The sequence below is a fragment of the Bubalus kerabau genome, chromosome 22 (genome assembly GCF_029407905.1).
Source record: "Bubalus kerabau isolate K-KA32 ecotype Philippines breed swamp buffalo chromosome 22, PCC_UOA_SB_1v2, whole genome shotgun sequence".
NCBI lineage: Eukaryota > Metazoa > Chordata > Mammalia > Artiodactyla > Bovidae > Bubalus > Bubalus kerabau.
The window spans coordinates 40,721,803-40,793,891 of NC_073645.1; the positions used below are offsets into that span (position 1 = coordinate 40,721,803).

Genomic DNA, 72,089 nt, shown 5'->3' on the forward strand with positions numbered 1-72,089 from the left:
ATTCTTACAACTCCCAAGAGCCAAAAAAAAAAAAAAAGATTTTCCTTGTTTTTCATGAAGTTTCCTACAGGTCAGCCTGCACTTGGCAATGGATTAAATATTGGAACATGTTGAAAACATTGTTTCAAACACTGTCATGGTGTAAATGAAAAAAAACAAGTTTTTTTGATTTGGGGAGTGGGTTTTTTTTTTTTTTTTTAATCTTAAACAAATGAAAGCGTGGGGCCTAGTCAAATATTTGACCTCATCCTAAGTCAGTTTAGAATGTCTCCAGAAAACCTGTTTCACCAGGGCCATCTTTGCCATGTACACGGAAGGACAGAGATTATGACACGTATGATACAGAGAGCATCCTACCAGTCATAACTGAGATGGCAAGGAAAGGTCACCACAGCTTTAGCCGTCCCTAAAGACTAAAGCTTTAGACTTCTCTTTAGTCTTCATCACACTTCTTCTCTCTGTGTGGTGCATTGTGGGTAGATCAGCTCATCGGGTTATAGCAAAGTACTAATGAGGTTGGAGGGGCTTCCCTGGTGGCTTGGTGGTAAAGAATGCACCTGCCAATGCAGGTGGGGGTTCAATCCCTGGGTCGCAAAGATCCCCTGGAGAAGGAAATGGCAACCCACTCCAATGTTCTTGCCTGGGAAATCCCATGAGCAGAGGAGCCTGGAAGGCTACAGCCCACATGGGGTCAAAAAAAAGTCAGACATGACTTAGCGACTAAACAACAACAAGGTTGGAACTGTGAGGCTTTCGTGGAGTAACCTTTTGTCTGCTTCATCAGTCACTGCTGTTGAATTTTCGATTGGTGGATCAGATGAGGGGCTATGATGGGGGCGGGGGGAACCATGAAGGAGAATGGACGATATCATAAGCTTTTGACTAGGTAAATACTTGAGATTCACACGCTGCACTCGCTATGGAGAAGGGAGGTGACCCTGGTGGATAAAATGGTAAACCGTAAAAAGAAAAAAAACTGATGGGACATCTATGCTGTGTGTTCACACTGGTGGCTCATCAAGTTCACACCCAGAACCTGATTACTGGGAGTCAGTCACTGCAGGAAGCACCTAGTCCAGCTCAGTCCAGCCCATGTTACTGAGGAGCAAACTATGCTGAAGGTTCCCCAGGCTTTACAATAAATACTCTGACTGGAAGGCGAGCTGTCTTCCCCGCAACCTTCCTCTCCCTTCCCACCCCCACCACTCCAAGAAACATTGGCTCAGTGACCAGGCTGCTGATATAGCAATAAGCTTTCTCACATGGAAAGGAGGCGAAACTTCAGCATGTGAACTGTATTCTCCGCAACATATGGTGGGGAAAACAGACAGTGGGAAGGGAAGTGATTTGTGACTGTTCATCCCAATGTGCGTTCTATTGTGTTGCCAAAAATGATAGACTTAAATGAATTGCTCTTTTTGGAATTTATACTCGTGCCTTCTTCTCATTTTAAAAAAATGAAAACGAAAATCCTCATGTCTGTGTAGAAATTCCCATTTATTTATGTGGTTCCCCGGCCTGCCCCCCACTCCCCACTGACTTCCTCACCCCAGCAGAGCCGAAGGTATTTTGGATATGGAAACTACTTGTCCCTTTGCGGTCAAGATGAACAAGAAAAGGAGATGAGGTAAAAGGGGAGGGGAAGCAATTAGTGTGGAATCCCAAACTCCAGATTCTTCTCAGAAATTTTTATGGGTTTTCTCAGGCAGCTGAGGAGAGACTGGCTTTGCTTAGAGAAATGATGAAGCCTGCTGCAAATTAATTTTTGTGGGTCTACATCTTCTGTTTTAATTTTGTTAATGGCAGCATCTATTGTTGAGAAAAAATTGGTACCTTAGTTCTGTCTAAACATAAATCTCATCTTCAATCTGTTAACATTCAGCTGTGGTAAGAATAATTAGATGAAGTGCTTTTTAAATATTATTTACAAATATGCTTGCAAAAGAATGATTTAAGCAGGCATTTTCTTTAACGGATTTAAAGACAGGCGAATGAAATTAATCAAGAGAGTCTCGCCGATCTTAATTTTACGGTTTGCGGCTGGGAGGAGAGCAGCTTGCCACAGTCCTGATACAGTGCAGTACTATGCGTGCACATCTCAGTGCCCCACAGAGAGGGAAGCAGCAAATTAGGCCAGGAGAAGATTTAGAACACCTACAGATCAAGGAGACAGGCTGGAAATGATCCAGGGGTCACAGTGGACCAGACACAGAGTCACATATATAACCCTGTTTATAGATAAAGAAGTGAGGGGGTGGAGAGACAGAAGACACCGGGTTGTAAAACTGGGAATTTGGAATAAAACATCTGAAGTAGGATAAAACCCTAACAGTGGGCAGTTCTGGTTCTACCAAAGAGGGGAGATGAGGGACAGTTTGTGGTACATCAAAGCAGAGCTACAAAATTTACAACTGGGTTGAAAACCAAGAGCAATGAGGAGGTTTTAAGAGTGGGAATACAGAGATACATGGCATGGGATGATATAGGCTCCTGCAGAGACCAAGGAATGCCCTTCCTCCTGGTTCTCTATGGGTATCAGGACTGCCAGTTGGGTCAGGGTCTTCATCCTGGTGTCCAGCTTGGGCCCAGCCAACTTGTTCAATCAGCTCTACACACCTCCTCGCTCATTCTCTGTTCCAGACCAGACTTGCCCCAAGCCCCCAAGACCCAACACTTTCCTGACAGCTGGATAGGACTTGTGCCCACCCCCCTCCAAATGTCTGAGTCCTTGTAATGGCCATCCCTTCCATGGAGGCTTTCCTAAACTTCTCAGCCAGACTTTATCACTCCTTGGCCATCCCCTCCCACATCAGAACTTTGTGACTTGCTTTACATTTCACCTTCTAGACTTTGGAAAGCCAGCATCTTCATGGCTGACTTTCATTCGTGCCACATACCTTACATGCTTCATTTCATTATTCCCCCAATAGTCATTAATCCCAGCTTATAGATGAAGAAATTGAGGCTTAAGGACTTTAACTAACTTGCCTCCAATCATATTGATGAAATCAATCAGGATTTAAACCCAGATGGTCAGACCCTAGAACTCAAGTTCTTGATTATAGTAACTCCGTGTAAGGAATTGCAACCACAAGCCTGCAGCCCGTCTTCTAAAAAAAGTATGGAATAGCCTACAGCAGCCTCTGGATGTCAACCCTCCTCTTCATTTTATTTGGCAAGTCCTTTCCCCTGCCAGGCTTCCCTGGAGGCTCACTAGTAAAGAATCCACCAGGAGACATAGGTTCAGTCCCTGGGTTGGGAAGATCCCCTGGAAAAGAAGTGGCAACCCACTCTAGTATTCTTGCCTGGAAATCCCATGGACAGAGGAGCCTGGCGGGCTATAGTCCATGGGGTCACAAAAGAGTCAGACACAACTTAGTGACTGAACAACAACTTTCCTATCTCACTGCTGACGGTCCCTCTTATTTACTATAGGAGGCAGAAGTTCTCCCCACCAATTCATATCCACCTGGGGGGAAACTGAGAATGTGAACCTATTTAGATATAAGGCCATTGAAGGTATAATTAGTTAGATTAAAATGAGGTCATACTAGAACAGGGTGGGCCCTGAATCCAATGACTGGTGTCTTTATAAGAAAAGAAGACACTGAGAGAGACACAAGAAAAATGCCATGTGACAATGGAGGCAAGATTACAGGGATGAAGTTGTAATCCCAAAAAAATTGCCAAGGATTGCCAGGAGCCAGCACAAGCTAAGAAGAGGCAAGGAAGGAGCCTTCAGATGACGGTAGCTCTGCCAACATCTTGATGTCTGACTTCCAGCCTCCAGAGCTCTGAGAGAATAAATTTCTGTGGTATGAGGTGCTTTGTCATGGCAACCTTGGCAAGCTAACATTCATAACTTCGTTATCTCATAGGGTCATGGTTAAGTGCCTTAATTTTTTTTCAAAGAAATTGGATTAAAATGTGTAAGAAATAAAATTAAATTTCTACAAAAGCACTAAGAGAAAATGGATAAAGAAATCTTATGCTCCACTTGGAAAGGTCTAAAATGGGAACCATGTGAGTTTCTGTGGAAATCACTCTAAGATGAGCGTGGGGTGGGACATGGCAAATGGATAGATGGTGATTCTTTGGATGAGTCAAAGCTAGGTGCCACACGCGGCCAGAGCAACTGCTGATAGGGAGGGAGGCAGTGATTTCAAATAGCCCCAGCCTGAAAGTTAGAGGCATCAACACGCTCAAAATCAAGCTGATTTGTCAGTCAGTTGCTTCTCAGAAGGGCAAACGCTCTAGTGTATGTATCAACCGAGGTTGGCAGTTAATTCATGTCTGGTTCTCAACTCGGGATACTAAGAGCTCTTTTCCCATTTCCAGGTCATGAGTTTTCTCTGGGCAGCTGGACTCTTTTCACTTATCTCTTCAGCACTTAGCATGATTCTTCCTATAGCATGTTGTTTCAGTAAACTTTGTTGAATCGAATTCTGGGAGCCAGAAAGGAAGACATTCCTCTCTGTCCTGGGAAAAAAAAACCTTATGGACGTGAGACAAAAGATATTTAGAATAATTATATTCTTCACACACCCTACAGGCTATATAAGTCTGACCAGAGCTTTTGGTGTGAATAACAGCACTAAATTAAGGGCTTTAAAAACTATTCCCTGATGACTTATATCAAACCAATCCACAGTTGACTGGAGGATAAATCAGCTAATATAGAAATAATCGCATCATGAGTTACTATTTTCTAAGAAAGTTCACATGCACAATCTCCCTGATCCTAATCAGAGCTTTGTAACATGCACGGAGCAGGTATTAGTCTATTTTAAAGAAGAAGCAACTGAGAACGAGAAAAGTCAAAGAAACTTGTGATAGAATTTGGAAACAGAGTCATCGTGGGACTTCACTCTGAGAGAGACTGTCCACTCAGATCCCAGACCAAGGAAGCGATGCTCATACCTATTGTCTAATAGGCCCAGCAAGGGCCAGGGCAGCCAGGGATATGAGCAGACATCCCAGTGAACATCAGAAGATGGAGTTATGGGGTGAAACCAGCATGGTCCCATCTGACCACCAACTGGACAGGCGGCAGGCCCCAAACCCCTCTGGTCTTGACATCCTCACCTCTAAAGTGAAAGGTTTTTAGTGTCTGGTCTTGAAGGGCATTACTGCATCTCAATGCTGAGACAAGCCCAACCCACCTCTTTCTAGTCTTATGTATACTTGGAAGTGGACTTCTTTTTAGCCATTTGGATTACTTAATTTTTCCCCTTGAAGGATAAGCAGCTGATGTACCATACACAAGGGAATATTACTCCAACAGAAAAAAGAATGAAATAATGTGATTTGCAGCAACATGGATGGACCTAGAGATTATCATACTAAGTGAAATAAGTCAGAGGAAGAAATACAAAAATCACATCACTTAAGCACAACAAAAAATAAATAAAACAGATAACTTAAAAGGACAAGCTAGAATCAAGATTGCTGGGAGACATATCAATAACCTCAGATATGCAGATGACACCACCCTTATGGCAGAAAGTGAAGAGGAACTAAAAAGCATCTTGATGAAAGTGAAAGAGGAGAGTGAAAAAGTTGGCTTAAAGCCCAACATTCAGAAAACTAAGATCGTGGCATCCGGTCCCATCACTTCATGGCAAATAGATGGAGAAACAATGGAAACAGTGTTAGACTTTATTTTGGGGGGCTCCAAAATCACTGCAGATGGTGATTGCAGCCATGAAATTAAAAGACGCTTACTCCTTGGTAGGAAAGTTATGACCAACCTAGATAGCATATTAAAAAGCAGAGATATTACTTTGCCAACAAAGGTCAATCTAGTCAAGGCTATGGTTTTTCCAGTGGTCATGTATGGATGTGAGAGCTGGACTGTGAAGAAAGCTGAGCGCTGAAGAGTTGATGCTTTTGAACTGTGGTGCTGGAGAAGACTCTTGAGAGTCCCCTGGACTACAAGGAGGTCTAACCAGTCCATCCTAAAGGAGATCAGTCCTGGATGTTCATTGGAAGGACTGATGCTAAAGATGAAGCGCCAATACTTTGGCCACCTCATGCGAAGAGTTGACTCATTGGAAAAGACCCTGATGCTGGGAGGGATTGGGGGCAGGAGGAGAAGGGGATGACAGAGGGTGAGATGGCTGGATGGCATCACTGACTCGATGGACATGAGTTTGAGTGAACTCCAGGAGTTGGTGATGACAGGGAGGCCTGGTGTGCTGTGGTTCATGGGGTTGCAAAGAGTTGGACACGACTGAGTGACTGAACTGAACTGAACTGTATAGCACAAGAAGCTACAGTCAATATTTTGTAATAACCTATAAAGGAAAATAATCTGACAAAGAACAGATACATATGTGTGCATAACTGCATCACCTTGCTGTATGTCCGAAACTAACACAGTGTTGTAAATCAGCTATACTTCAATAAAAAACGTGAAGCAGATTTTATAATTTTGAGAAGAAGTAGTAGTCGAAATTGTGAGATATTTCTTCTGTGAGTAAAAATATGATAGTTTCAGTTCTGCATCCCAAATTAGATGTAGGAGTGTTAATTCAGTTCAGGGACTCAGAAGATGTTCAGAGACAGTTGAATAATAGCTTCATGATTATATTAGGGAATCCCCAGGGTTGACAAAGCTTGAACTTGGCTGAATTTGAATTTTTGGACATTTATTTGACCATATTAATTGTAAACACATCAAGAGGATGCAAATTAATTATTCCCTTGTGGAGGTTTGTTGTTTAACCAAAAAGGGAACATTTCTTTCTATACAAATGACCTGTCACCACTTCATGCAGGTCTCTTCTCTGCAACCCATCTGGAACTCCACTGCTGGATTCATCTTCCTGATGCATTTCCTTCTATGTGTCTCTCATTTCCCCATTGACCCCTAAGAGCGTTCCTTCCTTGCCAAGGAAAGTCCCAGTCTCACCTGTCCTGTCTCTGGGGCCCCCCTTTCCACTATGTTCCTCTATAAACTATCTCCTTGGCAGAGATCCTAGAGGCATGTTCATCCATTGCCCTGAAGTAACGGCAGAGACCCATTTGAGTGCTTCTCCTCCCTTCTCTTCTCTGGCTGAAACCTCTTCCCCCTGCTACCTCCCAGGCCTACTTCCTAGGGCCAGCCCAGTCCAAAAATAACAGAACCAAGGACACATCTGTGCCATTCCCTTGCAACTCCTCATCTTCCTGTCTCTATGTCTGGCTTCTTCAGCTGAGCTGGAAGCTCCCTGAGGACAGAGGCTGAATCTTCCTGCTGCCAGCAATTGCCTCGGATAGGAGGAACCGGCGATGGATAAGTGTTGACAATAAACGAAAGAGCCAGACCCTGGCCTAATTGGGAAAATGGTTTTTCCATGTCACAGTGCCTTGTGTTGGTGAGCCATTATTGAATACCTAAATAAACTCAGGCTTCCCTGTTGGCTCAGATGGTAAAGAATCCACCTGCCAATGCAGGGGACCGGAGTTCAATCCCTGGGTCAGGAAGATCCCCTGGAGAAGGAAATGGCAACCCTCTCCAGTATTCTTGCCTGAAGAATCCCATGGACAGAAGAGCCTGGCAGGCTACAGTCCATGGGGTTGCAAAGAGTTGGACACAACTGAGCGACTAACACAACAAATAAATTCAGCATCTCACTCTGCCAGGTCTCAATTCCTGACTCTCAAACGCTTCCTCTCTTATCATGATTTTTAAAAGATTCCTCATGTTCTAAGGTATTGCTTTATTTCCCCTCTCTTCTTCAATAGAGTCTGCATTTGAATCTTTTTAATCTGCACTTAGCAACCAAACTAAACAGAGAAATTCTTCAGGCTGTATTTCCAAAAGGAAGCCCTACGACCACTTCCTCGGCGCTCCCTGCCTCTTGCAGAACTATGGAGGCAGACAGTGGAAAATCACACTTTAGGAGTTTTTGTGGCATGTGAAAATCTTTGGTGTCCAAGAAAAACTCGGCTACAGTGTGCTTTGCCTGTAATTCAGGATCAGAACAGACACCATCTCATTTCAGCATCACACATTCTTCAGAATGGTTCCCATGTTTCAGCCTGCTGCCCACACAGCAGCAGAGGAAACACGGTAGAGTTTAGTCTCCATTGCACAGAAGGAATCTGAAATTCAAAGAGGATGCCATTTCTCCAGCTTGGGTCCAGATGAGGATTCAGCATTTAACTCAAGACTTTCAAAAGATGATTCATGAGTGGGAGACGATACGGTGGGGAATTTCTGAGGGGGGTGCCAAGGTAGTAAATTCCCATCCTATCATTGATTCCAAACAAATCTTCTCATTGTTGGAACCTGGAAGCGTTAGAGTAGGTAAAATACTCTCTTTTTTGATGAAAGGGTAGAAAGCCTTCAGGAAAGATTAGTTTTATGATGTTCTATAAAAGGATTATTTATTTTAAAGTAGGGAAACAAATATGCCAATGGTTCAATATAAATTTTTAATAGGTCCTATGTTTCGCTCTGATTTTTATGGTCCCATTTCCCCTTCTGTAAAACTGGAATGATAATATTTGCCTTACTTCCTTCACAGAGTTCCCAGTAGGATCCAACAAGATCAAAGATAAGAAAGTATAAAGAACTCAAAGTATAAGGGCGTGTTCTTTTTATTCTAGGAAGGTTTTGAATAGTCTTAATGACTATAGGTTTCTTTAAAAGACCATGCTGAGCATTTATTTCCAAGTTTTACACCTAAGTTTGTTTCATATTGGCTGTATTTGTTTTCCTACTGTGCAAACTAAAATTATTATTTTTAAACAAAATCCTTTGTATTCTTTAAAAATAAGATAACAGAAATTCACCTTCTGGGAAGATAATGTCAATGTACTTTTCTCTATCCTTTCCTCAAAATACAACTAAAAATCTTGGACATAATATATAAGACAAGCATGAGAAGACTCTGAAAGGCAGAGGAAAGAAGGTAGATGGGCTAGGGATCCCAGGACTTGAAAAACAGCACAGTGAAGAATTTTCTAGACATTCCAGACTGGGTGCTGGTAAAGCAGGTAATCTGTGAATACCTACAGATGCAAACAAAAAAGCCTCAACAAAAAGCCTCCTGTCTTGCACCACAGGATAAGGAAAGGACAGCCTTGCAAGAAAGTAAACTTTTAGAAAACAACTTCTTGGCTGCAACAGCACATCACAGAAAACTGTGGCCCCGGCCCCACCCCATGACAGTAAAGACCAAGTGGGATTTTAGACCTCAACTCTCACCAGGCTGTAAGTGAAAGTCACTCAGTCGTGCCCGACTCTTTGCAACCCCATGGACTATACAGTCCATGGAATTCTCCAGGCCAGAATACTGGAGTGGGTAGCCTTTCCCTTCTCCAGGGGATCTTCCCAACCCAGGGATTGAACCCAGGTCTCCTGCATTGCAGGCAAATTCTTTACCAACTGAGCTATCAGGGAAGTCCCCACCAGGCTGTAAGGAGATGTCCGAATCCCACTCCCATCCTCAATGGAATGATGTCAGAGATGGTCCTGTAGCTGAGACTTCCATTCTTTACAGGAAGTAAAGAGCTCAAACCCCCATGCCCCTGCAGTTTCAGTAAGTTTAAATTTAACTCCCACATGACAGTAACGAGGTGCCCCCACTACCCTGATTCACTGGTGGTATCAGAAATGGTGGACTTGAAGAGTCAGAATTTCATAACTTTCAACATCCAGAGGCCACTCCACTCCAGGCTGTCACTGGAGGCCTCATGGGGAGCCAGAACCCCCACACCCTCCCAGCACTAACAAGAAGCACCCCTCCCTTTTGAATAGGCCTCAACAGAGGTCAAGAAGAGACCTAGCCATGATGAGGTGGTGCCTCTCTCCCCTCCCCCTTTTCCTGCTGGAGTGGTCTCAAGAGAAGCCAACTGAAACAAAAGACTAAATTAAGATCTAGTGTCTTATAACATTGTACTAAAAATATTCAGATTTCAATCAAAATTATTCATCATACCACAAACCAGGATAATATCAACCTGAATGAAAAATACAATTAAGAGATGCTAACATTGAGATAACCCACTCCAGTAGTCTTGCCTGGAGAATCCTATGGACAGAGGAGTTTAGCAGGCTATGGTCCATAGGGTCACAGAGAGTTGGACACGACTGAAGCAAGCAACACTGACATAACAGAGATATTAGAATTACCAAAGATTTTTAAACAACCATCATAAAAATGCTTTGATCAGCAATTATGAACTTGAAACAAATTAAAAAAGACAGAATTGCAGCAAAACCATAGAAGATATAATGAAAAACTAAATGGAAGTTTCATAACTGAAAAGTATAGTAACTTTAAAAATTCAGTAAATAGGCTCAACAACAGAATGAAGGGAACAGAGGGAAGAATCATTGAATTTGAAGATAGAACAATAAGTTATCTAATCTGAACAATAGAGAAAATTAGACTGGAAATAATGATCAGAGCCTCAGGTGCCTATGAGACTTTAATAAAAGATTGAGTATTTGTGCCCTTGGAATCCCAGAAGGACAGGAAAATAAGAGAATGAGGTTGAATAAGTACTGGAAGAGATAATGACTGAAAACATCCCAGATTTGGTATAATACATACATTTTTAGATTTAAGAAACTGAGTGTACTCCAAACAGAATAAGCCCAGAGAAAGCCACACCAAGATACATCATAGTCAAACTTCTGAAAACCAAAGACAAAGGAAAAAATCTTGAAATCACTGAAAAACTACACCTTATCTATAGAAGGAAGGCAATTCTAATGACAGTGAATTTTTTATCAGAAATCATGGAGGCCAGAGGCAGTTATATAACATTGTTCAAATACTGAAAGAAAAGAACTGACAACCTATAATCCTATACTTAAGAAAGATATCCTTCAGGAATTAAGAAGAAATCAACACATTTTCAGAGAAAATGAAGAAAACCTAAGAGAATTCTTGCCAGCAGATCTTCCCTAAGAGAATGGCTAATGAAAGTTCTCTAAATAAAAATGAGATGATATAAGAAACAATATCAGAACACCAGGAAGAAGGAAAGAAAGTAGTAAGCAAAATTACAGGTCAATATAATAGACTTTCTTTCTCCTCTTGAGTCTTTTAAATAACGGTTGATGCTTGAAGCAAAAATTATAACAGTCTGACATATTTCTGTATTAAAGGAAATATTTAACACAATCTTATTATATGGTGAAGGATATTTTATACATATCAATAACCTCAGATATGCAGATGACGCCACCCTTATGGCAGAAAGTACAGAACTAAAGAGCCTGTTGATGAAAGTGAAAGAGGAGAGTGAAAAAGTTGGCTTAAAGCTCAACATTCAGAAAACTAAGATCATGGCATCTGGTCCCATCACTTCATGGCAAATAGATGGGGAAACAGTGGAAACAGTGTCAGACTTTATTTTTTGGAGCTCCAAAATCACTGCAGATGGTGACTGCAGCCATGAAATTAAAAGATGCTTACTCCTTGGAAGGAAAGTTATGACCAACCTAGACAGCATATTCAAAAGCAGAGATATTACTTTGCCAACAAAGGTCCGTTTAGTCAAGGCTATGGTTTTTCCAGTAGTCATGTATGGATGTGAGAGTTGGACTATAAAGAAAGCTGAGTGCCAAAGAATTGATGCTTTTGAACTGTGGTGTGGAGAAAACTCTTGAGAGTCCCTTGAACTGCGAGGAGATCCAACCAGTCCATCCTAAATGAGATCAGCCCTGGGTGTTTATTGGAAGGACTGATGTTGAAGCTGAAACTCCAGTCCTTTGGCCACCTGATGCATAGAGCTGACTCATTTGAAAAGACCCTGATGCTGGGCAAGATTGAGGATAGGAGAAAGGGATGACAGAGGATAAGATGGTTGGATGGCATCACTGACACAATGGACATGGGTTTGGGTGGACTCCAGGACTTGGTGATGGACCGGGAGGCCTGGCATGCTGCGGTTCATAGGGTCGCAAAGAGTCGGACACAACTGAGCAACTGAACTGAACTGAACTGAACTATTATATGAAGAAGGATAAATTGACATGAAGGAAGATAAGCTTTTTACATTTTTCTCAAACCAGTAAAATGATGATACTGGTAAACTGATAAATTATGTATATACAATATAATATCTGAAGCAACCATTCAAAAAGCTCTAGAAAGAGATACATTCAAACTGCCATAGATAAATCAAATTTGAATTTTAAGAAATGTTTAAGTGAAACACAGGAATTTGAGGAAAAAAACAGAAAAATTAAAAACAGAGAACAAGCAGGAAAAAGATGGCAGACTTAAGACCCAACATATCAACAATAATTTTAAATGTAAATGGTCTAAATATACCAATTCAGAGGTTAGAAGAGTGTATTTAAAAAAAAACTAACATGGCCTAAGTATGTGCTGTCTACAAGAAATTCATTTCATATATAATAAGAAAAACAAATTGGTGATAAAAGGATGGAAACCATAAATACAATCAATAGTCTAAGCATCTACCTCAAGGACCTAGAAGAAGAACAAAATAAACAAAGAAAACAAACAAAGGAAGCAAAATTTAAAGATAAGAGAAGCAATAAATGAAATAAAAACCAATATAAAAAGAAAAAGTCAATGAAACAAAGAACTGGTTCTTCGAAAAGAAATAAAATTGTCAAACTTCTGTCAAGACTGAAAAAGAGAAACACAAATGACCAGTATCAGAAATGATACATGAAATATTGCCACAGATCCTGAAAATATCAGAGGGATGATAAGGAAATACTTCAAATTCTACATGCATACATTTAACAATTTAGATGAAATAAACCAACTGTAAATACTTTTAAAAAATCAAACTACCACAACTCACCAATACGAAATAGATCATTTGAACAGCCCTATAACTATTAAGAAAATTGCATTTATAATTTTAACCACCCACCCAAAGAAATCTCCAGACCTAGATGTTTTACTGAAGAATTTTAATGAGAGTTTCAGAACTAACATTGATTCTACACAATCTCTTTCAAGTAAAAGAAGAGGAGGGAGTATTTTCCAATGAATTTTATAAAGTTAGCATGCCCTCAGTGCTAAAACTAGGCAAAGACAGTAGGAAAAAGAAAACTATAGACCATTACTCCTCATGAGTAGAGATACAAAACTTCTTAACAAAATATTGGCAAGCAGAATTCAGCAATATAAGAATTACACATCATGACCAAATGTAGCTCATCTTAGAAATGCAAGGCCGGTTCAGTATGAGAAAATCAATCCCTGTAATCCACCATAATGACCAGCTAAAAAACAAAAAGTCGTATGATCATGTCAACATATGCAGAAAAAGCATTTAACAAACTTCAACCCATTCATGATATTAATAAAAGCAAACAAACAAAAAACCTCTCAGAAAAAGAACAGAGCATCTACCAAAAACCTACGACTGACATTACAATTAATCGCAAAAGACTAAATACTTTCCCCTTAACATCAGGAATGAAGCACTCACCATTCTTATTCATCATAGTGCTTTCTAACCAGTGTAATGAGACAAGGAAAGAAAACAAAAGGAATGCAGATTGGGAAGAAATAAAACTGCCCCTACTTACAGATGGCACAATTGTTTACATAGAAAACTCCAAGAAATCTACACTCAAAACTCATAGAATAAGCAAGTTTAGCAAGGTCACAGGATACAAGATAAATACGCAAAAAATCAAGTATATTTGTATATAATAGCCATGAACATAACATGAAATTTTAAAATATAATACCACTTATTTATTTACTACTATTTCAAACAATAACATTCTTAAATATAAATCTAACAAAATAGGACTTGTTTGCTAAAGTTATACAATATTGATGAAGGAAATCAAAGATCTAAATAGACGAATACTTCATTCATGAATTGAAAGACTCAGTAGCAAAGATACCAATTCTATCCAAACATATAGATAAGTTTAATATAATTTGTATTCAAATCTCAGCAAGATTTGAAATCAGCAAGATTATTCCAAATAATAATCTTGGAACAAGACTTCAATAACTAAGGCAAGTTTTTAAAAATAAAAATTAAGGGACTTCCTTGGCAGTTCAGGGGTTAAGATTCTGTGCTTCCACTGAAGGGAACACAGGTTCAATCCCTGGTTGGGGAACTAAGATCCTGGATGCCATATGTCATGGCCAAAAAGTGTTTAAAAAAAAAAGTGAGAAGAATCAGTTTACCTGATTTCAATATTTATGGCATAGCTACAGTAACCAAGGCTGTGCAGCACTGACAGAGGAATACACTCATAGATCAACGAAACAGAATACAGTCCAGGAATAGACCCACACAGATATGCCCAACTGATCTTCCAAAGGTTCAAAAAACAGTTTGATTGGTGAAAGATAGTCTTTAAAACAAATGGTATTGGAGCAAATGGATGTACGAAAGGAATTAATCTTGACCTGAGTCTCATACTTTATCCAAAGATTAACTCAAAACAGATCACTAAGTTAAATGTAAAAGATAATACTGAAAGTTTTAGGGAAAATCTTTAGAATCTAGGAACGGGAAAAGAATTCGATTTGACACCAAAATTTCACACCACCAAAAGAAAATTTGATAAATTCACTTCATAAATTTTTTAAACTTTTGTTCTGAAAAAGATGGTTAAGAGGATGAAGAGACAAGCTTCAGAGTAGGAGAAAATAATTGCAAACCACATGCTAGACAAAGTACTGGTATCTAGAATGTACAGGGTACTCTCAAAACTCAATGGTGAGAAAGCAAACAATCCAATTAGAAAAGGGGCAAAAGACATGAACTGACATTTCACTGAAGAGACTACACAGATGGCAAATAAGTACATGAAAAGATATTCGACATCATTAACCATCACAGAAATGCAAACTAAAAGCATGCCCTATCACTATGCACCTATCAGGATGGCTAAAATTAAAATAACAACAACTCAAATGCTGGAGATGATGTAGAGAAACTGGATCACCCGCATACTGCTGATGAGAATGGACAATGGTATAGCCCCCTGAAAAAACTGCTTGGCAGTTTCTTAAAAAACCAAATGTGCAATTGTCATACCACCCAGCGACTGGACTCCTGGAAATTTATCCTACAGAAATGAAAACTTAAGTTCACACAAAGCCTGTAAGTGTATGTGGATAGCACCTTTTTTTTGCAAAAGCCAATATCTGGAAATAGCCCAGATGTTCCTCAATAGGTGAATGATTCAAGTACAGTCCACCCGTACCATGGAATATCACTCAGAAATGAAAATGAATGCATTCTCGATACACACCACTAGTTGAATGAATCTCTAGAGAATTACAGGGATTGAAAAAAGCCAGTCCCTGAAGGTTACACACATATATCTTTCCCTTTAGGTTTGTCTTGAATGAATGTCTTTTATGTCATTCTTGAATGACAAAATTATAGAAATGGAGAACAGATTAGTGCTTGCCATGGGTTAAAGAGGGTTTGGGTTGGGAAGGAAGTGGGTATGGCTATAAAGGGCACCTTTGAGGGATCCTTATGGAGATAGAAGTGTTCTGCATCTTGATCTTATCAGTGTCGGTTTCCTGTTCATGATATCATACTACAGTTTTACAAGGTGTTGTCATCAGGAGAAACTAGGTCAATGGTACAGAGATGTGTGTTATATCTTGCAATTCTATTTGAATCTACAATCATTTCAAAATAAAAGTTTTAATTTTTTTTTAAAATTCAGAGAAGGGCATATGAAGCTGTAAGACAAAACAATGACATTTACAGGGATAAAATGCTAAAAGACAAAAGTGAAAGCCGCTCAGTTGTGTTCGACTCTTTGTGACCCCATGGACAGTAGCCCACTAGGCTCCTTTGTCCATGGGATTCTCCAGACACGAATACTGGAGTAGATAGCCATTGCCTTCTCCAGGAGATCTTCCTGACCCAGGTATCGAACACTAGTCTCTTGCATTGCAGGCAGAATCTTTACCATCTGAGCTACCAGGGAACCAGTAAAAACCCAACACCTTAAAAAAGTAAAGATAACCATGAGAAAGGAAATCATAAAGACAGTGGAAATTGAAGCATTAATGATAACATACCATTTCTGTGCTTCTTCAACTGTCCACTACTCTCCTGGGAGTCACTATGTTTTAACCATCAGGGTTCATAAATAACAGAATATTGCTACCCTTTCTGTTCTATTTACCCTCCATCTTAATGTCCCGCCATGATCACCATCAACATTTCTGAGTTATTTAATGTATACTTACCATTTTAATGGACTGGACTAGAAAAAGTCAGTTTTCATTCCAATCTCAAAGAAAGGCAATGCCAAAGAATGTTCAAACTACTGCACAATTGCACTCATCTTACACACTAGCAAAGCAATGCTCAAAATTCTCCAAGCCAGGCTTCAACAGTACATGAACTGTGAACTTCCAGATGTTCAAGCTGGATTTAGAAAAGGTAGAGGAACCAGAGATCAAATTGACAACCTCCATTGGATTATCAAAAAAGTACGAGAGTTCCAGAAAAACATCTACTTCTGCTTTATTGACTATGTCAAAGCCTTTGACTGTGTGGATCAAAACAAACTATGGAAAACTCTTAAAGAGATGGGAATACCAGACCACCTGACCTGCCTCCTGAGAAATCTGTATGTAGGTCAAGAAGCAACAGTTAGAACTGGACATGGAACAACAGACTGGTTCCAAATCAGGAAAGGAGTACATCAAGGCTGTATATTGTCACCCTGCTTATTTAACTTATAAGCAGAGTAAGTACATCATGCAAAATGCCAGGCTGGATGAAGCACAAGCTGGAGTCAAGATTGCTGGGAGAAATATCAGATATGCAGATGACCCCACCCTTATGGCAGAAAACAAAGGAACTGAAGTGCCTCTTGATAAAAGTGAAAGAGGAGAGTGAAAAAGTTGGCTTAAAGCTCAACATTCAGAAAACTACGATCATGGCATCCGGTCCCATCACTTCATGGCAAATAGATGGGGAAACAGTGGCTGACTATTTTGGGGGGCTCCAAAATCACTGCAGATGATGACTGCAGCCATGAAATTAAAAGATGCTTGCTCTTTGGAAGAAAAGCCATGACCAACCTAGACAGAATATTAAAAAGCAGAGATATTGCTTGGCCAAAAAATGTCCGTCTAGTTAAAGCTATGGTTTTTCCAGTAGTCATGTATGGATGTGAGAGTTGGACCATAAAGAAAGCTGAGGGCTAAAGAATTGATGCTTTTGAACTGTGGTGTTGGAGAAGACTCTTGAGAGTCCCCTGGACTGCAAGGAGATCCAACCAATCCATCCTAAAGGAAATCAGTTAGTTCAGTCACTCAGTCGTGTCCGACTCTTTGCAACCCCATGAATTGCAGCACGCCAGGCCTCCCTGTCCATCACCAACTCCCGGAGTTCACTCAAACTCATGTCCATCGAGTCTGTGATGCCATCCAGCCATCTCATCCTGTCGTCCCCTTCTCCTCCTGCCCCCAATCCCTCCCAGCATTAGAGTCTTTTCCAATGAGTCAACTCTTCGCATGAGGTGGCCAAAGTACTGGAGTCTCAGCTTTAGCATCATTCCTTCCAAAGAACATCCAGGACTGATCTCCTTTACAATGGACTGGTTGGATCTCCTTGCTGAATATTCATTGGAAGAACTGATGCTGAAGCTGAAACTCCAACACTTTGGCCACCTGATGTGAAGAACTGATTCATTGGAAAGGACCCTGATGCTGGGAAAGATTGAAGATGGGAGGAGAAGGGGATGACAGAGGATGGGATGGTTGGATGGTAACACTGACTCGATGGACATGAGTTTGAGCAAGCTCCGGGAGTTGGTGATGTACAGGGAAGCCTGGCGTGCTGCAGTCCATGGGGTCCCAAAGAGACAAACACGACTGAGAGACAGAACTGAACTGAAACTATTCCAAAGAATTGAAAGAGAGTAATTCTGATTTTATGATTATGTATCTGATTATGATGAATTTAAGCAGTGACATTTTATGACACCCCCTCACCACCACCATCTGGGGTCTGTTTCCCCTTCCCTTGAGTCTAGTTGCATTTGACCAATACAAGAAGTGACATTGTTTCAGTCTCCAGCCCATCTCTTGCAATGGTCATTCTGAGGAAAGACAGCTGCCATCTAAGACCCATCCTTTGGAGACTACCATGCTGTGAGGAAGCCCAAGTTAACTGCATAGAAACACTCCTGGGAAAAAGAGAAAGGGAGAAAGAAAGAAAGCTCCAGTTCATCCAACTACTCCAGGTCAGTGTCAGACATGTGACTGAAAAAGCCATGGGTTGGGATAATTTGAGAGAGTAGCACTGAAACATATACAAATAGATAGCCAAGGGGAGTTTGATACATGACGCAGGGAATCTTGAGCTGGCGCTCTGTGACAACACAGAGGGGTAGGAAAGGGAAGGAGGGGGCAGGGGGATTCAAGAGGGAGGAAAATATGTATACTAATGCTGGCTCAAGTTGATGTATGGCAAAAACCATCACAATATTGTAATTATCCTCTAATTAAAAAATAAATATTAAAAAAAGAAGAGTCAGGGAACTCAACCAAGAGCCAGAACCAGGGTCCCCAACATGTAAAGCCCTGTGAGCTGCACCAGTCATCCTCTGTCATTTGAGTCAGTTTAAGTAGAGACAAGCCATTTTTGCTGTGCCTTACTTGAATTCCTGACCCACAGACCTATAAGCATAATAAAATAGTTGTTTAAATAACCAATTTTGGAAAGGTTTGTTACACAGCAATAGATAACTGTACCACTGATATATCCACGTAGTGAACATTAAGTAGAATTTTCTCATGGTGATTAACATGCTGAACTTTGGAGTCAAGCTGACAGGGATTTGAGACTCTCTGCCTTATAATCTTGAGCAAGTTTAAGTCCCCAAGACTTAGTGCTTTCATCCATAAAACAGAAATGACAATTATACCAACCTCATAGAATTTTGTGAAGATGCAATCAGTCAGTGCATATAATCACTCAAAACATAACTATTATTATAATACACATTATATAAAAATATATGTAAGTAATGTAACATATATGTTAGGTGCTCAATAAGTACTCATTGAAAATAAGTACTTCACTCTTATTGTTTATTAATCGCGGGCAGTTCATCTCAGCCAGTAAGTTCAGATTCAGTTTCCCATCTCATCAGTAGTAAGTTTGGGGGCCTTTATTTTTTCTCCCTTGAAAAAGGAAAGTTCCTGAATATGGTGTGGTATCCTGGATTCGATCCTGGGACAGAAAAAGGGTCAGTTCAGTTCAGTTCAATCGCTCAGTTGTGTCCGACTCTTTGCGACTCCATGAACCGCAGCATGCTAGGCCTCCCTGTCCATCACCAACTCCTGGAGTCCACCCAAACCCATGTCCATCGAGTTGGTGATGCCATCCAGCCATCTCATCCTCTGTCGTCCCTTTCTCCTCCTTCCATGAGTCAACACTTCATATGAGGTGCCCAAAGTATTGGAGGTTCAGCTTCAGCATCAGTCCTTTCAATGAACACCCAGGACTGATCTTTAGGATGGACTGGTTGGATCTCCTTGCAGTCCAAGGGACTCTCAAGAGTCTTCTCCAACACCACAGTTCAAAAGCATCAATTCTTCGGCGCTCAGCTTTCTTTATAGTCCAACTCTTACATCCATACATGACTACTGGAAAAACCATAGCCTTGACTAGGTGGACCTTAGAAAAAGTGTATGAGTGGGAAAATTCATGAAATCCAAGACAAATTCTGGAGTGTAGTTAGTAGTAAGCAATATGCAAAGGTTGGTTATATTTACAAATGCACCATGATTATAAATGAGATGCTTACCAATGGGGGAAGCTGTGTTTAGGGTATATGGGACCTCTCTCTATGTTACATTTCAACTTTTTTATACATTTAAATTTATGTCAAAATAAAAAGTGTATTTGTTAAAGGACATTCTTTTCCAAACACTTCTAGGTAGTTGTCCCTTCTGGATTCAGGCAGTAAATTACTAAGTTTTGTCTCTTATCAAAGGTGTTGCTTCCACTGCTATAACAAATCTAACTTTTCAGCTTTCAATAGTAAATGAAACATATCTCTGTCTTTTTCCTGTTTGAAAATATATTTATAATTTAAAAGATGCTTAAGAAAAATTTCTTTCAGTTTTAAGTCAGAAAGATGTTAACTTTTATCATGGATTTTCCTTTTCAGGTTGTAGTGGTCTAATCTGTGGTCTTTCAGCTTGAAACAGTATCTCTTTATATTCAGGCAACATTTTCCATCCAAACATGTGGAAAGTTGCCATGGTGTAAAGGTACTGAGAGAGTAGCATCCTGAGGTCATCAGTCCTCTGTTTAAACTCATCCATTTACTCAACAAATGCTCATTTATTGTGTGGAAAAGCCAGTTCTGGACCTGAGAATTCGAGGGCATAGCAAGGCAGATATGGTCCCTGAGCTGGAACATGAAACCTATGCAGAGACCAACGTGAGTCATTCAGCTATAGAATAAATGTAAAACTGTATACTCACTAAGTTCTGCCCAACTCTTTTGCAACGCTATGGACTGTAGCCCACCAGGCTCCTTTGTCCATGGGATTTTCCAGGCAAGAATACTGAGTGGGTTGCCATTTCCTTCTCCAGGGGATCTTTCCAACCCCGGGATGGAACCCATGGCTCCTGCTACCACTCTTGCATTGGCAGGCAGATTCTTTACCGCTGAGCCACCTGGGGAAGCCTAAATGTAAGACTGTGACTGGGGAAATGCCTCCAGAGAGAGGCAGGTTCACAGTGCTATGTGAAGGGGCCATTATCGAGTCCGGGGCAATGAGAGACAGAATCAGAGAAGGCTTCCCTCAGAAATGATCACTGCATTGAGCTAAGAAGAATGAATAGACATTTCAGATAATGAGACCAGCAAGTACAAGGGCCCTGAGACAGGAGGGAACAGGAGGTGAACAGGAACAGAGAATAAGGAAGAGAAGGGTGTTGGCTAACGTTGGCAACTTGAAGGTCTTGGGAAGGATTTCAGTTTTTTCTAAGAGTAAACAGAAATCATTGACATGCTTTAAGCTGAGAGGTGACATGCTCAGATTTTCTTCTTTAGATGATTGCTCTAACCGCAGTCTGGAGAAGGCCCTGGGAGAGGGAAAGGTAGAAAAAAGCAGCTCAGTTAAGAGGCCGTTGCAGTAGATAAAGAATATGGCAGGAAGGCAACAGCAGAGATGTTTGCAAGAGACATCTGTAATGTAAAGGGGACACGTTTGGAAATAACTGGGTCTAGAGACAGAGGGAAGCATAAAAAAAAAAAAAAAAACCTGGGTTTTTGGTTTGTACCACAAGATGGAAGATTGTACATTTGACTAAAACAGGGGACCCTGGAAGATGACCAGATATGGAGGAAGAACATGAATTTTTTCTTATCCTTGTTGAGTTTGAAGTACCTGTGAGACACTCGAGGGCAGAGGTCAAGGAGCAGGAGTACATATGGGCTTGGGATGCAGGAGGCACTCCTGAGCTAAACTGCAAGTGTGCTAATACTCACCTGCAGCAGCGATTGCTGTGGATAAGATGACTTCGGCAGCAACGAATAAAGAGAGGGCTTAAGGCTGAGCTTTCTGTGCTGTCAGCATATAAAATTCTGGGGACTCTGCCATGAAAAGAAGACTTGGAAAGCGAGGAAGGAAACTCGGGGAGTGTGGCCCCCCAGGTGACAAAGGGACCAGGGGCAGGAGCCTATGTTCCTCAGCCTCTGCTTAAAAACGGAAAGGAATATGACAAGTCTTAAGTGCAGCTGAGTAATCCTATAAAATGAGGGCTGAACGAAGGGTGTCCATCAAACAAAACACAAATCGGTGACTTTTTAAAATTATTTCTTTCTTTTTGTCTTCGTTGCTGCACTTGGGCTTTCTTTAGTTGCAGCGAGTGGGGTGGGGTGGGGGTTACTCTCCGTTGTGTGCAGGCTTCTCATTGCAGGGGCTTCTCTTGTTGTGGAGCACAGGCTCTAGGCCCATGGGCTTCAGCAGTTGTGGCATATGGGCTTTAGTTGCTCTGCAGAAGGTGGGATCTTCCCAGACCAGGGATCGAACGCATGTCCTCTGCCTTGGCAGGGGATTCCCATCCACTGTTCCATCAGAAAAGTCCAAATTGCTGACTTTAACAAAGCAGATTGGTGGGACCAGAAACCAAATTGAAGTAAATAAGAAATGAGTAGAAAGGGAGGAAACAGAGATGACACATTAAAGAACTCGTCAAGAAGTGTGGTCACTGGTGGGGGGACTGGGATCAATTTTAATAGCCAGTAAGAAGTTTCCATTTGAGATAATGCTGAATATCTATGAGTGGAAATGAATAAATAATGGATAGCCTAAGTGTCCGGACAGTCACCCAAGTGACTCTCATCTTTGGGAAATGTGTATCATATGGGTCAAGGTACAGTCAGGACACAGAAATCACTCTATCTATCTGAACAGAGATCATTTAATGTGAAGAACTGTTAATAAGGTTAAAAAAAAAAACTATTAAATAACCAAAAGACTTAAAAAGACCACTTTCAGGCATTACAGAGGTAGCTACTGCAGAAGGCAAGAACAACCATTCCTAGGGCTGGAGAAACAAAGGGAAAGTTTGGATTATTAAAATTTAGAAGCTTAGAAGAGGGCCTGGTGGAGTGGGATCCAGACCTCTGAGGAGGAAGGACTGGCCAGAATACATGCTGCTAAGGGGTTCCATGAGGTTTGTTCTGTAAGCACTGGGGAAACTGTGAACTGGATCCAGCCACTGCTTCAGGAAGGAATGCAACTGCCAGGGTGGAGCAGCCCAGTCTGGAGAGGTACTCAGAAAGGGGAAACCAAGAGGAAGGGGCAAGTCTCTTCTTCCTCCTCCATCTCCCTCTAGCTCCCCCTACTGGTAGAGCCTCACAAGGAGCCACTTCCAGTTCAGTTCAGTTCAGTCACTCAGTCGAGTCTCTTTTCCGATCCCGTGGACTGCAGCGGGCCAGGCTTCCCTGTACATCACCAACTCCTGGAGCCTACTCAAACTCATGTCCATCGAGTTGGTGATGCCATCCAACCATCTCATCCTCTGTCATCCCCTTCTCCTCCTGCGTTTAATCTTTCCCAGTAATATGCCGGCAAATCTGGAAAACTCAGCAGTGACCACAGGACTCGAAAAGGTCGGTTTTCATTCCAGTCCCAAAGAAAGGCAATGCAAAATGCCAAATGTCCAAACTACCATACAATTACACTCATTTTACATGCTAACAAAGTTGCTCAAATCTTTTAAGTTAAGCTTGAACAGTATGTGAACCAAGAAATTCCAGATGTACAAACTGGATTTAGAAAAGGCAGAGGATCCAGAGATCAAATTGCCAACACGCGTTGGATCATAGAAAAATCAAGGGATTTCCAGAAAAACCTCTATTTCTGCTTCATTGGTTATGCTAAAGCCTTTGACTGTGTGGATCACAACAAACTGTGGAAAATTCTTAAAGAGATGGGAATACCAGACCACCTTACCTGTCTTCTGAGAAACTTGTGTGTGGGTCAAGAAGCAACAGTTAGAATCAGAAATGGAGCAACAGATGAGTTCAAAACTGGGAAAGGAGTACATCAAGGCTGTATACTGTCACCCTGCTTATTTAACTTATATGCAGAGTACATCATGCAAAAGGCTGGGCTGGATGAATCACAAGCTGGAATCAAGATTGCCAGGAGAAATATCAACAACCTCGGATACGTAGATGATACCACTTAATGGCAGAAAGTGAAGGGGAACTAAAGAGCCTCTTGATGAGGGTGAAAAAGAAGAGTGAAAAAGTTGGCTTAAAATTCAGCATTCAAAAAACTAATATCATGACATCTTGTCCCACTACTTCATGACAAACAGAAGTGGGGAAAGTGGAAACAATGACAGATTTTATTTTCTTGGGCTCCAAAATCACTGCAGACATTGACTGCAGTTGGAAAATTAAAAGACATTTGCTCCTTGGAAGAAAAGCTATGACAAACCTAGACAGCATATTAAAATGCAGAGACATCACTTTGCTGACAATCCATATTGTCAAAGCTTTGGTTTTTCCAGTAGTCATATACAGATGTGAAAGCTGGACCATAAAGAAGGCTGAGCACAGAGAATTGATGCTTTTGAACTGTGATGCTAGAGAAGACTCTTGAGAGTCCCTTAGACTGCAAGGAGCTCAACCAGTCAATCCTAAAGAAAATCAACCTCGAGTATTCATTGGAAGGACTGATGCTGAAGCTGAAACCGCAATACAGTTTGGCCACCAGATACAAAGAGCTGACTCATTGGAAAAGATCCTGATTCTGGGAAAGATTGAAGGCAAAAGGAGAAGGGGGCGGCTTAGAATGAAATGGTTAGATAGCATTAATGGACATGAATTTGAGCAAACTCAGGGAGATAGTGAAGGACAGGGAAGACTGGCATGCTGCAGTCCATGGGGGTTGCAAAGAGTTGGACACAATTTAATGACTGAACAACAACAATAATGCTCTTAGGAAGGAACGTTGGCTGCCAGAGTATCCTGTGTGGGAGGCTGAACTTGTGTGCCCTTCATCAACTGAAGCAGGCTTCATTTTCACCGGTATGGAAATGGGGATGGGGATTTTTTTAATGCTTATTTTTTTCATTATTTAAGAGCTACTCTCATTTGATTAAATTTGATATATTTAGAAAAATAAAAAGAAATGTATTTGTTAAATCACTCAGTACTCTACTACCTAAAGACAAATATTGGTCATGCTTACTTATGTATCTATCCTGACCTTTTATACATAATTTTGCTTTTCTTTTATATGATTACGATCAGTTGAATATAAAATTCTGTACTCTGATTGTCTTTTTCACTTAATCTTATTTGACAAACATTTTCCTTGCTACTACAAAGCCTCTGTAAACAATTTTTAATGGCTATGCACCATCCCTTTGAAGGGGATGTTTCATAATTTACCCACCTGTTTTTTAATGGTCAAACATTTCATTGATTTCTAATTTCTTATTCTTCTAAATGACATTTCAATAAACATCATTGTGCATATGAGCGTGTGCTAGTGGTAAAGAACCTGCTTGTCAATGCAGGAGACATAAAAGATGTAGGTTCAATCCCTGAGTCAGGAAGGTCCCCTGAAGAAGGGGATAGCAACCCACTCTAGTATTCTTGCCTGGAAAATCCCACAGATAGAGGAGTCTGGCAGGCCATAGTCCATGGGATCACAAGAGTAGGACACGACTTAGCAACCAAACCACTGCCACAGGTATTAATACCTTGGCCAAGCTAAGTGACTGGTGTCTAAGTCTTTCTTACAGAGACATAGAGACAGGTGGGGTGGGTAGAGACTAAGGGAGAGAGGTCTTTCCAGATTTCAGCAGGATTTGAACCTGCTGGTGTGTCTTCAGCATGCAGAGGACTCTGAGAAATACTGCATTGCTGGGCCCCTGGCTTTGTCATATTGGAACCACCTGGAACCAGCAAGCTTGTCAGGAAATCCATTTGTCACTGTGGGTCCTGGCAGCAGGGGTGATAAAAAAAATTGTCACTTCCGTGTGGCTTCTTGTGAAGGGGAGCTAGAGTGGACTGCCTCTCTGTGACTGTTGGTGTTCATTCAACAACCTTCTGGGGCTTTGAGAGGCCCTATGCATTATGTGTCATGGAAGTGGGAGAGTCAGGGAGGTGTGGTTTGTTCATCAAGGTGGGGGTCCTTTATCCCTCGTGCTCCTGAAGCCTGAGAAAATCAGGGTTGATGCTTTCATTAAATCATTGTTATGAAATATTTATTGTGTAAGTACATAAAAGCTTGAAACCCATTTCCTAAAATTCTTTTTAAGACGGTCTCCCAGAAACTGAAAGATGAGAGAGAATTGGAGAGCTAAAATCAACTAGGAGTCTCTTTTGACATTTTTTTTTTTTTTTTTTTGGACAAGGAGACATGCCGATGTCAAGCTCCTGAGGTGACAAAAGAGCAAAACTGCAGACCAGGAGGCCAGAGTCATGTCCCACTCACTCCAAGTGGCTGCAAACAGGATCGAGGTAGACTCTGCTTGACGTCCTTGGGGAGAAACTCCATCAACCAGCCTTAGAGGCCAATGGAAGGAACTTTCCAGCAAGAGAAAAAGAGGGAGGGCATTTGCCACCTCCCTTTCTCCAGAGAGCCACAGAATCCTGCAGGAGACCTCTGGGATCTTTCTAGAGCCTGTACAGGGCAGCTGGGAATTACATTTGGCCAGAAAGGTTTGAAACCTGGAGACCCTCAGCAAAGGCTCAAAACTGGTTGCTGAGTGGGCCTCCCCATTGGAGTTTTTGCTGAGCAAAATGACTTGAAAACGATCCAATCAATGACAAAGCACTGCTGGCAACTGAGCCCTTGCAAGTCATTTGAAAGCGGACTCTTCCTCCTCTGAGACCAACCCTTGGCCACCTGGGTCAATAATTATGGAGTTGTTTGGACTGGAAGGAACTTGGCCGGGGTCATTTAGTCCATTCCCATGCCTTGCGCTGGGATTGAGTTCATTATTCTAAACAACCTGTAATAAAGAGGTCTCTCCTCTCTCCCAGAATAGCTCCAGGGATGGAAATTCCACTTTCTTTGGCAGTTCATTCCCATGTTTTGCTTGTTCTCCTGTTCTGCACAATCCCCTGGTTTGGTTTTTCTTTTTTCTTTTTTTTCAATCTTCTCAAGCTCTGAGCCCGTGTTTTCCCTCCTGTAACTTAAGCCATGGAAAGCAATTCCTTCGATAACATCATCTCACCTATTGTGAAACTGCTAGGAGCCCTGTCTTCTGTTGTCTTCCGAAGACAGAACATGGTTTGGGCTCTTAGCTAGTCTGTCTTCCAAATCCTGAGTGGCTTTCTTTTGTTTGTTTGGGGTTTTCTCCACCTCTTAGCCAAACTCTCTAGAATCACTGTCTCTTAAGGCGGTGGGGGGGTGGGGGGGAACTCACAAAAGCATCTGCTAAGAGTGACAAGGATACCCCAGATTCTTTGCCTCCTGGATCCCAGGATGTTTTAATGGAAGTCCTTAAATTGTGGGTGCAGGAAAGGGTTTCAGGTGGAATTACCATGAAACAACTTCTCTGAGCGGATGTTCAAAGGATTACCAGGATGGTTTTACAATTCAGTGCTGATGAAAACACAAATGTGGAAGGCATTTCCAAGTGTGCCCACTGCCTTCCTAAATAAAGCCCTGATCTCAAGTCTGTTCACTTCTCCCCAAATCTCTGTCTCTCTTCTTGTTCTTCAGTTCTTTTGTCAGCTCCTCTGGGTGCCCCACCCACCCACCCACAACCACAGCCTAGGAAACCCCAGGCTTCTTTTGAAGTTCAGCTGTTTCCACCCAGGCAGCTGGACCACAGGCTGATGGAAGCGCCCCTCAGCCTCCTCCTGGCTGGTCACAGTCCTGAACCGTGCTCCGGGGACCTTAGAGTTAATCTGAGCCTTGTTTCATCTTCTGAGCATCCGCTCCCAAGGCAGGATGCATGACTTTGACTTGTCTCTGTTTTGGCTCCCGGTCAATTTCAATCTATTGCAGTCCCATTTCCAATCGGTCTCCTGGTCTTTGGACCCCCAACACTGGGAGCACCTGGAAACGTAATTAAAATGCAGATTCCCTGGCCAAATCCATACTCAGCTAATTAGCATCTCTAGGGATACAGTCCAAGTGCCTGCATCTTCAATCACCTCCTCAGATGCTCCTTGGGCCCAGAATGTCATGTGAAGCTGAGAGCATGGGAGGCATATGTCTCCAGCAGGAACCTTGTGCTACCGTTCCTCACAATTTTCTTTCAGTCTGCATCTCATCTCTACTTCTCATCCTCAAGGTGAGGTCTCCAGGACCAGGGTAGCCCATCCATGTCTCTGAATCCCCTGTAGATGGAGCCAGTCGACCTGTAAATGTGACAGCCAGGTGCCCTGAGACCTGCAGGGCCAGCAGCCTGGCCTCCTCCACAAGGACTCTGAGTAGGAGTCCATGAGCTCCTGCTGATGAATCACACTTGGCTACCTCTGTATCTTTCAAAGCACTGTTCCCATGCATGCGTCTCATACACAATGCCAACCGTGGTTATTCTTCCTGGAGCTTTTATTATGGACTGAGCCCTGTTCTGACCAGGACTTGGCATGAACTTGGATGTTACTTCATAGGGTCAGTAAGAGCTCGAAATGCCACAATGCACGTGAAGTGCTTACAATAGCCCCTTGAAGGTGGTAAGCTCTCAATAAGTTAGTTTCTACTAACTTCTATGATGATGAAGATGAGGGGGAGGATAACGATGATAGCAATCACTCAGCTGAGTTTTTAGAAGACATAATGCAAGGTCTTGACAGGGGTGTGCCTGATCCAAGATCAGGATATGGGCTCTTCCAGTCCAGTTGCAGAGTTTCAGTCCTCCCTTTGCTCCTGGGGGACCTTGTAGGGACCAGGAAGAGATGGGCAGGGCCACAGACAGAGAGAGGTGGCTCTCGTGGGTCTTTGACTCCTTCCCATCCCCACACAGAGCATAGTTCTGCCCACACTTGTCACCCCATCAGGTCTCATATCCTCTCCAAGCCCTGATAAGCATTGCTGTTTGGGCCACCAAATAATTCCCCAAACCATTCCAGCTTATGAGCTTCCAGAAGCCAGTAACTAATAGAGATAAATGGTCTCAACCTCTTCAGAAATGTTCTTTTCTCATAAAGGGATGGGAAAACTGTCAGATTTCCAAATTTAAAAGTAGACTGTCAGTAAATATTATTTGTATATTTTCATACATAAGTGTTAAATGTGTACACATTTATGGTCATTTACCTTCCAAGAACTGAATGAAGCTTACTATATGGCACATTCAGTAGCACTTTAAAAAAGCAAACACAAAAATCTTATAGTGGTCAGAGCAGGGATGGGGGAAGAGGCATCACTATTCCCAAACCAGGCCACTGGGGTTGGGTGCAGCTAAGCCTTCCACTGAACCCCAACCTTCCCAGTAAATGGGACGAAATATTTGGGAAGGAGACTCCTTTCCTCCAGTCATGAACACATAGGCCTTCTCTCCTGGCAGAGATGACTCTGAGGGTTTCAATGAGGCACGAGAGGGTAGCTTGGACCTCCACCTTTAGGTTTTAGCAGTGCTCAAGGTCAGCGGATGGTGCTGAAGAAACAAGATCCTGCAGTGTTTGATCCTGCAGTTTTCAGAGCAGCACCACGTGGTGAGACATACAGGTGCTATGGCCACGCACAAGGGCGACTCAGACCAATGGGAGACATGGTTTTACCTGAAAGAGAAAAAGGGCAGCAAATTTCTCCCTGGAGAGACCATCTGTGTGTGTGTGTGTGTGTGCACCCCACTTAGCTTCGGTGTGCTCTTTCTGTTATTAAAGCAAAGACTGCTTTCAATTCTGAAATTGACCCTGGCCCTCGCTTTGAGCCCAGCCTGGCCCCGGGTGCAGCCCACAGTCACTACAGCGGGGCCGTCCTCTCTTGCAGACATCCAAGACAAAGAAGACACACCACTTAGGAAGGTGAGATGCCTTTTAAAAATTAGACAAAATCTTAGAGGGTGTATTTCCTTTATCTCTAGACCTACATCCATTAACCCGCACTCGAGGACAATCAGGGCTGCTGTTCAGGGAGGCAGCTCAGATGAGTCAAACCTGCCATCATATATTGAGGAAAGAGGGAGACGCCGCACAGGTTTTAGTTTGGGGCTTTTTTTTTTTTTAATGTCTGTTTCCAGGTAAGCAGCTTGTGCTGAATGCGGCCTGATAGAAATTCAAGATAAAACTCTCATGGATTCTGCCGAACTATAGTGTCACTGAGACAATTTGCACAGTCTGTGAACTGCTCCCATTGGCCAAACTTCTTTTTCAGCTGTTCTAAACTTCATCTCATCTAGCTCTTATCTTTTAACTATATGGAGCAGAATTTAAAATTATAAACTTCAGGGAGGAGGGAAGAGAGGCAGGGTTACCTGAATAACTGGGACCAGACAACTGCCGGGGAGATGTCTGACTTTCTTTTGAAGACTCCAAACCCTGAACCATGACCTATTCTGGGCCTGTCTGATCCTCTTTGCTCATACAGTACTTATCACTATGACAGTACACTTGCAAATATACTGGGTCCTTTTCCCAGTATCAGTGTGAATATCTAGGATCCTTCCGTAGCAGCCATCTCTTTAAACCCTTACAATACATATGGATTTTGCTCTCTGGCTCTTCTTGCATATTCCTATCAAACATTTTTTTTTTCTTTCAGAAGTTGTTTTCTATCTTTTATTGCTCAAATAATCATCTCCTGTATTATTGAGAAAAAACCCAAAGCTGTCAACATTCCTGGACTCAGGTCTCTAGCAAACTCACCATCCACCCTTCCCTCCTCTCACCCCCATCTGCTTATAATTTAATGTTCTGTATGTTTTAATCATTTCGTTAGCCATGTCTTTATTTTGAAATGCAACTAATTCTTCAGTTCAAACAAACAGCCAGCAATTCTAAAAATGAGACCATTCTTTCCTTTGGGGTAGAGGCTGATCTAGAAGAAATATCACACCTATTACGAGAAGGGTGAAAGAATTTGAATGCTCCTTTTTTTTTTTCTTTTAATCATTGATTCTTAAAAGTGGAATAGATCTTAGAGATTTGTTGATTAGCTCCACAGGTGTGGAACTAACTTTTAAAGAAATCGTCTCATGTCCTTCTGAACACCGTGAAAAAGCCATTATTATTATTAAGGTTTATCAGCAAATAGACCAAAAAAAATTATGTCATAAAATACTCATTCCTATGAGTAGCTCAGTATGTCTGACCTATACTTAGTCACAAAGGACACAAAAGAGAAAACTGACCCTACTATAGAAGTGGTATATTTTATTAGCTTACTTTCTTTATAGGAGATTACATTTATAAGGTGGGGATTTGGGGAATCATATTTTGCTGTGAGGGGAAGAGAATTTACCAAGTGCTTTACTTAATTTCTTTTGCCCCTGAATTTCAGATTTTTTCTACCTCAGATATGAAGTTGCTGAAATTCCAGCACTTGCTTCATTTTAACATTACATTGGTGACTTCAGTGTAAAACATGGAATTGACATCTTTATTTTCAAATATTTGATTAATTTCTGGTAATAAAAACGTTCTTTCAACATTTTAGAAGCACAACTAACATCTACCACACAATTTTCACTTAACAAAAGTTTGTTGAAGCCTGAGTAGATAAATGGGCAGGCCACATTTTGACATTTAATATTTGTATCTTAATTCAGCTTTAAGAGCCAGTATTTATTAATGTTAGTACATAGCAAGTACACTTTCTGATGTATCTCTTCCAGTGAAGATATTCTCTACTTCCAAAACATAAATCAGAAACATTTAAATTTCCATATAAAGATTGAAATGATGATCATCTATTAGCAAAGTTGTCTTGCAGGAACTGTTTTAGAGCACATTTGGTTAAGTTATTGACAGATGGGAAGCCTGTGTGGGCAGACACAAATGGTTGTCACACGCCATCTAGTGGCTCTATGAGAAAGTGTGCTCATTTCCAGGGAAAGATTTTTGGAGCCAGCTGGTCTGCTTCGGAATTTCAGCGCCTGCCAGGAAACCAAGGTACATTTGTCCATCTTTAAGGCTTTAAACTGAGAGGGACCACTGAGGACAGTATGCCAAATTATCTTCCAAAATCTCTGTCCTAAGGAACACCTAGGAAGTAACTATTCGGGGGAACTCTTTTCTTTCTGGATCCGGAGCAACTGGATCCGGGAAGTCATCGGAGAAAGCTTTGCCTGCAACAGTTGTATAAAACAAGGTAAGTAACGTGACGTTCCCTGCTATATTCTTCCCACAGAAACCATCACTGTGTGCAGAAATCCATAATCTGGCCACGACTTCTACAACCCGGAGGACCTGCTTAGCACTGTTGAATTTGCTCAGGGGAAGTTCTGTGGCAGGTGGCTCATTTTAGCCATTGTCTGGTGCTAATTCATAAGACGTCTTAATTCTTATACATATGCGCGATCGTGACATTTTTGTAATTGATCAAAATATCCATTTTACAATTATCAAGAGCCTGATTTTTAACTTTCTAGTGGAAGGCTATTGTAGTACAAAGAATGAGTAGATCCAAAATTAATAGCAGAAATTATCTCCAGGTTTCTTCTTGCAGTGGCAAGCAATTCAAAATAGAGTGAACACTCTGAGTTCTTCTTGCATTGTTTCAGCTCTAAATAACTTAAAGGCAATTTGAAATGGGATAATAAGTCAGTTAGGTGTAAATTTCACAAAAATCACTAAATAAGCAAAGTGTGGGTACAGTGGCATGGTGGGAAGGGCACTCAGTATTTAACAGTAAATAACTAAGATGAAGACAAGTTGTTTAGGAATCTCACACATCAGACAGTTTTGCTTCTCTCTAGTTTTCTACACTAGCGTGTTTACAGTGCTTGAAAAATGCTGCTTTCAAAGTCATATTAACAACTTTTTAAGACCATCAAATGAGAAACAATTTAGTCTATTAGTTCCAAATAGAAAAGCCGGCAAGACCATTTTGTCTTAAGGTCAATTTTTATTGTAAATATATGCTGAAAGTGAAGAATGCTCAACCTAAAAGATACTTGCTTTTGCCTTTTGAGCTATAATCCCGATCCCTGAGTTGTGATAGAGCTTCAACTACATCTCAAACATTTATTTTTCAATTTCTATATCAAGGGGAACCATGGATCCATTTAAGGTATCTGTATCATTCATTGATAGAGAAGCCTATAAATAAGTAGCAACATGAAGAACCTGATTATTATCCAGGTGACGTCACCTATCAAAAAAATCCTGAAATTTCTTTGATCACTTTAATACAGTATTCTTCTATATCTGTTGTCCTGATAGTGAAAAATATTTTTTTTAATACTGGTATATGGAAAAGCAAATTAGATTTGTGGGCTTAGAACTCCATCGTTGCCTACATATTTAAATGTCCACAAATCTTTTAACTTTCCTTAATTTTATATGTTCAAAGTGATTGTATTTTCCAGAATATTTACCTATTAATTGACATTATCATTGGGAAAAAAAGCAGACTCATTTTTGGCCATGCCACACCCCCACTAGAAATCCCAACTATGATGTCCTATGCTTGTACTATGAGAAGAAAAAAGTAGACTTTGCAAAATTTCAGTCTCTGGTCCTTGGCCTTTCAATGGATTTTCTGTTTTCTTTCAGGCCCTTTGCATCTATGCTATAGCTCAGCTAAGGGCCAGTACAAATAATTTCCCTCACCTTCCAACGTTATATCTTTCAAGTATACCTGAAAATGTAAATCAATGATAATTTTACAATTCTCTGTCCTTAGCAAAGTAGGAGCATGGGGTTCAAGCCATCTATGGTAGCCGTAATATTCCGGGCGATTCTTTAAAATCTCTGACTTTCTCCCCTGGCCACTTTATAGAGATGTTGCTGGGATAAGTGGAGACAATTTCAGGAAGGCTTGGGGCTCAGGAGGACATCAATGAGGAGCATTGTTTTGCACGGTCTGGCTGGAGGGTGCAGGGCAGAGTAAAATTAAGAGCTCCTCTTTTATTGTGGAGCACAGTTGGGCCGTTTGATCTCTTAGTCCTTGGGTAATTGGAGTCTACACAGCATGTGGATCCGGGGCCTGAGCAGCTCGCCTGTGTGCCCATAGCCCGCTGCAGACCCGCCTGCGGCACCGTTGCCCACCCCACCCCGCCACCAGCCAGATCCAGCTTGGATTAAGCCTGGACACAGGCGTAGTTTCCGAGCTGAGAAAACGACAATGTGCAGGTTCTCAGTGGAAGCCATGCTGTTTGTTATCAGGTAGCTAGAAGTAAACAGAAACTATCCTGGATCTGGGAGCCTACCTGCGTGTGGGCGGTTGCCCTCATCATATTCCACGTTCCTCCCTCCAATAATGATCCAACTTCTGATCCAAGCTCTCTGATCCAACTTCACCATCGCAGGCTTGATTTGCACCCTGGATTTCCAGGCAATCTACCTGCTCCCCCGCCCCCAGCTGCCCATGCAGCTCCCTCCTCCAGCCCACGGGGCACTGTGGTTGGTTTACACACCACTCACTCAACGGAGAGTTACCAGACCCCTACCTGACGCCAGACACTCAGCTACTTGGGAGCTCCGCGGTGACCAACAGTAATATGCGTCTGTCCTCAACAAGGAGGGTGACCCATCCTCCCGGTTTGCCCAGAACCGAGTGGGTTTCTGAGGCTTAATGCTTTAGATTTTAAAACTGGTGCCATCCCAGGGAAACTGGGACGAGTTGGGCCCTCTCTCATGAGCCTCACATACGCTATCTTCTACAGCTCCTTGTCTGCTTAGACAATTGTGCCCCTCTCCACAAAGGAGGGTCCTTCACACGTGTGTTGATGTCTTAGACCTGGAAGCTTGCATTTTTGCATTAGGCAAGACTACAGCCATTTTCCAAACCCACTGCTTCCTTTTCCAGATTAATCCAGGGGTGGATCTAGGTGTTGAAGGGCTTGAAGCTTATACAAACTGAGACCTTCTTTAAGAAAAAGAAGGGAATTCCCTAGTGGTCCAGTGGTTAAGACTCTGTACTTCAATGCAGGGGACTTGGGTTCAATCCCTGGTTGTGGAACTGAGACCCTGCAAGCCAGCTGGCACCACCAAAAAAAAAAAAAGATCAAAATGATAAATATGAAATATAGTGCTTTGGGGGAGGTGACATGCAAAAATGAAACCCTAAGACCTAAAGTTTAAGTTTCATTGGCTTCATGGACAACCCACCTTTATACATAGAAATAGTAATTAGTGCTTAACATTTATTAACTCATGGAATCATCACAGTCAACCTATGAGGCAGGTGGGTTATTATTCCCATTTTACAGATAAGAAAGTTGAGGCCCAAAGAGGTTGGCTAATTTGGATAACTGTGGTCATCCAGCAAGATCCACTCTCTGCTCAGCCTCCTTCTCCCAGAAATGGCAAATGACTCTGTCTCCCCTTTGCAACCGAAACTTGCAAAGCAGAATCACTTGGCCAGCAATTCAACAAACTCAATTGGTTTAAAAATAAAATCCTTAAGGTAAGTAGTCAGTCAAATTTTGTGGACTCCTAGAGGTTCTGGGTGACAGGAAACCCAAGAGGAGCCTAAGCACATCTGTGGCTCTTAGTGAAAGGATGTCCTGTGTCAACATGGCATGTCTCTCTAGATGAGGATTAGAATTCTGGCGTGTGCTTTAGTATGTGTGATGGTTGTACCTGGGAATCTACTTTCACCAGCTAAGGAAAGGTACTGGATTCTCCTGTCTATTGGCAAGTCTGAGGAACTATTGTCTTACCTTGGTCCTTAGCATGACTCTTTTCACATTCTTTATCCCCCTTCTTGCCCAGCCTCTACGAGACACACTGTGGGTATCCCTTGGTCCATAGTCCTATACGGAAACCACTGAAAAGGGGAAGTGGCCAGAGGATTAAGAGTGTGTACTTTGCCACCAAACTCCCTGGCTTGGAATCCTGGCTCTGGGACCTTGAGTGAGTCATTTTACTTCTCTGTGCCTTGGTTTCTCCATCTGTAAAGTGGGAATGATAACAGTATATATCTCCCTGGGTCATTGTGAAGAGTAAATGAGTAAACATATATATACAATGCTTAAAACAGGACCAGGGGCATAGTAATACTACAACTGTTAACTTTTACTATCATCATCAAGTAATTACTATTACTGGCAATTGGGCACTTCCGTGCAGAAATTCCAACACAGAGAAAGGGCGGTATGCCAGGTACAAGATTGCAGGCTGAGCATTCAAATGGTCGTTTCCACTTAGAACCAGCAGTGAGCAGCGTTGAAGTCTCCCTTCCCTTGATGGTCCCTTGGTTTGGGTCTGTCTGTGGGACACAAGTTTAGCCTAGATGTAGCGCTTGAAATAGCACCTCTTAGGTGGCCCATCAGTTGCTAATTAAAGGGGTATTAACCCTAATGGGTTGGGAAGCAGGACTCACATTTACCTGCTGTGGGTTTCCACCAGCTGAGCAGACAGCTCCCCTCCCCCCCCCAGACCATGCACCTTGGGGTGATGGGGGCCTCAGGAGAGGGAAGTTGGGGGCAGGGGCTAACGTTCTGCAACTTCCGAATCTGCTTATTGTTCCCGACAAAAAATAATATAATAAAGCTAGAGACGTGCTCGCACCAATCAGTCGCAGGTGCTGATAATAGTTCACCTAATTACTTCATTATTTTTTGCCACTCCACAGAGCAGTTTGTATTTACGGTCCTGTATATGGTTCTATTACTACCACTTATTGTGACGATTCCAACAATTCCGGGGAGCCTCTGAGGGGCTGGACAAGTAGAATCTTGTTTTTCTTGATTTCCCCGGGGTGGGGGGGGTAGGAGGTGGGGGCTGGTTGGGGGTGGGGTGGGGAGAGAGGAGGAGCCTGGAGGAAAAAGCATCCTGCCGCCATGGGCCCACAATTGCTCATCTGAGATGAGTGATAAATGATGGGTGATTTTTAAAATGCAGAATTTTAAAACAAAGCACACACATAATATCCTATGAGGTCCAAGGCCAGCCGTGGTGAAAAAGAGAAGAAGACAAGATTGAACTGCCCGGGCCTGCACCCCTGATGGAAAAGGGCTCAGACCCAGCCCTGCATCATTAGGTTGGAAGCAGAGCTGGAGGCGGTCCCTAATGAATACCAGGCCACAAATTAACGGAGTTGGTTTGGGAAAACATTGTGAATTTTAGTCACTCAAGCATCAGTAAATCTGCTAGAAGTCAGGAGTGGTTGTTTATAGCTTGTTAAGATGTTGATTGTTTACAAATTACATTTCCCTTTGAAAAAGTGGGCACCTCGCAGAGGCTTCTTGTCACTCATCGCGTGCTGGGGTGCTTCCTGCCAGGGAGAAAGGCTGCCTTCTGTTCGCCGATCTAATTGGGGCAGCTCTCCACTTTGGGGCCCCTTCCTCTCCCTGGCCCCTTCTCTCCCTTCCTCCTGCATTTCAAAATCACTGTTAAGCCCAGTTGCCCTGGAAGCACCATTTCAGACAAGCCCTGGGCTCGGCACAGCCTTCTCTGTGCTCGTTATTTGCAGACATCCAGAAGGATGGATGCTGAGCACTGCCTGGTCTCCCCCTCTCAGGCCCTCCTGCCTTTCAAAGAGGCTTCAAGGGCCTGATTTACACACCAGGGCTCATTTGCAAGGTTGGGAGCCAAAAGCAAGCAAATAAGCAAACAAACAAAATAAATCGTGCCTGCTCCTGCTATTTTCACCGATTGCAAAGATAGGGGGCCAAGTCAGGGCAGGTTGGAGGCCACGCATCCTGAGTCCCTCCTGTGACTGAGACCCAGAGGGGAAGTGGCAGCTCCGAAGCCTGGATCCAGCCAGAGCAGAACCCAGGCTGTGGACTTCCTGTGGGCAAAACACCTCATGGGAGTGGCTTTCCTGCATCTTTGCTTCCCTGTTGAAACCTAGTCATCATGCATTCAACAGGTTTCTGCCATGGCGAACACAGTCGCAGCCTCCTCAATGGTCCCCAGGGGAGCTCCTCTATCTGGGAATGTAGGGGTTCCTGTGATGCCCTGTCCTTTGTAGCTGGAGCTTCTTCCTACACATTTTCCTTGTGTGATTTTTGTGGCCTGTTCCCCTTTTCTGGCTCTTCCAGAATTAGAAACCCGCCCGTGTGGTCCAAAAGCCATCCAGCTAGACCCTGGGAAGGAGGTGGGGGGTGGGGGTGGGAGTGTTGTTGTTCAGTTACTTAGTTCTGACTCTGTTGTTCAGTTCTGACTCTGCGACCCCATAGACTGCAGCACGCCAGGCTTCCCTGTCCTTCATTATCTCCCGGAGTTTGCTCAAACTCATGTCCATTGAGTCGATGATGCCATCCAACCATGTCATCCTCTGTTGACCTCTTCTCCTCCTGCCCTCAATTTTTCCCAGTATCAGGGTCTTTTCCAATGAGTCAATTCTTTGCATCAAAGTATTGGAGAATCAACATTCAGGAGCCCAGCAATCCCCTTTTGTAAATGAATTTGCTGAACCACGCAGGTCCACACTGATCCATGACCACAACAAGGACGCCAGTGGTGTGGGCCCATTGCCTCCGGGCCTCAGCGCTCTGTCCACACAAGGGCCTGGGTCACAGTCATCGCTGCTCGCAAAGAAGCTTAGGTTAGGCAGGATGCTGAGGGCAATACCCAGGCAACAGATCCCTGTTAAAATCACCCTCAGTCCCAAGACGAGGGCCGATCCCACACAGAACTTCTGATGGATGATCTGCAACCCGCACTGCATTCAGAGGGCTTCCCTGGTGGCTAAGTGGTTAAAGAATCTGCCTACAATGCAGAAGCCGTGGGTTTAATCCCTGGGTTGGGAAGATACCCTGGAGAAGGAAATGGCAACCCACTCCAGTATTCTTGCCTGGAGAATTCCATGGACAGAGGAGCCTGGCGGGCTATAGTCCATGGGGTCGCAAAAGAGTCAGACATGACTGAGCAAGTAAATGACAACTGAGTTCTGAAGATCACTCCCCAGAAAAAGTGAGCTGTGGTAGGAGACATCCTTCCTCACCATAAGCCCCACTAGCCCTGCTCCTCGCAGCCTGGCCTGGCCTTCCCCAGGGTGCCCTGTGGAAAGGTGTATAGAGACGGGCAGTGACGGCTGCCATAGCAATAGGTGAGAAATCCGCTCCTGAGGTTCTCTTGCTGCCTGAAGGGGACAACGCAAGCTTGGCTGGAAAATCAGCGCAACCTTTAAGTCGCATAGTAGATGCTCAGGGGAATAAGCAGAAGGCAAGCCGTATTAGTTTCCTGGGGCTGTTGTAACAAACTACCAGAAACCAGGGGGCTGCAGAAACTTCTCTCGCAGCTCTGGAAGCTGGAAGTCTGAAATCAAGGTGTCAGCAGAGCCTCTCAAGGCTCCAGGGAGGACACTCTGTGCCTCTTCCAGCAATCCTTAGACTTTCTGGGCTTGTAGATGTGTGGCTCTAGTCTTGGCCTCCCTCTTCCCTTGGTGTTATGGACAGAACTGTGTTCCCCTCACCCCAATTCATGCATTGAAACCCTAACCTCAGTAGCTCAGAATGAGATTGTATTCAGAGTTACAGCCTGCAAGAAGTAACTGGGTTAAAATGGGATCATTAGGGTGGACCTTAATCCAATATGATGGGTGTCCCTGTATGAAGAAGAGATTAGGACACAGGTAACAGGTCAGTGGGGACTTTCCAGGTGGCTCAGTGGTAAAGAATCTGCTTGCCAATGCAGGAGACTCAGGTTTGATCCCTGGGTCAGAAAGATCCCCTGGAGAAAGAAATGGCAACCTACACCAGTATTCTTGCCTGGGAAACCCCATGGACAGGGGGGCCTGGCAGGCTACAGTCCATGGGCTCGCAAGAGTTGGACACGACTCAGCGACTGAACAACAACAACCGGTCAATGGATGACCACGTGAGGACACAGCAAGAAGACAGCCAGCCACAAGCCCGGAAGAGAGGCCTCAGGAGAAACCAGATCTACTGACCCCTTTGTCTTGGGCATCTAGCTTCCAGGATTGTGAGAAAACCAGTTTCTGTTACGAGATTTGGTATGGCAGCCCAAGCAAACTAATACACGTAGGGTCCTGTGTAGACACAGGACATAGACACACAGAGACACATGCGTGTCTCCCTGCTTCCTGTCTTCATGGGTCACGGTGGATTATGGGCCACCCTACTCCAGTATGACCTTCTTAACCACCTCTACAATGACTCTGTTCTGAATAGGGTCACACTTTGAGGTTCTGGGGAGGACATGAGTTTGGGGGAGGACAGCAGTCCACACAGTGCAGTGCAGTTTGCCTAAAAGAGTAATTAATTGGTTTTCATACTGACTTTTTCATGGGTCTCAGTTTTCTCTCCCTGCTGGAGGGCTGTCAAGGGATCGTGGTAAGAGATGCCTGTGCTTCACTAGAGGCCGGGCACTCCAGAATATGAATCAAAGATGGGCTCCAAGTCTTCCAAGGGGCCCATACATTCCACACTGGCATGGGATGGCCCCTTCGGGCTTCTCCAGCTCTATCCATCAGCAAGCTGACCAGCCATTTGCTGTTATCTACACTGGTGATCCGTCACTGATTCAAAGCTATTTGCCCAGAAAAAGAATTCAAGCTGGAGCAACTTGTTTGATCTCCTCCCACCAAGAAAATACCAGCTTTTCTCAAGGATGTGAGATGGGGTGGCAGGGAAGAGGAATTTAAGTGTCTCTCGTTCCTATTTACTAGAAAGAATGAGAGTTTGCTGGTCGTCAGTCTTGACCACATAATCACCTAGAGAGCTTTGAAAAATACTGATTCCTGAGTCCTGCCAGTGGAATAGGTCTGGGATGGGTCCAGGCACTGGGATACTTAAAAGGTCCCTGGTTATTCTAACGTGCCACCTTGGCTTAGAAGCACTTGCTTATAGTGTCTGGAGTCCCAAGTTATCAACTAAATGGAAAGAGGGTGAAATGTAGGTGATGCACACCAACTCCCTCACAAAAGAGACAAGGTCACTGGCAGCCTGAGAACCTGGGGTTGCCTAAGTTCACCCATGGAGAGAACCCAGGGAGCCAAGATGAAAACCCAAGGCTGGGGCACCTGTCAACCACTGGCTTCTCCCCAGATTTTCATTTCCTGGCTGCAAATTAACATATTTAATGATTTTAGTCCATCCTGTTGATCTGCCTTTTAATGAGGTCTGCAGGCTTTGATGGACCTGGTCTCTCCTCACCCAGGTACCTGATTTCATCTGCACGTGGAAATGTGCTGCAGCCTCCTTATTGTTCTGATGCCTAATCTAATTGGCTTCATGTAGAGAAAAGCCATGTCCCACAGCCACACACACCGAGCCCAGCCAGCCTTCAGCGTGGCTGTCGCTTGTCACTAGGAGACCCAGGTGGGAACATGGACCTGGCTCTCGGCAATCTCTCCCACTCCACGGACAGAGGTGAAAAGCCCACATTCTCCCATGACCTCCAGTGATGAGCTACAAGCAAAGGAAGGGCTCAGCTTGCTAACATTCACAGCCATGATAAGCTACCTAGTTTTTCTCACCCTGCGTTTCCAACTGTCCACTTCATCCTTACAGACTGAAAGGTTGTAATGTTCACTCATAAACCTCCTAACCTGTTACTTTTGTCCTTTGTGTTGGCTTAATATTGGAGAGCAGGAAAGTGGGAGGAATAATTAGATAGCTTGATGTTCACTTCCCTGGGGATGAGTCAAGGGTCAGCTTTGTTGTTGTTTAGTCTCTAAGCCGTGTCTGACTCTTCTGTGACCCTGTTGACTGTAGCCCGCCAGGCTCCTCTGTCCATGAGATTTCCCAGGCAAGAATACTGGAGTGGGTTGCCATTTCCTACTCCAGGGGTTCTTCCTGACCTGGGCATCGAACTTGTGTCTCCTGCATTGACAGGTGGATTCCTTACCACTGAGTCACAAAGCTTACCCCAACTTTGTTGAAATTTGGAAATAAAAGTGACCTTATGCCCCTTAAAAATACCAGCTCATGGAAGGTCTTCATAATAAAACAATTTCACAAAGTGTATTTTTTCTTGTATTTATTATAGCTTCTTTGTTTTTTTTTTAACCCTCTCAGACTGTCTTATTATTGTTGTTCTTTTTAAACCAGGGTCTACTGTGCTCTCTCTCTCTCCTTCTCACTCTTCTCTCTCCCCTCTCCTCTCCAGGAAGCAAACATCTATTCCCTGAAGAATCCTGACTCTTAAGGTGTGTTTTCCTATAAATGATTTGCATACAATTTATTACCATGTCTTGAAGAATAAGAAAAAACTAAATTTTTGCCTTCCTGCTCAACGGAGTTTCATAGAAATCCTTGGTTGCAAATCACCCACTTAAAACAATAAATGCACAACCCAACTGTTTCCTCTGGGAGTGCAACACTCCTCTGCTGCCTAGAAGGCCTGGGGCGCTTAGGGTGCTGGGACCTGCCTGCTGGGATGGGAGAAGTTAATTAAATTACCTTATATTTAGTGTTAATTTTGTCCTGGGCTTGTCAGATAATAGACAACAAGCCTGAACTTGGCTGGGAGCCTCAGCCCGGGCAGAAGTGGAGTCTCCTGGGTTGCCCTATTGTCAGAATAATTGAGTTGACATCTTGGTGGCGATTAGTTACAAATGTGGTTCCAAAATTATTTCAACAGGTGTCAATTTGGGGGCAGTGGACAGAAGCACATGAGGATGGCCGTGCTCAGTTTAGCCACTCCGGCACTGATGTGATGGAGTCTGTCCAGCTGGAGGAAGGGAAGGAGGCTGGGCGATGTTGCTAAAGAACCATCACTTTTGCAAGAGAATTTGAGAGTAAAACAAGCTAAGACGTCAGTTTGGCACTCACTCTCACTGGGCCCAGCTTGGAGCAAGGACATCTTTAGGTGACATAACAAAGTCCTAAGGGGTTTTCGTATGTTAGGAATAAATGCTTTTGGTTACTGATTAAAATCTGCCTCACTAGCACCAACCTGAACCTTTCAGGAAGTGGGTTGTGACAAGTCCTAATTAGCGTGAAATTATAGTTCTGAGTAATGTTACAGCCATGATCCACATGGACCTATAATACTGTGAATCCCGAGGTAAGGAAATTCGCCCAGGCTCTTGTGATTGTGTGGACTTGCACTCAAATATCGTTTCCCCATCTCACTCCCAAACCCTGAAAAGCACTTTCCACTCCAGTGAAAAAACATCATCAAATGGAAGAGACTTGGCAAGGATTTCCCCTCCTTGTTTCAGAGAAGTCAGCACAAAGCACAATCTGTGAAAGTACTATTAGATGATGTCCTGGAGATCATCTATCCTGGAGATCATCTACCCACACATCTCTGCCTAGGAGAGGAGATCCCTGATAAGGACACGGTGCCAGGCTGTATCTCTTGGAGGTCCCCACATCACCCCCAATCTTGGGGAAAGTCTACTATTTAAAGCTATCACTGAACCCAGCAACACAGACTTCTGGCCTCAGGAAAAAGGCAAGAGGTACGCTTTCACCTTTGGAAATGCAACGTGAGCTCAGCACTTTCACATACTACCTGGGTAGTCTCCACACGTTAATTGACCATAAGTAACTTCCTAAAGAAGACTCTTGAGATTCCCTTGGACTGCAAGGAGGTCCAATCACTCCATCCTAAAGGAGATCAGCCCTGGGTGTTCATTGGAAGGACTGATGCTGAAGCTGAAACTCCAATACTTTGGCCACCTTATGCGAAGAGTTGACTCATTGGAAAAGACCCTGATGCTGGGAGGGATTGGGGGCAGGAGGAGAAGGTGATGACAGAGGATGAGATGGCTGGAGGGGATCACCGACTCGATGGACATGAGTTTGGGTGAACTCCAGGAGCTGGTGATGGACAGGGAGGCCTGGTGTGCTGCTACTCATGGGGTCGCAAAGAGTTGGACACGACTGAGCGACTGAACTGAGCTGAACAGAATTGAACAAAAATCCTTTTCCCTCCCAAGCATCCAAAACTGGTGTCGGGTCTCTGCATAATCACAACTCAAAGCATGTTGTCCATTTCCTGATAAGCCTAGGACAAAATTAACATAAAATATGGTGCCATTTAAGGCTCCTTGTCTCACAGATCAAAAAATAGGGCCATCACGGAATGCCCCTGAGAGAGAAAAATCTTGAATCATCCACCAGAGATCTACAAGGCAGCTGTACCCCAAAGAGCCTGTGAGTCTCAGAGTCAAGCTGCATTCTCTGTTCAGCCTCAGAGGAAAAGCCTTGAGCACGCGCCACTGGTCTGTCAGTTGAAGAGACATAGAGCTGGTGTTTGGATTGAGTCCCTAAGCAAAGTGCCGGAAGCCCAGTTCACCTGACCATCGGCCACGTGGAGCCGCTGCCGGCCCTGGGTGTCTGCAGCAGCCCGATGCAGCCGCCATGGACCCAGAGCAGCAGGCAGTGGTGAGAGGAGGCGAGGGGGACGGGGGTGGGGAGAGTCACCCCCTGCAACGAATGTCTCAGCAGTCAAGTCTGCTGACGGGCAGGCAATGAGGGTGGGACACCTGGCTTTGCTGTTCGCTTTACATACCTGCCACAGGCACTTAGGACGTGTGGCATCACATGTTGGATGGAGGGTGGATAACCGGCAGAGAATGTATCTGTTCATCACAGCAAGACAGGGGGTGTCGGGACTTGGTCCCTAATATTTGGAAGAGCTGAACTTGGGCCAAGGTCTTCAGAAACAAAATAGCATTATATACAGAGACAGAAGGGTGACAGGTGGCCCCCTTAGGGAAGAATTCACAAAGCTTCATTTCTGATAATCACTTGGAGATGGAAATACAATGATCCCATGTATTCTATCAGGGAGGGTTGTCACACTCATGCTGTAAGAAGAATGAGCCTCCACCCTTTGGGAACTCAATGTGAACTTACCATTTTCACATACATGTGGTATCGTTTCCACATGTTAATTGTCCAACAAGAAACTTGCTGAACAAAAATCCTTTTCCCTCCCAAGCATCGAAGCTGGTGTCGGGTCTCCATGTAAGTGCAAATCAAAGCATGTTGTCTGTTACCCGATAAACCTAGCACAAAATCAACATAAAATATAATGCAGCTATTTAACCCTTCCTATCTTATGGATCAAATTCACCTAATCTAAGATGGAAATAGGATTGTCACAGAATGCCCCGGTAGAGAAAAATTTTGAAGTAGTAATCTGTTTTCTGGCTAATGAGCCAGAAATCTTTGGTGTTACTATCATCTCCTATGTAACGTGCATTTTATTTATGTATCTAACCTCACCGTTATGCGATAAAAGTTACAGCTATATATATGCTCTATACTTAAAAAATTAAATATTAGAATTCTATTAAATATCCCCAAATCGGATTTTTTATAATTAAAATTTTCCCTGGCTTTTTATCATTTACAAAATATATTTGTTTGGGTAACATTTTAATTCCTGTAACTTACTATTCCATGGTACATTTTCAAAGTACTATAATAAGACAAACCAGTGACTGAGTGAATCAGTAAGTGAACAGTTTATCTCTCCACCGTTGATTTTTCTCTCAGTGAGGATGGTCCCGATTTTGAAGGGCCTCTTATTGAGAGCTGGTTTTGCACCTCTTTCCACCTTGACTTTCTAGACTGATCTGTAGGCACTTTCCAAGAGCAGACTCTGGCTTAGAGAAAGCACTATTGGAAAAGTATTTAATGATATTCTCTGCAGTTACATGGCCAAATAAGACTGAATCTTTATAGTGCAAAGAGAAAACAAAATTATTTACTCATTCAGTATTTATTAGTTTGGAAATGGGGACACGGTACCTGGTGCACACTGAAAGGCTGGTGTTTGCTTTATCAAGGCACCTGCCTCACGCTCCTTCAGAAGACAGGATGCAGAGGCTTACAGTGCCTAGTTCATGTTGACTCTCTGTAGCACAATTCCTCATGTTTCAGGGGGGCAATCGATTCTCGTAATTGACATTGGTACAACATGGATCTTAAATGATTTATGAAAGAGCTTGCTGCCTCAATGCAGGCATTTCTAAGAGTACCTTCACCCATCGTTCGTCCTGTGGAACACCAGAAGCAAAGGAGACCAGGAGGTGGGCAGTGATGGGAGCAGAAGTGTTACATCTGAGCTTTGAGCCTGGACAGCCCAGGCTCAGGGAGCGTGCATGCTAAGCCTGGGCCACACCAGCCTCGTGCATAATCCAGGGCTATAAGTCACACCCTGGGCATGGAGTTTGAGGTAGCAAGCTCAGAGTGAGCCTGAAATGAGGGTCTCTGGCTTTGAGAGTCTGTGATCATGTGGCTCTGCGGGTGTCCACATCAAAGGCATGTCCATCTGACCAAATGTCAGCCCCACTGGGCATCATTCCACCGCTCCTTGGGATTTTGAATGTCTTCAGATTTTCCTTTCAGAAGGCCAAGATCCCAGTACAAATAGGCTTTGAGCTTTACGTTTGTTCATGAAGTAAGACCTGACTCAGAGTTAAATGATGAATTATGAGGATTAATAATGGGGCAGGGAAAACAAGGAGGGTGATGAAGAGGGCAGCTGATAGGGAAGGACAGATGGACTAGTATTTGCTTAACACCTACTGTGCACCAGGGACTGAGCTAGACTCTTTATATATGTGTTGTTTCTAAATCCCCACAAAGACACTAGAAGATGGGTATAATCATCCATGTTTATAGATGTGAGAACTGAGGCTTCAAGAGGATGAATAATTGTCAGGCCAATCACTGGAAGTAGCCACGCTGGTGTTTCCCCCTTGGTTACCTGACACAGTGTACTCTTCTTCAGTGACATCCTGAACATCCTGTCCAAATACACACCTTACATCCTCACCTGTGATCCCAACCCTGGCCTTCCCAGTAGCTTAAAAGGTTGTTGACTGGTTCCAAGGAAGATGTCTCATGGTGACCCTAAGAGAGGGGTTAGGGGCTTCATTTCTTCCCCCAGGTCTGCATCTGTTACTACAAAGCGACTCCATATAGGTACAATATAAATAAAAATAGTGTGAACTTGCTAGGCAAACACAACATCAAAGCAAGACCTCTGGAGTCACCTTCCAACCAGATTGCCAAATATAAGCCCTTTTCCCTGGAAAATTTGGTGCCTCCTTTGATTTACAAAATTATATGTCAATGTCTCTAGATGGAATGCTCCTTGAGAGGAGGAATTGTGTCTGCTCACCTTCTCGCTGCATCTCACAGGCTATGCCCAGGACTTGACAGATAATCATTTCCCAGTGAATACTGCTGAAATGAATGAATGAATGAATGAAGATAAATCTGTGCTCTCTTCAACTTAAACCAGAAAAGCCCAAATCACTCCCTGTAGGGTGCCAGGTTTCCCCTCTTCTAGACTTCCCATCCCCTAGGGAGAAAAATGTCCTTGTAGCTCTCAGATGGCTTCTAGAACATTCTTTACCCACCTGAGTCAAGCACAGCCTGTGACATTCCTAGGACACCCATGAGCTGCCAGACTATGCCAAGTTTAATGCTCCCCCAGCCAAAAAAAGGAGGCAAGTACGGACCCAAAGATAGTTGATGTCAAATGTACATGTAAAAACCAAACTGCTATTTCTTGGGGCATGATGAGAAGGCGTCTCTGTCTTTCAAGAAAGGTCTGGGTAAAGGAACTCAGAGAAGCCCCAAAGGCCTGAGACTGAAAGGGGGCTGAGCATAATTTATCGCTTATCTGCCTAAGAGCTGTCTTGGACAGACTGAAGTCATTAGCTGAGCAGGCTTGGGCGGGAGGAGCGGCTGAGGTGCCTGGCACGGTTGAGTCCGGAAGGGGCAAGCTACAGCATGGTCAGCTCCTAAATCTCCAAACACAAATGAGCAGGGCAGAAACACGTGGTACATTCACCACGGCCTCCCCTCCCACCTCCTTGGAGCAACATGTGCCCTTTAAAAAAAAAAAAAGGCCCAGATAAAAATCACACCCATTTACTGCTGTGTCTTTTCCATCGTCGTAAAAGAAAAGGGCTTTATCATCCCCTGAATTAGATCTGTGATTTTTTTGAATGACATGTATAATAATTAAACTGTGAAGATGTACCGTTAATCCATTTAAAGGTGTAAAGAAGTCCATTTAATGAACATTATAGTCACATTAGACTTGGAAACATCCAACTCTTTTGTTGAATAAAAAGAAGTTCAATGAGATTAACTTCTCTTAGTTGGTTTTAAAGAATAATCAAACACGTCTCCCTCTGATAGTGTACTGTTCCTTCTCTCGTGGATTCTGCATACCAATGTCTGCCAGCCCAGAAGGGTGAGAGCAAGGCCGCTGGACCTCACATTTCAGTTAAATAATTCCAAATTAAAGGAGATCACTCCTCCTTTCTATACTCACTATAAAGTGATAAGAGGCCAAACTCCTTGAACTTGTAAGGAGGTAACAGGAATGTTAATATTCTGGTTTGAGATCCTTTCCTGCTGCATTAACTATATTCTTACAGTGATCAAGTTTACTCCATGACACGTAGATATTTCTACTGGGAGATCTGTTACTTGATCCTATCAGATTTTGACCACAAATAGGGTAATAGATTCTGTTTTCACATCTCATTCTGTTTCACATCTCTGGACAAGGCAGTGATACCTAACAGGAATAAGTGCCCAAAAAGGTGCCATCTACTCCAGTTTACAGGGGGTCAGAATCCAAATGTCCTAGCTTACTTCTAAGGCTATTTAAAAGAGCCAGACTATAAAACAGAAATGGACACATTTGGAATAATCCCAGAGTTGATTTTTTAAAAAAAAGTTAAATCCCAGTTGCTAGACTATGTGTATCTTTGTCCTGAGAATTCCCATTATGGGCACAAAGTTTATCCAAGTCAAACCCAGAAGATGGTGTTGGTCAGCTCTAATGTGCGAATTAGCCTCTTCTCCCTCAGGCATCTAACTTTCTACCTGCTTTTTAGCTCAGGAATGTACATTTTATGGGCTTTCCTGGTGGCTGAACGGTAAAGAATCTGCCTGTCAATGCAGGAGACACAAGTTCGATCCCTGGGTCATGAAGATCCCCTGGAGAAAGGAATGGCTACCCACTCTAGTATTCTTGCCTGGAAAATTCCATGGACAGAGGAGCCTGGCAAGCTAAAGTTCATGGGGTCACAAAAGAATCAGACAGGACTTAGAGACCAAACAATAACAACATGTATGTTTTACCTTATATGTTCCCTCTCTGTCTTATCTGGTACAGACTTCTTTTCACCGAGGAAAAGAAAGTTCCAATAGTGAGGAAGGGCAAGCATCCATGGGAAGTTAAGGGGTTGGTTTGGGAAGAGCCTGTCAACACAGCATCCTGCCTCCTCGCTGTGTGCCTGACGCCTCCTGCTAACCGGTGACAGTGATGGATGGCTGTGGAAATTGTCTAAGTCAAACTGCTAACCAGCGCTATCTTGGATCTTTTTGTAGTTTAGGAAACAAAGCTGATAAGATCAAGGGGCAACACAATCCTGGTTAATGTAGTGTGATCTGTCTTGTGTAGCATAATTGGGCATCACAGCTTAAACAGGCCATGATAATTGTAGGAGTGGAAAGGAAAACTTGCTGCAGTTTGAAAGTTGTTTCCTCTTGCTGTTGTTGTCCTTAAGTAACAATGTGATGTGCCTTCCTTCCATTGTTATGATCCACCATCGTGTGATCCAGAGGAGAAATGTCTACTCTCAGTGGGCTGAGACTAACTCAGAAATTAAGCCTGGCAACTAGAGATTATCATACTAAGTGAAGTAAGCCAGACAAAGACAAATAGCAAATGCCATTGCTTATATGCAAAATCTAAAAAAAAAAAAAAAAAAAAGATACATATGAACTTATTTACAAAACAGAAATAGACCCATAGACATAGAAAACAAACTTATGGTTCAGTTCAGTTGCTCAGTCATGTCTGACTCTGCAAACCCATATTCCACAGCATGGCAGGCTTCCCTGTCCATCAACAAATCCTGGAGCTTGCTCAAACTCATGTCCATCGAGTCAGTGATGCCATGCAACCATCTTATCCTCTATCATCCCCTTCTCCTCCTGCCTTCAATCTTTGCTAGTATCAGGGTCTTTTCCAATGGGTCAGTTCTTCCCATCAGGTGGCCAAAATACTGGAGCTTCAGCTTCAGTATTAGTCCTTCCAATGATTATTCAGTACTGATTTCCTTTAGGATCGACTGGTTGGATCTCCTTGCAGTCCAAGGGACTCTCAAGAGTCTTCTCTAACACCACGGTTCAAAAACATCAATTCTTTAGTGCTCAGCTTTCTTTATAGTCCAACTCTCACATCCATACATGACCACTGGAAAAACCATAGCTTTGACTAGATGGATATTTGTTGGTAAAGTAATATCTCTGCCTTTTAATATGCTGTCTAGATTGGTCATGGCTTTTCTTCCAAGGAGCAATTGTCTTTTAATTTCATGGCTGCAGTCACCATCTGCAGTGATTTTGGAGCCCCCCGAAATAAAATCTGTCACTTTATTTTATGGTTTTTGGTAAGCTTATGGTTATCAAAAGGGAAAAGGGGGAAGGGATAAATTAGGAGTTTGGGATGAATATATAGACACTATTATATATAAAATGAATAACCAACAAGGACCTACTGTATAGCACCAAAAACTATACTCAATATTTTGTAATAACCTATAAAGGAAAAGAATCTGAAAAAGATGCAAATATACATGGGATTTCCCCAATGGCTCAAGCAGTAAAGAATCTTCCTGCAATGCAGGAGACTCAGGAGACATAGGTTAGACCCCTGGGTTGGGAAGATCCACTGGAGGAGGGCATGGCAACACAGTCTAATGTTCTTGCCTGGAGAATCCCATGGACAGAGGAGCCTGGTGGGATCCTGGTGGGGTCCATGGGGTCGCAAAAAGTCAGACATGACTGAGCACACACATGCGCTCATGCATATATAACTGATTTACTTTGCTGTACACCTGAAACTAACACAACATTGTAAATCTATTATTCCTTTAATTTTTTAAGGGAAAAAACATCAACATATGCAAGTATGCTCTTAAAAAAAGTAAAACCCTAAGCCTCAAAAAAAAAAAAAGAAAGAAAGAAAGAAAAAAACTAAGCGTGGAGACCCAGCACACAGCTACAGTTTTATTTTTCACCTCTGTTTTGTTTGCTCTGGCTCATTTATAATCCTCCAGGATGAACGTCCAAGAAAGATGAAAACAGGAAGAACTTGTTTTGGAAAGTCACAATTAGATCATTGCTTTTCATGGGCCTTCAAACGAACCAGAATAGGCCTTGGGCCTTCCAACGCCCTCTGAAAAGAGGTAGAACGTGATGTTTTGTTATTTATTGCTACCACTTTTCTTTTTCCTCAGATTATTTCCAGTATATCTTTATAGCACAAAAGACATATACTAGGTAAGACAAATGGGGATACATTCAGTCTACAAGTGAGTGAAATGGCAGAAGCAAAGGAAAATTTGATGCGTGCAGTTCTGGTACGGATTGTCCGAGCGTAAAAAGCAATATGTTCTTTTTGGTACGTGGCTGGGGTTTTTGTGTATGGAAACTGATTTGGCGATCTAGGTAGCCCTGGAATAGTCGTCAAGGGTGAACGTTGCTAATATCACCAAATTTGAAGCTGTTCTGTAACCTCTTTCATCAGCCAGAAATTCAAAATTACACTTCAGTGAAGAATATCTACAAGATCTTTTTTTAAAAAGGGTGGGGGGCATACACCGTAGTATCTATTTATATGCAGAAAAGTGTCAAAATGGTTTTATCGCAGCTCCTGAGCAGTGTGTCCTTTCCACTCTTTCATTGAAAGGATCATTTAAATGTGAATGCATTATTTTTTGGTTAGGTTATTAGATTGTGTTCAGATTGCACAAATAATTATAAAACTTGAGTCAGATTAGAAACAGCTCCAGATATTCCTCTATGGGATAAAAATCTTATGAAAAGCAAATAAATGCAAAGGAGAGTAAAAATTGTCTGTCAATACACTGCCCCAAACTTGCCCAAAGATGATTATCATTGCTTATAAATACATGTTTGAGGTTTGCTTGAAAACGTTTTTGTAAAAAAAAAAAAAAAGAAAAGTTATCATCTTGAAAGGGACTAAGTAGCGCCTCAAAATCGCTATCATGGTCTGGAGTGAACTAATCACTTTATCCTCATCCCTGAACACATTTATCCACCTCCTAATTCTTCACCTAATTAGAGGGAAATGCAGAGCTGTCCTGGTCAGGGAGGTGGGGATTAGGGTTAAGAAAACACTTGTATTTGGAACCCCCTACCTCCCCTGGTCAGTGTGAAAGATTCTCAAAGAATCTCCCAGCCTAGCTAATCCATGACCCTCAGCAGGGGAGGAAGTATTAACAATTTAGTTTAAAACTCACACTCTCAGACAAATGCATCAAAAACGGCTTTTCTCCTTTGATTTGTAGGTATTAGTTGTTTTTCCAGGCCCCATTAAGGACTCTTCATCCTGTACGGCAAGGGGCATTAAGCCCTAGCAAGTTAGAGTTGTTCCCAGCTCTGTGTTATTCAAAGGCAATTTACACTAATTATTCGAGTCCACAGCGTTACCCATATTAGCGGAATGAACCATCTCAGCAGGTAAAAGTACTTTTGAAATGTTAATTTATTACCAAGGTACAAAAATGTCCTGGAATTAAAATAAAGTGGAAAAAAAATGAATAGCAATTTTAAAGGATGGGACTGAAACATTCTGTACCCTTTTTTATTTGGACCAACTCCTTCATAATTGCTTGCCTCTTAAAAACATAGTTTGTTATGGCAAATGACAATGCATTCTCTGCCATTACGGCTAATACAAAGATCTCGCCTACTTTGGTGCATTTTTCTATCCAGTTTACCAAGGGAAGCCAAGTGAATCTTCCAACCTGGTTGCATTCAGAAGCAGAGAAGCGATTTTGTGCCTCACAAAATCTGCTCACGGGTGTTGTTTGCTGTTTCTCAGCTAATGATATTTTCAAAAGCCTCTTTTATAACCCATTGCTTGTTGCAGAGGGTCTAGAAGAGGTAAGGCAGCATCAGCAATTTCTCCAGTAGCATTTGTGACTCCATCCAGCAAGGCTGGACCCACATGCTGGGGTCTCCCAGTCTGAGTTTCCCATGATATCCCAGGCACAAAAAATTTCATCATAATGTCTGAAGTTTTGTTTTGCTTTCTGGCTCAGTCTTTCTCCCCTTCCCAAGTGACTGTGTAGGAGAAGGGTAGGAAAGAACAGAACTGAAATCAGACTCTACCATTTTGGGAAAGATCTCACTGGTTTGCCAGGATGGAACAACCAGGCTCCCCTGTTACGGAAAGTGCCAACAGCGCCCCCTCCTGGTGACCCGAACAAGCCACAGAGTCCAAACAGTGCAGCTGGTTGTCAGTGAAGACTATTTTCACTGCTTTCATTCATTCTTCAAGCATTTCTGCACCAAGGTAGAAGAAATGATCTTATGCTGTCCAGAAGACAACCAAACAGAGACACGATGTGGGGATGGAAGGGCCTCCGGGAAAGAGAGATTCACTCTGTGCAAAAAGTACCGGAAACTGTTTACGAAAGTCAAATAAAGATTCGCTAAGCAGAGGGAAAGAAAACCTAAGGTTCAAAAAAGAGGAAGAGCAAGGGCCCTGAGGGACATGACAGCATAGAGCATAGCCCAGATCTGAAAATTGGGTGGGGTGTCCAGACTGTCCAGAGGCACAAGAAATGATGGGGGAGTAGTGGGAGGCAAAACCGGAGACGCAAGGAAGTACCCTGCTCAGTGGCGCTGGGGAATGCACAGTGCGTCTTCCCATAGACTAGAGGTCTCCCGACTTTTTTGGTCGTGTATCCCCATCCCTGAAAAAGTACTTGATCATCCCCAGCATATGCATAGTTATGATTAAATTATACAGATATACAGATTTACTCCATTGTAATATCCTTTTCACGAAAACATGTTAATAGAAGTTCTAGTGTTTACTTTCCTTGTCCTAGGGGATGATTGACAGTGTCAAATGCCTCCGAGTTCCATGACAGACCCATGGAAAACCAAGGTCAGCCCAAGAGATTCTTCTGGTGCATCTAGGCAAGGCATATGTGCTTCCATTTCCTAATGCAACCAGAAGCTTGATCATTTGCCAAGGGTTCTGACCTAATTTGGTCAGAAACGGGTGAAGTGCAATTACAGCAGAAGCTAAAGGTTTCCAACCAGTGGATCAGCAGATGCACCCTTAACACCCCACAGGGAAATCTGGCTCTGAACATCCCCTAACATCTTTTCCCTCCTGTCTTGGAGTAAATGTACTCATGACCCATAAATCAGCACACCCAAGAGCACGTACTATAGATTCTAGAGTCTAGAACACAGCCAGAAACACAATAAGAGCATCTATGCATGCATGCGTGTGTGGTCAGTCATATCCCACTCTTTACGACCCTATGGACTGTAGCCCACTAGGCTCTTCTGTCCATGGAATTCTCCAGGCAAGAATACTGGAGTGGGTTGTCATGCCCTCCTCCAAGGGATCTTCCTGACCTGGGGATCAAACCCACATCTCTCATGTCTCCTGCATTGGCAGGTGGGTTCTTTACCACTAGCATCACCTGGGAAGTCCCAAAAATCTATAGGTCAAGACTAATATAAAATAACAAGAAAAAGTGGTAGCATAAGTCTAAAAATATTTGGGTCACCATGAAGCTGGAATCTAATTTGTACTTTCCAATTATCTAGTAAATGTAATTTCGGGTAGATTTCTTATGAATCCCACAACACACACACACATACACCTTAACTTTACTACCCAAGCAATTCTAGAGTCATTAGGAATTCATTTTTGGATACCCACGAAATACATGATTGAACAGCTATTGCTAGAAGCCATGAATTACAGTGACATCTCTCTTTACAACATTTTGCCCTAGGACTAGAATTAGTATTTAGATCATTGGAAACAGTGGGCTCCTTCAGATTCTAGAAATGGCTAACAGGATTAGAATGCCTTATGCTGCCACAGTCCATCTTTCCATCCATCCACCCATCCAGCCAACAAATGTTTATTATTAATGAATATTGAATATTGTTATTATTGGTGTGGCAGGCATTCATACAGTCACATTTTCACCTAGTATTTAAATGTTACTTGCAGGACAATAGTAGGAAATAGACATCAAAAATGATTGTACAGAAGGACTATGCTTCCCATAGAACCCTCATTCTGCTCAGTGTTCTTTTTCAAGTCAGGTGCTCAAAATGCCTTTTGAAATAAAATGGTCACATTGTGTACATTTCTACTTGGAGCATATGATAAATAGCTTACTTATTTGGAAATGATAATAACCCATATTCCATCTGAACTAGCTCTCTGTCTTTTTCTTTTATAGAAATGCTTTTTTAACTTTTATATTATAGCGTAAATGAGCAGGTAGGGTATAAGGAGAATTTTGAAAGTGTTGAGAGAACAATTTGCTTCCAGTAGTTTAGCAATGCAGCTTTGCCTGCAAATAATGGATATGAAATCGCAAACCAACAGATTTAATCATGTATCCTGAAGACCTGGAGTCACAGCCCAGCTCTAATTACAGAACATCCACGGAAGTAAGAATAGTACATTCCCATAAAAAAATTTTCTATGGTTCAAAGTATTCACTAGTTAATCTGGCTGCCCCTTCACCACCACCACCATTTAGTTTGAATTAATGAGGATGGATTCACTAATGAAAGCCAAGAATTTTCTTCATTCTGATGAGACAATATAGTCATGGGGAGTAGGTCTATCAAATAATTTCCATGGCATATGCTGAGAAGCTGGAAATACTAAAGGGGAAGATGCCTGGCTCAAGGCTTATAATCAGAAGGGGGTGAAATTAAGTTAGAACTGAGAGGTTTTCTTTTACTTTAAAAAGCATAAAGAAACAGCATTTTATTTTCATACTGAGAGAAGTATTGAAAAATGTACCATGAAATTAAAGCCCTGAAAATCTTTAAGGAATCTTTCATTATCTTTGGATCGATGCAAAAATGGAAACTTTGCACATGCAAGAATCAAAACACATATACATAAAATACATTTATTGATGAAGATTGTATTTCTAGCAGGCATTTTACATTTATAATGCATATGTATATACCTTTAAAACTGCCTCAATTAATAACCAGATAGAATTTCAAGAAAGCTGTGTGAAATGGGTTTACTGGCTGTTAGAAAAGTCTTGAAACTTTATTCACATAGAAAAGCAGCACAATTCAGTCGACAAATCACGAGGCTTAGTCTGGAGGCTCAGACTCCCGCCCAGCCCAGCTCCATCACTGGCCACTAAGGTGACCGCAGGCAAGTCACTTAGGCTAGAAAATAAAGATTTGATTGGCTTGGGCTCCAAGCACTCTGTCAGTGCTAAAACTGTCAAACTCCAGACACGAAGTATTTGATACAGTCATCAGAAGAAACCTGTATGTGAAAGCAAGTGTTTTCAAAAATAGATATACAAAGGATTTCTTTAAAATTTGGATTAAAGAGGGGAAAACATAGTTTTCTTTAAATCACATACACTGTTTTCCCCAGTTGATTAAAATGTGGCTTTGCAGGCATTCAGATTCCATTGCATTTGTGCATTCTGCACAAGGCGGTTGGCTCTAGACAGATTTTAATTCTAATTAATACAAGTCCAGCTGAATCAGTGGGTGGAGGAAGAAAGACTAGAAATGAAGAAAGAAAATGAGACGTTAGCACGAATGCCCATCATATTGTGAGTATCTATTCATCTGCATAATATTAATGATATCAAATATGCAAACAGATGTTTCTCTCATTAAATTGTATATGCAGATACCACTGGTAGGAGTGGTAATGTCTTGGGGTTGAGAGATCGTGGAGGGTAATTAAAGGTTAATCCAGTTTTCAGTTCACAGACTAGAAGACAAGAGTTGTTGTAAAGAAAAATTGTCACTTAACCTTCAATTCATTACCAATGGCTCATGGATTTTCTACTTAAATAACATAAACATATATGTGCTAATCATCACTTCCTCTTCTACCGCCTCTGCAGTGGCTGATCACTAGCAACTGTTGGCAAAGACTTGTGAGTTGAGTATTTCTGGGCTGAGAATTCATAAGAAAAATGTATACATCTTCAAAAATATCAATGGGTTTCTTAGAATCATGTAGAGTCATAATCTCTGAATTTTAGCATAAAAATCTAAAGTATTTTCATCATCACTCTTTGAATATAATTAAAAGCATTGTTTAAGATACTGAATATGAGATATTACAGGTTACAATGACTTGAGTAAGATCAAACATATCACTAATTTTCTTTCCAGCAAATTGAAAATGGTAAATAGTTTGGAACATTTTTTTGGATGGAAAAGTCTACCTCACCAGCTAAGATATTTTCATTTCCTATTTTGAGGAGGTTAAAAAAAAAAATCAGCAATTAAGGTCAGAAAAGTTCCAGACTGGTAGGTCTGTGAGAAGAAATGCAAGGTCAGTATAAACTATGTATTTGTGGGAAGAGTTGAAGAAAAGCAGAGGGAGAGAGGTTTTCCTGCATCTGTGGAATACTAAAGAGGATTTATTTCCTGATCAATAGTTACAAAGAGCTTAACTTTGTTTTAGTGGGAATCGGGGTTCTGAAAGGGTAATCTCTTCTCTCCCCTTTACTTCCCTAGTCCTTGATTCTACAGGAAGCGCACAGCTATTCACTTGGTGTAAAGACACACGCAAAGCCAGCAGAGTACCTGAAGTCTCCATATTCCTGTAAAGTAAATGTGTGCCTTCTGCTCTGAGTGTTCAAAGATGCCAATCAAAATCAAATCAAAAGTTTCATGGGCAGTCAGATCCCTAACGTTTAAACCCTCATTATGCATTGAGGATTTTTGGTTAAAGCCAAACTTAATTTTAATTTTCATGGCACCAGAAAAATCAAAGCTCAAAGTTGCAATCCTACATTAAATCTAAATCAAATCTTGGATATAAAACTAAAGATCTTATTTTTTCCTACTTTCTCATAGGAAACAGTGATTGCTTAAGACCCTAAAAACTGCCTTGGGAAATAATATATTTCTTAAGAAAATAGGCTATGTTTAACTTGCCCAAAGCATCCTTTTCACAGAATTTTACTAATACTGGCTTCTTTGGCAAACTCAAAACATAAGGTAGCTACTGTAATTCCAAAAAGGAAGAGGGTGATGTCTCATAACCCAGTTTTTTATAGGGTTTTTATTTAGTTTTTTGGCCACACCACCCAGCTTGTGGGATCTTCGTTCCCCAACTGGGGATCGAACCCAGGTCATTGACAGAGAAAGTTAGGAGTTCTAACCACGGGACCACCTGAGAATTCCCCACAATCCAGTTTTTCTGGGTTTTTTCTTTTTTTTTTTTTTTTTGGTCTACACCCTATATCAAACAATTTCACTTCTCTTTTCCCCACTACTTCATTTACTTATTTTTTTTTCTCACCTTTCCTGAATGGCTACCTGGTCTCTGACTTGGAGGTAAGTCAGGTGGCAGAGTAATAAAGAATCCACCTGCAGTGCAGGAGACACAAGAGACGCAGATTCGATCTCCAGGTTGGGAAGATCCCCTGGAGCAGGAAATGACAATTCACTCCAGTATTCTTGCCTGGAAAATCCCATGGAGAGAGCAGCCTGGTGGGCTACAGTCCACGGGGTTGCAAGGATTTGGCCGCAAGTGAGCACAGCACTCACACGCAGTGCTAGGCTTGAGAGCAAAGTAGATTATCCACCACAAGTGTTAACAACAGAAGGCCCTGGCTGGACCCTCTTCCATGGGCCGGCTCTCTCTCCGCAAGAAAAGGAGCAGGTGTCTCCCAGGTCAGAGCTTACAGTGAAAGGGCATGAAACAGTCATGGCCCTGCCCAAGCCATTAGTGCGTAATAGGTGCACTTGCCCTGGGTACATAGTGAGAGATCTGATTGCCTGCCCTCTCCCAGCTAATTCTGGGTAGCACTTGGAGATCTCCAGCGCTATTCTCAGGAGGTGCTTTCAAAATAACACTGCCCTGCACTTGTCTATTTGTTAAGTAATTGAGAGGTAATGGCGATTATTACATATTAAGAAGCAGCCCAATTCCCCTAGCACCAGGGAGACCCCATAAGTGCCAAACAGCTCAAAATAGCATATAGGCGCTATTGAGATGGAATCTGGGGAGCTAGACTTTGGTTAGAACTTCAGACAGGGCCAGATGATTTTCTACTAAATGAAACAAAACACACCTTCCTCAAAGCAGAGGCCCTTGATTCTCAGCAATTCCTGGCCCATCTTCCCCGGTGCCTTAAAATATGAGAGCCAAGTATGGGTTGACTGAACCCCTGGACTCATTCTCACTGACCTCCTTAGCTTGGCTTTAGCCCTGGCTCAATAGGGTGTGATGGAAACACTGCCTCTGGAGCTCAGCTGACAGGTCATGAGGACAAGCAGTGATGCTAGAACCACTCAAGGGAGGGGGCCAGCTGGGATGCTGCAGGTGAGTGCAGCAGGAGACACCTAATCAGTGGGTACTATACCTTCAGGAAAGCTACTCAGCTGCTCTGAGCTTCAATACATTCTTCTGCAAGGTAGAAAAATAATAGTGCTGACCACATGTGACAGCTGACATAATTCAATATCATACATACGGGAGCACAACATACCCAATAAACACCAAGTGAGCTGAGATGATGGTGGTAATTAACAACTTCAACCGGAAACCATGGTGTCCTAGGCCCCCCAGGAACAGATCCACTCAGAGGCTGTCTCCAGATTTTCCAAACGTGGCTGATACTTTATCACCATGGAGTAGGGCTAGGTTTCCATCCACTCAGAGAAATCAGCTGAGCACCTCAGCAGATTTTAGGGGCCACCCCCAAACATCTCTCTCTTTTTTGGAGTTTAATTACTTTACAATGTTGTGTCACTTTCTGTTGCTCAACGAACTGAATCAGCCATATGTATACATATGCTCTCTCCCTCTTAAACCTCCCTCCCACCTCCCCATCCCACCCATCTAGGTCTTCACAGAACACCAGGCAGAGCTCCCTGTGCTGGAGAGGGCATGAAGAAAAGGGAACCCTTTTGCACCATTGGTGGGAACGTAAATCAATACAGCCAGTATGAAGAACAGTATGGAGGTTCCTAAGAATCTAAAAATAGAACTACCATGTGACCAAGGCATCCCACTCCTGGGCAAATTCGCTGAGAAAACCGTAATTCAAAACAATACCTGTGCACAGTGCTCATTGCGGCACTAGAAATAATAATCCAAACATCTCTTTTAACAGCCTCTAATGGTGTTTGCCATGGTCTCCGCTGGGTCACCTAGTTACATGAAGAGACTGGCTTCTGTTGATATAAGTCAGATCTTCAAGTGGAATCATGGGACCTTATCACCAAACCAGTACTGAGATGAGCTCTGGGTAGTTTATAATAGAAACCCAACAAGTGCCGTGAACGTCCAAAAGCCGACCGGATGTGTGACGTCACCAGAAAACGGGTGCTGTCTGGGATGGTCTCTGGGGTACCCCAGCCCATGTCTGAATGGTCCTTACGAGCTCTGAATGGGCACCACTTTGCTTCTCTAAGCCTCCATGTCCTCACCTGTGAAATGGCAGCTTTAGTTCCCCAAGACAAAGGATTGATGCATTTATTAAATTACAAGGTAGAGGAAACACTCTGTCATGTGACAAATAGCCTCAGAAATCGGGCAGTTTGTAGGGATTGTATCCACTGTCTCATCCTGGTCTCCAGCCCCGTCATCAGAACACTGTGCCCATGCCACACCATCATTCAACAAACATGAATCTGAGCAAACTCTGGGAGATAGTGAAGGATAGGGAAGACTGACGTGCTGCAGTTCAAGGGATCACAAAGAGTCGGACACGACTTAGTGACCGAACAACAGCAACAGTATGTTAATTTAACTCATTAGGGTCTCTTAGCATTTGAAAGCGTGTTTAAAAACACAAACCAACAATTCATCTTTGGGGACCAAAGAACAAATTCAAGCATAATGTATCACGTTTCCTGGGTCCACAAACACCATTTTGATGTGCTAATGGCCCCTAGTGAGGGCAGTAATTTTCAGTTAAATAAAGGAAGCCATGGGTCCAATCGCAAAGTCTCCGTAGACGAAATCTGCCTTCCTTGTGAGTCAGCCAGGAATAAACACTAATACAATATCATTTGTAAGTGATTAACATAAAATTAAAGTGCAATATGTATCATATAAAATATATTATGTGTAATATAAAATACATTATCGAGAAATGTGACATTGACCCAGGACCAATGATTTGAGTCCAACAAGGATTTGAGTCCAACCTCTGACAGCCATTAGCTCTCCTGTGAATTCAGAACATAATGTCAACACTGTAAAACAGCACACAGAACAAGCACAGCTGATTCTACTCTCACTGATCCTCTAGTTTCTCATCTGTAGAATGGGGGCAATGTTACTTGCCACCTACCTCACAGTATTGTGGAAAATGTAGTTTAATGTGAGCAAATGATAAAGCTCTATTTAAAATGTGGAGGTTTCGATTCTGGCTTAGGTTTGGATTTAGAGGTTTAGGTTTAGGCTTAGAGGTTTAGGTTGGAGGTTTAGGTTTAGATTCCGACAAAATGGTCTTAAGGATAAGTGAGCTCAGAGACTGATTACGCCTCTATGACTATCCAGGTAACTGTGCGACCTCAGTTGGCTAAAAACATGTGGGTGTGCTTTACGCGATTTTTTAAACTGCAACAAAACACACATACAATTTATTATTTTAAAATATGCAATTGAGCGGTATTTTGTACGGTCACAATGTTGTACAGCCATTACCCCTCTCCAGTTCCAGAACATTTTCATCACCCCAGAAGGAAACCCTGGACCCATTAAGCAGTCACTCCCCTTCACCTCTCCCTGCATCCCTTGGAAACCTCTAATCTATTTTCTGCATCTATAGATTCACCTATTCTGGACATTTCATATTAATGGAATCCTACAATATGTGATCTTTTGTGTCTGGCTTCTTTCACTTTAGCCTAATGTTTTCAAGGTTCATCCAGTGTTGTGGCATGAATCAGAACCCTTTCCACAACCTTAAGCCTAGTACTCTTTAAGCTATATCTTCAAAATACACAGCAAATAAAAATCATCTACCATTTACCGAGCACTTACCATGGGCCAGGCACTGAGTACCTTATATACATAATCTCACATAATCCTTATCCAATAAGCAGTATTATCATCTGCATTTTACAGACAAGAAAGCTAAGATCCAGAAAGGTTAAGTGACTTGTCCAAGATTACACAGCAATGAAGTGGTTAGGAAGCAAACTTGGGTTTGTCAGATTCCAGAAATCTTGGTTTTAATAATCATATTTGATATCTGTATTATCCAAAAGAACTAACGTTACAAAGAGTTGGTGTGTGGCCAGGCAATTGATTGTGGGGACACCAATGAGCTCTGAGAAGATCCACAAGGAGGGGTATAAAATACAAACTTGGATCACCTCACAATTTTGCAAGCTCCATCCTGGCTACTAGCTCCAACAACCATTGGGAACCTAACTGGGGGACAAATGTCCCAAGTCACGGTCCCTGAGACTGCCAGGACCCATCCCATCTTCTTGCATTTCTCTGTCTTTTCTTTGAACTAGGTATGGCAGAGAGCAATAATCGGACAATATAAATGCCCTTGTCTTATTTCCAGCGGTCTCTAAGTTCCAGGCTTGGCCAAGGTTATACCATCTTACTCCCAGAAAAGTGTTCTGTCCTTGGCTAAATATCATGTCAGCTTCCTCTTTCAAGTTGCCCAAATGCAAACACTAAAAACCTGAAGACTAGAGAATTAGGCCTGCTTATGTGACCTAAAGGTCTTCCCTGGTGGCTCAGTGGTAAAGAATCCACCTGCAATGTAGGCGACTCAGGTTCAATCCCTGGGTCAGGAAGATTCCCTGGAGGAGGGCATGGCTACCCACTATTCTTGCCTGGAGAATCCCATGGACAGAGGAGTCTGGCAGGCTATAGTCCATAAGGTCGCAAAGAGTTCAGCATGACTGAAGCGATTTAGTACACATGCACAAATGTGACCTGAAGAAATACACAAAACCCGAACAGTCATGAGGGTCTTAGGGGCAGCAACTGAGGACACAGTCAGTGTTCACCAGGACTCTTGGGTGAGAAGAACCCCAGTGCATTGTCAGTAAGAAATTAACACTAAATGTCTAGCATTAAATGAAGATCTGTAGACACCTTTCTCCTTGTATTCAGGTACTGGATTCAGAGGTAAGATAGCCCTTATCTTCAGGCATAATCTTGTTATTCTTTAAGCTACCCAGCTTTAGTTAATGTAAATGATATTGACAGAAATATGGTCTTAAGTGTCAAGAGTTTGATTGAATAAAAGAACCCCAATTTGAATTCAGACTCCATCACTAAGTAAATGTAATGAGACCTTGGATAAATCATTCACCTTCTTGCAGATGTCCCACCATCAAAATGGGTGTGAGGAAGGGATTTGTGACTGTACACCGTGCCCATCTTCCAGGATAGGCAGCCACTTCTAATGGGGACATTCTGCATCAAGCTGTGAATTTCCCAGTCTGTTAGAGAGATGGTAGGGAAGCTGGCGGGGCACACCAGGAATTTTTCAGCTGTCCAAAAATATATTCTCCTTAGAATTATTTCCCAGAAATGGAGTGTGTGTGTGTGTGTGTGTGTGTGCGTGCGCGCGCGCTTTCTGAAGGGAGTGAAATTTGTCAACAAAATCTTTACTAAAAATGGAACTTTTGCACATCTAATTGCAGAATTTTGCAAAACAAAACAGAAGATATCTTGTCTGCCTCCAGGCATATCCGAGGGGATTAATTTGTCACTCTTCAAAAACAACTCTTTGGAGGGATACCCTCTCTGAGTCTCTATTCTCACATTAATTACTAGAAGAAGGAACACTGCATACACTGTATAGGAGAAATTAGGAGAAATAAATCTGCCGGCCTCTCAAGAGGGAGAAACAGGGCACTGGGGGTGGGGGGCACCAGGAGACGTACCCTCTCCCACTAACTTGCTCCTTCCCCACCAAAACCTACTCCCAAGGGGAGGCGGGTGAGAGCACCACCCAGGCCTTTGGTTACCAACTGCCTCCTGACCTTGGCAAGGACAATCAGGCATTATTAACTGGTAGAGAAACTCTGAAGACTGTTCAATAAAAACATTCCTTTTAAGCCTAAACCTCAGTGGCAAGCCCAGTTGCTTTTGAGAGTAAAACAGAGACATAGTTGATAGGTCCTTTTTTAGCGGTTATGGAGGAAGCTGATTCTATTGGAACCAGGTCTCAAATCAGATACCAGAACTGGAGATTATTTAAGGTCAAACGTTGGATACTATTTGTACTTTTAATAATGGCCTGATTGATTTGTCCTGATCAAAATCTTCATCTGAAACTATCTCTGTTTCAGATTCATAAGTGTTTATCATTGGTGATGCCTCTCTAATAGATTTTTTTTATGATCTTTAGTAATTGCAAAGTTTAGATTTGCCCCTGTCATTTTGTGTTGCTTGAGTACAATGATTTTCCTTTAAAAAAAAACATTGAAACGTCTTCATCAATTTTCATCTTTCAAAAATATCGAAGATCCAAATAATAGTATGTGTTTTACTGGCTGGAGAGCAGTAAACATTTCTGTCACTAAATTGGGCCACATTTGAAGGTATCTGTCACATTGTGGGTCCCTCCTGTAGTCCCCAAGTGAGAAGATACACGAAAGGCTGAGTGTAGACAGGCCATCCCTGTGTTCTCCACTTTTCCCGGGGCTCCTACCAGGCAACTGCAGAAGCGATCTCCATCGCCTGCTTGTTTAAGGTAATTACACCATGTGTTTCTTCCCTGCTGGCTCTGCTGAGGCAGAAAATACTTCAGCATTTTCTTCAGTCCTGAGAATAAAGCAGAAAATCTGGAACATAAACACCATTTCTTCTTTGCATTCAAAGGCGGGGCTCAGGGTGAGTTTGTGAATAACAAACCAAAGTTGGCAATCAGGCTAATAAGTCTGAAGTTGCCCAGGAGAGGTGTCCTGCAGTGGCCTGGAGCTGAAGGGGTGCTGGGGGCTTTGTCCTCTTGTTGGTAAATAACAGCCCTTTATTTACATACAGTTGTTCGGTTTCAAAAGATATTCAATGCCTGGCTAGCTTCTGCAGTTGCTTTACAGAGGAAGGGATATATATGTGAATTTTTAAAGAGATTTCACCCTAATTAAATCTATGCTGCCCGCATAGATTTGTAGGTTGTAGGTTGCAATGGGGGAAAAGAGATGCACGTGATCAGCGGGCCAGGGCAGTAAACAGGCACTTTCTTTCTGAAATCAGAATTACCCCAAGTTCGTATTCATCGGCAGCCTCGGGCTCAGAGAAATCCCAGGGCCAGGCACCTTTGGGTTTAAGAAGAGAACTTTGAACTCTCCATTTCAAAAACAGAATTTCTCCTCCTTCTTGTGGTTAGCAAAAGCATCTGATGCGAAGCACCTCCATTCAAACTCTCCAGACTTTAAACATTTTCCATTTTAAGCTCCTCGCAATGAAAACCTCTGGTAATGAGTTCCCTGCCCCCCGAAAGAAGTCCTGCATCCAATTTGTACTCCATCCTGGTGAAATGGTTTACAAGTCTGAGAGGAAAAAAAAATCCAAAGGAATGCTCTAGAGAAGGAATGAAGTGCTATCATTGAAATCTTTATTTATGGGAAGAGAAAGAGCTAAACCATTACCTCAGAATGCAAGATTACAACATCAGTCGGATATAAAGTAAATCTATTCTGTTGGTGAAACATCAGAAACCCATAATCCTTTCTCAAAGCCCTTTTGTTATTTTAATGTCCGACAAATTATGCTTTTTTTTTTTTTAGAAGAAAAACTATTAGAATTGAGAGGTTTCTTTTGCTCCAGTAAAAGTAATTTCACTGGTTTAAAAAGTTTTAATTTTCTGTTAACCCAGACTTTACTGTGCCGGCCAAGCATATGCACAAAGTTAAAGTAATTTTTAGCTTTGATAGAACTGGGCACAGTGACCACCAAGATGGGCTTCAAGTTGCTATGGCAACGGTAGCCTAAAAAGTACTTAGGTTAAGCGGGGCGTTTTTGGTTGCTAATTTAAAAGTTTGCCTTTTATAGTTTTTGTTTTTCCTCTAAATAGCTGATCATGGACGAGTGAATTGCGATACAGTATTTTCTCTGTCTCTTTATGTCAGTTATTTCATAGGGATCCTGGTTACTTATCTCCTCAGTGACTTTCTAAGGACTGGTTAAATAAAAAAAGAAAGAAAAAAAGAAAATTGTAAAGAAAACTGGGCAACTGGCAAAAAAAAAAGAATAAACTTGTTTCTCTGCAGAAATTCTTTCAGAGAAGTCATCATGGGAAGTCCATGAGAGGGAGCAGGCTGGAGAAGGGCGTGGCTTCTCTATGTAGGTCCTGGCTCAGGCTGGGTGTAAAGATGAGGAAGATGGGGTCCATTCTCCAGGAATGAATACAAGGTGCACACTGACATGCGATAATGTGACAGATGATGAAGGCAAAAGCAGCTGTCAACTGCTCTCTTTTTAAAATATATTAACTACATTTTGACCTTTCCCTAATGACTCAGAGTTGGAGGTTAACCAACAGATATTTATTGAGTGCCTAATACATGCTCTGGCCACGGGACCTATGTGGGGGCGGCCGGGGGGAGGCGGGTAACCAAACACTCTGGCACTCATGGAACTTATATTCCATAGAAGGGAGTCAAACAAAAGCCATCATACGTGATAGAAAAATGATAGGTAATAGATGATGATAGATAAAGTAGTATGTCCAACGGTGATAAGTACTATGGGAAAAAATAGAGGAAAAGTTCCAGAGGCAGGCAGGACGGGAAATACCGACAAGAGGGTGGCCGGGGTGGGTGTCACTGAGGTTGGGGACACTTGAGCAGAAACTTGAAGCAATTGAAGAGGCAGGCCAGCAGAGGTCTGCGGAAGAGCGTTCCAGGTGGAGGGAACAGCAGAAACACAGCCCTCGATTCTGGAGGTAACTATGAATATGTGGTGGTTTATAACTAAACTCTACAAAACAACAAACTTCAGGGCTGAGGTAAGGTTTTGAGCTCCTCCACTAAGATACCTCAGACTTCATTGTATAAATTCCTGCTTCTTGGCTTTCCTATCTCTTTCCTCAAGTCATCCCCTCTTCTACATCAACTCAGTGTTTCTTTGCTCAGGAAATTAGCCCCTGCCTCCTTCTCATCTGCTAGCTCTGAAGCTATGTGATTTAGGAAAACAGATGAGCAAACCCATTAGATTGGGAACCATGGAAGACTGGTGGTGCCCACGTTAAGGATCCACACAGTGAAGAACCTCATTGGTTTAGTGCATGGGTATCTTTTACACTGTGAACCTCCTCCACCAGAGTCACGTGGTACCCTATCTCTGTTCTTTCATACCCTGCTAGCACCTGGCACATTGTGCTGCAGGATAAGTAGATGCCCCACGAATGCATGAGTCAACTTGGAGATATCTGTTTCGTCTGTTCACATGCCTTTCCCTTCGTTCGCGGTTCTCGTCACTTATGGATGCCAGATAAGTGAGTGTTGGGGTGAGTACGAGCGTGCTTATTTAGAGCAGTGTATTCTACCAGAGCATCTTCCAATCCATGACCTCACTTGGATTCTAACAACAGCCCTCTGAAGTATTTACATAGAGAAAGTGCTATTAGCCGAACTTCTAAATGGGTTGGCAGATGGAAATAAGTTAAGTGACTTATACCACAATGACAGGCAGACCCCACTTAGGTGAAGGGGTCGTGAGTCCACACTCACACGCGGCCTGGGGCTCTCTCCAGGACGGACAGTGACAGCTGCGAGAGCGGAAGCTTGGGATTACTCCAGAAACGCGTGAACTGGAGGACCAGCTTAAAGGGCATGCCTCCAGCGAAGATGTAAATGGTCAGAATTCACTCAGGAATGAACCTGGTAGGTGCAGCCTGCGTGAAAATGTTTCTAGAAACGGGTGTGCAGGGGCCGCCGTGCTGGGGAGTTGGAAGTCTCAAGTGCTGGTCTAGGCCCAGCCACCAATGTGCTCACGGGCACAACATTCCCCCTCTCTGAATTTCTGTTTCCTCAGTGATAAAAAGAGAGATGTCCTGGACTTCCCTGGTGATCCAGCGGTTAAGGGGCTTCGCTGGTGGCTCAGATAGTAAAGAATCTGCCTGAAATGCTGGAGATGTGAGTTCAATCCCTGGGTTGGGAAGATCCCCTGGAGAAGAGAATGGCTACCCACTCCAGTATTCTAGACTGGAAAATTCCATGGACAGAGGAGTCTGGAGGGCTACAGTCCATGGGATTGACAAGAGTCATACATGACTGAGTGACTAACACTTTATTTTCCAGTCATTAAGACTCTGTGCTGCCAAAGCAGGGGGCATGGGTTTGATCCCTAGTCAGGGAACTAGGATCCCACATGCCATGTGGCATGGCCAAAAGATGAAAAACAAACCAAACAAAAAGAAATAAATAAAATAATAAAGCGCAAATTTTATTTTATTGTTTTTACAGAGATTAGAAAAGAAGAAGAAGAGAGATGTCTTAGACCAGCTTTCTCAGAGTGGAGGGAACAAGCCACGTGGCTCATTGAGAGAACACAGCATCCACCGAGGCAAGCTCTGTGAACATGACCCCTCCCTCTTCTTTCTCCATCCTTCAACTCAGGGGGGCAGCAGTACCCAGCTAACCTTCAGTAATACTGTGTTCACTGAATTTATGTTCACATTTCCTTTCTACTTATGGCAAACAATGCTGATTTTTTTTTCATCTTTAGTAGGAACATCAAGATTCCTTTTAAAATGTATGTTGTGTGTATTAGTCGCTCAGTTGTGTCCGACTCTTTGCAACCCCATGAACTGTAGCCCGCCAGGCCTCTCTGTCCATGGAATTTTCCAGGCAAGAATACTGGAGTGGATTGCCATTCCCTTCTCCAGAGGAATTTCCCAACCCAGGGATCGAACCCTGGTCTCCTGCCTCGCAGGCAGATTCTTTACCGTTTAATTAAACATAGTGTTTAATTCAGAATGTTAGGTAAGTGACATTAGAAGCGGGACACAGATGTTGCAAACTAATGAGTCGTTTAGGAGAGAGCGATGTTGGGGAAACCTGTGTCAGATGGCTTCAGGGATCCTCCTGCTTTAAAGCAATAGAGAATGGTGGTTACAAACATGGGCTCTGGACTGCCTGAGTCTGAGTTCCTGCCTCTACCATTTACATGTGGATAAACGGAGAAGGCAATGGCAACCCACTCCAGTATTCTTGCCTGGCAAATCCCATGGACAGAGGAGCCTGGTGGGCTGCAGTCCATGGGGTCGCGAAAAGTCGGACACAACTGAGCGACTTCACTTTTACTTTTCACTTTCATGCATCGGAGAAGGCAATGGCAACCCACTCCAGTGTTCTTGCCTGGAGAATCACAGGGACGGCGGAGCCTGGTGGGCTGCCGTCTATGGGGTCGCACAGAGTTGGACACAACTGAAGCAACTTAGCAGCAGTAGCAAACCTGAGCAGATAACTTAATCTTTCTGTGCCTCATTTCTCTTATCTGTGAAACTGGAATAAGAATCCATCTACTACTGCAAGAGACTGCCACACATCGCACTTTGAAGACAGCCTGGCTCTGTGACAGTACCACGTGCTGTGCTTAGTCACTCAGTCGTGCCTGACTCTTTACTACCCTAGGCCTGTAGCCGGCCAGGCTCTGTCCATGGGGAGTCTCCAGGCAAGAATACTGGAGTGGGTTGCCATGCCCTCCTCCAGGGGATCTTCCCAATCCAGGGATCAAACCCAGGTATCCCACACTGCAGGTGGATTATTTACCACCTGAGCTACCAGGGAAGTCCCAATAAGCACTATGAAGTAGAAGTGAAAGTCACTCAGTCATGTTCAACTCTTTGCGACCCCAAGGACTACACAGTCCATGGAATTCTCCAGGCCAGAATACTGGAGTGGATAGCCTTTACCTTCTCCAGGGCATCTTCCCAACCCAGGAATCGAACCCATGTCTCCCACATTGCAGGCAGATTCTTTACCAGCTGAGCTACAAGGGAAGCTCTATACAAGTGCTTATTATTATGCTCTTCTAATTATGACCTCCAGCAGTCCTTGATTGGACCACAAGCTAAGGGCTTTTGGAAGAGAAAGGGCCCCAGTGACATGGGCCCCAGTGACCATGTCCCTATTCAATGGCTTACCAGGGCTGCTGAGTTTTCCTGTCCCTGAACACGAAACTCCAGTGTCCGCCCCCCCCTCTTGTCCTGTTGAAAAGCAAGTGAAGCCTTTCATAAATAAAGGGAGTGGAGCAGAGAGGCCATCTGGCTCTGTCCTCAATCTGCACAGAAGGAACAGTATAAAGGTACCCAGGTGTTATTTTTCTTCTCATCATTTATCCGAGATCCCCACAAGAGTCAGCTGTGAGCCACATGTTAAGTCATCTCCTGAGCCAAAAAGAAAGAAAGAATAGAAGGAATATGAAGTTAGAGCAGCAAAAATGGCAGTGTGCCCACTCATTGTGTTCTTCAGGCTATTCCCTCATGCCTGCACCCTGCTCTGAGCCACACTTTCTATTTCTTTGTGAGAAACCCTGAGGGTTTTCGTGTCCAAGCCTGGCACTGCAGTATCTTCTGAGACACCAAAACCTGACTGAGAGTCCAGGAGGAGGTGGCCTCATACAGAGCCTCAACTGTGTCTCAATATACAACTGGTCTACCCCAGTCCCGTTCTGATTTGGGAGCCTCAGAGGCAGCCCCAGGAAATCCAGTTACTTTCTTCTGGTGCAAGTTCATAACCTCCTGGGGTCAAGTGTACAGAAGTGGGCTATTCTGAGCAGGTTGAATTTTTGTTTATAATTTACTGCTCAATGTTCATTAAGCACATAAGTGAGGTACTCCCCACTCATCTGCCCCCACTCATGGCAGCAAAGAGCAGATAACTAGTAATAGACTGGTTTGGGAAGTTTATTTAAAAGGAAAGTTAATTGTGTTCTTGTCTAGGGAGGTGTGAAAATGCTTGGGCATCTTGGCTGTGGCATACACCCCGTAGCAGCAGGCATCCTGAGGATGGCACCAGGCAGTGACAGGAAACAGGGAGCCAACTGTCACCTGGACATTGTGCAGAGAGGCTCTCTGGGTAGAGCATGATCTTTCCGGTAGGGCAGATGCTTCTGGATTCTGGAATTGCTATTCTTAGTATGGTAGCAAGCAAGACACCCTCACCTCTCTTAGCTCCCTCCTATTCTTGGTATTTCCTCTTCCACTCCTACAAAATAATTGCAAGCAAGCTGTAGTGATAAAATTTTGTATGCTTAAGGGGCAGGATAATGCAGTGCTTACAAAGCGTGGCTTCTGAAGCCAGTCCATACTAAGTGAATGACACTGGGTAAATTACTCCAACTCTTAATGCCTCAGTTTCCTGGTCTATAAAATGAGGATAATAATACCTACCCCATAGGGTTGTTGGGAAGGTTAAACACGTGTAAAGCATATTCAACAGGGTCTATAACATAGCAAGACAGAATAAGTGTTAGCAACTATTGTTTACTGGAAAAATTCTTCCACTAAGCAAGTATCTCATACACAGAGTGTAGTAGTCAGCCTCCAGGATGGCCTCCAAAGATTCTTGTCTCCTGGCATTCATGATTCTTGTATAGTCATTTTCACAGTGAATAGAGCTGACTATGCTCTAGGACATTGAAGAAATGATGGAGTGTGGCTTCTGAGGGTAGGTTGCAAATTTCATTGCACCTTCCACCTTGCACTCTCTTCCAACAGCCATCATCTGAAGGCTGGAGGACCCACTTCCAAGATGGCTCATGCACAAAGCTGGCGAATTGATACTGGCTGTTTGTAGGAGGTCTAAGCTTCTCCCCCACGGACCTCCCTATAGGACTACTCAAGCGTCCTCACAGTGTGGCAGCTGGCAAGTGAACCAGAGTAAGTGATCCAAAGAGTGTGTATTGTTAATACTGTTGTCTTATCTTATGTTTAGCTTATTTTCAAAAGTCCATATTTTCTCCAATTTTATTACAAGTACCAAGCAGAAGCTATCTAAAAGTTTTGCTTCCTTTGGTAAGTGATTTTTTTTTTTTCTTCAAAAGAATGATCTTTTGCATCTTCAGGCAAAGTTCCCTTCCTTTTTTTAAGCTGTAGGCTCATCTCTTTTTTTCTCAATCAATTGCCCCAAATTCTCTTCCTCCCTTCCTTCTTGTCTTTCTTCCTTCTTCTCACTCCCCTTTTCTTTTTTTCTCTTCCTCATGCTCTTCCTCCTCCTTTCTTATCCAGGAATAAAGCAGGGCTCTATCTATGTTAGCTGTTTGTTTCTAACACAGTAGGTGGACTTGTCCTGACCCTTCATTTAGCAGCTCTTTTGCTTTCTGATAGACCTTTCTTTCAGAGCTTGTTGGAGGTTGGTATCAGTTCTGCAGTGTAACAAACCATCCAACTCTCAGTGGCTTAAAGTATCAATGATTTATAATTGCTCACATCTACGGGTCTTCTTGGATTTGGCTGATCTAGTCTTGGATCAGCTGATGACTGCTTCAGACATCTTGGTAACTCGAATTGCAGGTCTGTTGGTGGGTTGGGGCAGCCACATTCCATATGTTTCTCATGGTCTGTTAATCTCCTGCCTAACGTAGGTATATTTTTCTTATAGTGATGGTAGAGGAACCAAACAACAAGCTCTGCATCAGGAAATACAAGCTCAGGATCAGA

General features: G+C 42.8%; 1 long non-coding RNA gene across 1 annotated transcript; it reads right to left on the minus strand.

Annotated features, from left to right (window-relative positions):
• Positions 1-30,961: 30,961 nt before the first annotated feature.
• LOC129636662 (uncharacterized) lies at positions 30,962-49,236 on the minus strand. Its single transcript, XR_008707067.1, has 3 exons — positions 48,541-49,236; positions 46,556-46,617; positions 30,962-31,677 (listed from the first exon to the last, which is right to left on the minus strand). It is a non-coding gene; the product is annotated as an uncharacterized LOC129636662 (long non-coding RNA).
• Positions 49,237-72,089: the final 22,853 nt, after the last annotated feature.